We start from the raw sequence: 72,089 nt of genomic DNA on the forward strand, positions 1-72,089 counted from the left end.
TCGGTGGCAAAGTGTCTTCCATTTTTCATATCCCAACCATATGCCAGGCCGTATTAAATTATGATGGATTAAATTAGGATTGGACTGCATGATCGTATAAGAATAAGAATTTCATACCTCATCCAATCAATTCGTGCTGAGATCAGAGTCCCAGAGTAACATCTGACCACTCGCATAAAGGAAATAGCAACTCCATTTTTATAAAGATTGAAAAGTAGGAGCTCTGTCTACCCTGTGTTAAAGCAGTATTTTAAATTTTGGCAAAAAATCTATTTAAATTTTCTTTTGGTTTATTCTTGATGAGCGAATGCATTTTCTACCCTGTCAAAGTCATACATATTGAAAAGTTTTTTGCTTGCTTTTGTTTTTCTTAGAAAGAGGTCATTTTAGTTTGCTCGAAACTATCTTCTACTCGTTTTATCCACAAATACCCACATTTAATGTTCTCAGGGATCTTGACCGATGTAGAAATGCAAATAGCATTTTTTTTTAATTTTATGTTTTCTCCATAAAGTTAAAAGGCCAAGCCAACATGATGATTAAAAAAAAAAAAAAAAAAAAGGCCATATAGTTGTATGCTTACAGTTGTCCCTCATAGTTAAGATCCCATTTGGTGGCATGTTTTTCTAAGCAGAGCATCTTGAAAAGAAAAGAAGTATTAAAGAATTGGGGAACATTTAGGGAGAGATAATTTTCAATCTGAAACTTACAATCACAGGCTCAAGAATTTTTGTCTGCTAGCCTAGGGCTATGCAACATCCCCTCCTTTCGACTGAGGACAAACACTGAATTAGCCTCCTTTTATGTTCTGGAGGTTTAAAGCTCCTTTATTTCAAAAGGCCTTCGGCATGGTACATTGATTTTATGTTTGATTTTTATTAGGAATTTTAATTGCTTCTGTAGTTGTATATAATTTTGGTACTCCAACTATATTGTTCCTTGTAAAATACCTGGAGTATTTTCTAAGAGGCAGAATATTTCATGAATTGTGGGGGGAGGAGGGGTGTATAATTAAATAATACATAATCTTTATGTTACTGACACCACATTCCTAAAAAATTTAACACAAACGCAAGGGGTAGCTCATGTATTTGAGGAAACGATATTTAAATAAATTATTTCTTCAAATATTCCCTTATACAGATTTGATGTAAAATAAATAAAATAGAATTATACTTTAGAAACAACATGATTTCTAGTTGCCTTTGAGGATACCTTGATTTTTCAGTTTAAAAATGTTCGAGATCAGTTATTTATGACAAGTCAGACATTACAGCTACCTTTTGTGTATAGCATGTAAATGGGAACTTAAAATTCCCCATTGAAGTGTAAAATTCAGCAAAGGACTTTTAGTGCATCCAATCAAAGGAAAAAATATATATATATATAGCAACTACTTACATACAGTGGGCTGTTAGAAACTTAGTTTGTGGTTGTTATTAACCTTGCTAAATAGATTTTACTAGGAAGACATGTTTTCAAATATGAAAATAGCTCTGCTGTCTTAAATATTTGTATGGAAATCATGTTTAAATACGACAGTAGCCAAACATGATGTAATCATAAGAGTTTTGTATCAGATTGATTACATTTCATTAAGATTACCTTATAAATATTGTGGGTAGGTATTCCCACTGGTCTCAGACTAGGTAAATCAAGCTGATTGAGTTTCTCTGTCCTCACCAGTTCTCTGGTATGTTAATAGAGACTTTATGTAAAAACTCAATGACATTTCAGTTTTTAAATATAAGTGACCTCCTGTGATCACAAGCTTAATGCTGCATAATTTTTCATAATAATATAAAATTATATTTCTTTTGCTATATGTGCAATGTTTCTCTACTCTTTAGGGATGGAGACTAAGGATAGAGGGCGAAGAGAGAGAGAGGGATTGAGAGAGAGAGAGAGAAAGAGAGAGACAGAGAGAGAGAGAAAGAGAGAGAGAGAAATGCAAACTTGAGTGCCTATTTGAGTGCATTTGGAGCTTAGAGAATAGTTTCTGCCATAAGAGTCCCTGAGCCTTGTCTTCAGTTAGAAGTTATTGGTAGTTAGAAGTTATTGGTAATTTAATTTTATTTTATGTGCACTGAATAGTTTATGTTGAGAAGCACTGTATACTATTGGGTCAAGATCAGATAACAGATCATTCTACCTAAAGCGATATCCATGTACTCTGCCGATATTACCGAGAATACCGTATAATATTCTTTTGGTTTAATAGATTATTCACATAAATGGATTCCAGTGTACAAGTTGAAAGTGCACAAAATTAAGATTATTTATGCTTCGATATAAAACTAGATGGGGCAGCCAATCCTTGTCCTTAGAGCCTTAGGTATTACAATTAAGAATTAATTTTTCTATATTACCATTAGGAACAAATTGTAAACCCTTTTCAAATTTGCAGAGTACATTTATACAACATTACTCAGCGCATTCACTTAATACTAAAACGTAATGAGCTGAATTTGCATATTTTTCATTAGCTAAAGTTCTTGTATTTCTCCGAGGCCGTCTTACTGAAATATATAGTCTGTCCACTCTCTCATTTTCAAAAAATGTTGAATTAATGGATGTTGAGGACCATTTCTACCACCCACTTATTTGTATGATTATTAAGATCAACATAACACTTACAGCTCTGATCAAAATCTTTAAATTTTAAGTTTAAAGGCAATCTCCTGGAAAACATTTGTAAAGCTTCTGCGACATTTAATTCCTCCCATGACGTATTTCTTTGTGAAATTCCCCCCGCTCTGACTTGAGAGGCTCATCTCTCAATCCTCTGATTCTCGCTCACCACGCTTAGGAGAGAGTCCACAACACAAGGATCAGTGACCATCTCTTCACTCTGACTGCATCACCGCCTGAACTCGAGCCCCACCCTCCTGGTAGAGGCTGAAGCACGATTAGCTGTCATTCCTCCACACACCCCGGTCAAGTTTTCTCTCTCGTTTCCCTTCCTGTTAATGGAGTTTTACTCTTTAGCTCCCAAGGTCGAAATCTTAGATTACCCTTGCTCTTCCTTCCTCCTCAGCCCACACATTCAGCAACCAAGTATAGTTGGTCATTCCTGTGTTATGCCTCCCTAATCAAAGTATTTCATTTTCTCCATTTCTACCTTAGTCTGGAATTTTAGTGTCACCTAAGTTATCTCTAAGATTCTTTCTTCTTCCTTTTACACATGGCAAATCTAAATAAAATCAAACAAACACAACTTTGTGCATGTCACTCACAAAAATCTTGAATGACATTTAAAAGGTTGTTTGGAGATTTCACTCCTAGGCCTTTCTTACTCTTTCCTCTGCCTTATTTCTAACCACTCACATCGGCACTAGAGTTGCATTTGGAATTTAAAAATAAAGGAAAGCCTGAATTTGGCCCTAAAACTTGCCAAGGGTATGATGAGACACCAGAAATTCAAAAAAATCATTGCTATTTATTTCAGTTGGTTAAAACTGGAGGCAAATCATAAGGGCCGGTTATGACTCTCTATACTGATGAAATAGAATAATGCTAGGGTGCCTGTGCAGGTGACCTTTGCATAGTCCAGGAACTCCTTCTAATTTTAAGGTTTAGGGTAGGAGCAAGGACAGGTGCCCAGCAGCTGGGGACTATGCCACTTGGCATTTCACTTACTGTGGTTAATTAGGAATAAAAAGAGCTAGACTGAGAGACTGCAGGGCTCGTGAGGCGCCTGCGCTGAGTGGAAACCAGCAGTGGCTGGCACTTCCACGATTCAGCACGAGCGAAGGGTCATTTCTTCCTTCATTCATTAAAACGATGGCGTCTATTTTAAATAAAAATATACTAGAATTCTGAATAAAATTGTTATAGTAAATAGAAAATACACACAACTTAATTTTAATCTGAGGACTTTGGTACCTACTGTAATCCATATGAATCTGGACTATTCCATTTTTAGAGCTCTCATGAAGTAACACACCTATGCATTTCCTAAAGCTCTTTCCGAAATTCTAAAAGCGAGCTTCCAGATGCAAGTAAGACCTGTCGTAGAGTAGAAAGTGAGTGGACTTGGAAGTTGGAGAGAAAGCTTTAAATTCTGCCTCTGTCACTTAATCTCTCCGAGTCTCCTACTGCTAACGTGGTAAATGGGAACAAGAGTTCCTGCCTCTCAGAATAGTGTGAGGTTAGGTGAGACAATTAGGAAAAAATGTCCCCTAGAAGATTCTTTCTACCATCTTCACCTCATATTTTCCAGAGGAATTTCTTACAATATTTTAGTAATAGCTATTTTCATATTGTAAGTGTGCTTCTCTTTCTTGACCAATAGGAGGTTGATTATTCACTTTACAAAACATTTTAAAACATACTCTTAAGTTGTAACCTGTTTAGGGGACACTGGATCCTTGTTATTTGACAAAGAAGCAGAAAGCGGAAAAGGCCAAACTTCAGTTGAGACCTTGGCAATAGAAAATCAGGCAGAAATGAAAATGAAGTGCATCTGCACTGATAATTCAAGTTCACGAACACTTACGCTTTAACGTTCAAATGTTAAATGTGAAATGTTGATGTGATTTTTAGTAACACGTATTGACTGAAGTGAGGTGACTATGGCAGGAATTCAAGCATGATTAACTTTCATGAGTCCTCTGAAAACTTTATTAGGATTTGCTAATTGGCTAATGTTGAAATTATGACACTTCTCATCAACCTAATCAGTTAATGTTTTTATGCATTCTATACTCTTTTAGGTCCCAGAGCATCTGGCTCTGAGATCTGTCATTATAAAATGCCTGAAAAGGTTTATGAGCAGTAGTTGTAAATAGTATTTTTTTTTTTTGGTAAAAGGAAGGAGCAGATTTCATTTGAATAGCCTTATAAAACAGGAAATGCTGGGGATTCTTATTCTTATTTTTGTTGGTTAAATAAATGAATGGAATTGCTTATATAAAGATCAAAATACAAAAAATATGTTTCTAGAAATAAAATTTATGCCTCTGAATAACTTGGCCTACACGTACTACTGGTTTAAAATTAAAACAAACAAAAAGTTTTGAAATCTCTTATTTTTTTGGTTGCACTCAATTCTTGTTTGCATTGATGGATCAATTCAGTCAAAATCAGGAAATTCTGTTCTCATTTTCACTTCCTTTTCCCCTTCTTTCTTATATACTAAGGAATAGGGGAACAATGGTTATAATATTCATTATAACCAAAAGTATAAGGTTGAAAGTCCTTTGACAAAAATAATTTAAACACTAGGCTTTAGAGTGTGCAAGCCAAGTTCTATAACAAATTTTTAAGAATTGGAAAATATCAGTGCCCAGGAAAAAAAAAATAGCAATGCATTTTAGTGGGTAGGAGAGAGAAAAAACAGGGAACTGGCAAATAAAACAGAAGTCCAAACCTTATCTTTTCTTAAACGACAAACTGAATTTTTAAGAAATCAACCTCAGGCCTTGGTATTTGGGAAGAAAATGGAATGTTCATTCATGTTTATTTGTTTAATAAAACCTTTTGATGTGGAAGATGATATTATGTAATAAAACTCTCCTAGATTTAGTTGAGGACTTAAAATTTTTCCCAGTGTCAGAAAGATTGGTCCTCAGTAATCACAGCCATAGGTGCTAAAATTGCTAAAGGATTAGGATGTACTTTTAAGTAGAAATCATTTTTTTTTTAATCAAAGTAGTCAACTATGGAAATCACTAGCTTTATATAGTCATGAATCTAAAAAGAAACTAAGGTTTCTTCTAGTCAATATATTAGACTAAACTGGTGCAGGAAATCACCTTCCCTTATCAAATAAATTTTGTACATGTAAACATGGACAAAAAGCTAAACACAAAACTTGTCTTGAAAAGAAGAAGAAGGGAGAGGAAGGAAGAGGAGGAGAAGAAAATCCTCATGTTCTGAATTGAAGTGAGATTTCAAAATCGACAGAATTTGAAAGTGATATGTTTATGGGTTCTCTTCATGGATTTAATCAGTGAATTCCTTTCTGGATTGTGTGTGTGTGTGTGTGTGTGTGTGTGTGTGTGTGTGTGTGGTGTGTGTGTCTGAGAGCTGTTCCACTGAAGCAGGAGAGAGAGTCTCAGCTTCAGGCACTGTACAAATGGGGGACCTGGAATTGAACTTGCTTTTTAGAACTGAGAGTTGTGAGTGATCAGGCGAAATAGGACAGGGAAAGCTTGACCTTCCCTCAGGCCAGGAATGCAGCAAAGAAGCTCGTCAATTGCAAAAGAAGTCAAGGGTAGAAAGAGGAGCCACCTGCAGGGTGGTAGATAGGGCTGGATCTGCATTCATGGTCATCATGACCTCTGAGGATACCCATACTGGAGCCCTTGGTACTTGGGGGTCCCCAAGCAGAGATAACCCTGAAACCAGGGTGCAGGCATACTCTGACACTCCAGGGAAGGTAGGAGTCCCACAAGAGTAAACATTGCTGAAGGTAAGTTTATGATAAATAACAAACCTTGTGAGAAAACAAGTCATTATTATAAGAGTCCTCAGAGACACCACATGGGAGCATTTATGCCCCATGAGCTGGACACTACAGACAGGACACTCAAGAGACTTTAGTATAAATCAAAGAAACAAAAGACAAAATAAAAATGAGGACAGACTAAATTATTTGGGGGAATTCAGGACTGCAAAAGAAACACGTACAAGTTAAAGAAAGGAAAAATGTAGTCCATCACACAGAAACTTCAATGGAGAGGGTAAATATAAGACTAGATTCAGCTGAAGAGAGAGTTCATGAATTAGATACAGATCCAAGGAAATCACTCCAAATTCAGTGCAAAGAGTTAAATACAGAAAGTATAAAACAGAAGTTTGAAGCGCGGACAATGGAAAGAGAAGAGTCAATATAATTGTAACAGAAATTCCGGGAGGAGAGGATGGAGAAGATGGGAGCAGGGCTTTATATGAAGTTAGAGAGGGAAAGAATGATCGATATTTCTTAACATGTTAATTCCTGGACAGGGTAAGTAAAAACAAATTTATTTCTAAAAATATCGCAATGAAATTGCATTTTGCAAAAGACTAATGCAGATTGTTTTAAAGCTTTCTATTCAGAGGGGAGATATATATGAAGGTTACTGACAAAGAAACAACTTAAGACTTCTCAGATTCTTATCTGTGTCTATTGCTGTAATAACTCAATGGAATGACACTTCCAAAGATCTGGACAAAACCAAACAAAATTTGTCAACTCATTTTTATACTCAGACAAATGATAAAGAAGAGTAAGGATGTAATAAACTTTTATAAATAAAGACTAAGAGTTTACAACTCAAATACCTCCCAAGAAAAACCTATTTAAAGATGTATTCAATCAAAACAAAATAGAACTCAGAAAGATGAGTGAGAGGCAAGAAGAAAGGCTGACAAATAAATTGGTCAGTGTATTGTATTGTTAAGGTTAAATATATATTATCAAATTTTTAAAAAAGCTAATTTGGGGAAAATTAAAGAGAAATCAGAAAACCAATCTGAAATAGCTTGAGAGATAATGTAGGGGAAAATATCTTAAGTTCCTATAATTCCTTGCAAGGGGGGTAGATTAAAGAATAAATTTGTTGACTCTCTCTCTGTAATGGTTTTGAAAGCAGGAATTATCCTTCACTAAGAAATAAGTTTAAAAATTATGTTTATATAATAATATTAGGCAGCCCTTAAAATGAATGAAATAGAAGAATATGAATGTGGCTCAAATTTGAATTTGGTTAAATTCAAAACCAAATGATGACTGAACACAGCCAGTTGCAAATAGGTAGTGTATGATAGCCTTATGGGAACTTGTAAAATAACACCAAGTATACTATATGTTACGTATTCTATTTCTTTTGAATGGATATGTTGCACAGTTTTATATACACAGTTACAAGAGAAATACACTCAGTAAATTCATGATGATAGTAGCCTTTGGGGAAGATGGAGGCCAATAGTCAGATATCAGAGTCGACTTCGCCTTTATCTGCAATACCTTATCTCTTTTATATATAGAAAACTACCTGAGTGTGAGAAAGGTAGAAGATTAAATCAAAGGATTCATTTAGCCTGACCTTTGTCTTCGATAAAAAATATAGTCATTGTTTACCTTGTCCTTGAATTCAGAGGCTTGGCCTTGGAATACTTACTGATGGTCTTGTTATTGTTTCGCGTTTGTGTTAGTTTGGGAGAAAACAAGCACAGGTAGCTTATCTAGCTTGGATGACTTGCTTCTCGAATCAGTCCTCCACAGCAGTAGCAGCACAGTAGGAAGAGGCAGAATATTCTTGATAAAGTTGATGCCTTAGAGAGTTAAACTACTGTAATTAAAGGGGACTTGATCAGATCAGATATTGCACAGCGATGTCTCAGTGTGTGGTAAGATTTACACATTTATACTTGCAGATGAAAAGATGCAAAATGATATGCAACTTGGGAAACAAAAATGTTTCCAGATCCATGATGGCTTCAAACAAGTAGTGTAATTTATGCTATTTTCTCTCCAGGGGAAAATAGAGAAACTAGCTGAAAGCAAATGTGATTTTGTTTTTGTTGAAATCCTAGACACACTATAGCTCTAGAATTTATTGATACCATAAACTTTGTTTTTACCAAATTCATTTTCAGCACTTAAAGGTTTATATATGTTTTTAATGAGTTGAAGGATCATTTGCATTTATAGTATGTAGCATGAGGATATTATTTTTTTTCTGTATTTCTTAGGAAATGTGTGTTTAACAACTAAAATAAATGAGAGGTTTAGTGTATCTTCTGTATGAGCTATGGAGTAGGTCAAACATCTACCAGAAGGAATACTGACACATGTCCTGCTATTTCAAAGAATTTTTGAAGGATTCACATTTGATGCTGCTTTTTTTTTTTTTTGAAAAAATAGTGTTCCCATTACCAATTTTTGTCAAAATGTCAATAAATGATTCATCTTCAAAATGGCTCTGTGTAGCCATACCTCTAGTTAGATACCTTTAATTTAAAACTGAATATAAATATTCTATAATAAACACAATTATAGTGAATTCCCATTCTCAAAAATCCACTAAAGTCAGTACAAAACTAACTGATAAAAACAGAAAGGGAAATGCAAGCGGGGGTTACATAGTCAATGAAAAAAGCAAGCAGACACAACTCTCGACCACAACCTATTAGATTAACCTCCAAATTATGAAAATTTAGTGCCAAATAAATAAAAATCTGAGAGCTGACACAAACCTCAAGCCCAAAGCAGCTGTCCCTAATAGTTGCAGGTCTAGATAGAAAGGAGTATCTAAACCACTGTGACTTCCGTCCATTTGGGCTCTCACGTGACTTGTCCGTCTCGTCTGGGAGACTGTTTGCCCAGACCATTGTGGGGTTGGTAACTTTTTATTTTTCCACTTAGACATCTTCTCCTTTGAGAGGCCTTCACTTGCCATCCTTGCTTTACTCAGTAGTATATCATCCCACAGTCATCATTCTCTTGGCTAAAATCCTATTTTGTTTTATTTTTGGTATTTATCATTTATAAGAGTATCGTATGTATGTATGTGTGTGTATGTAGTTTTGGTCTTTATTTTCTACTAGAATTTAAGTTTGAAGGAGGAACTTTGGTATCCCCCAAACTTAGACTGACACATAGACAGCCAATGAAATGATTTTGAATAAATAAATGAAGTAATGATTAAAAACACATAAATTAGGGGGAAGACAACTAGTGGCATAAATAAAGAGTGTTCCTGTAGTAACCGATTTTGATACCGTATCACGTTAGGGAAATGGACGTGAAGAGAAACCACACTGTGTGTCACTTGCCACTGTCTGTTTTCCTGATCCAGAAAAAGTGAGGTCTAAACCCGGGGTGGGAGGTGAGAAGCCACAATCACGGGATCGCAGCACAGACAATCTGGGATTGAAGAGCTTTGTCACTTGGTCCCTGACATGTAAAATCTGAGGGGAGAGTTGTTTAAAGGTAGAGAGAATTGGGAAGAAAATTCCGTGACAAAAAACCCAAAACAAAGGCGTCAAACATTCCAGTTCACCCCGCTATTTCCCTCCTCCATGTTCCTTGTGAAATGCTTTTAGTTCATTAGAGGATGGATAATAATAAGAAAAGGTGCCAGTGCTTGCCCAACACACTAATACAGTGAATAAACAGGCAAGCAAAGGAACAAAAACAAAACCAGGCACATTAACAACAAGTGGGAGACACATCGTAAGAGCAAGTATGCAAAGTATTTAGGAAATAATTCGGTAACATGGCTTCCCATTCTCAACAAAATTATCATCAACATTAAAATTTAAAGAAGAGCTTCAAAAGTTGAAAGATACCAGAAAGAGATGAAAGTCAAAGAAATGGAAAGGGCAGTTAAATACATTACTAGAATGAAAGTCAAATTAGAAACAACAACCATACAAAAGAATAAACATGATGAAAATGACTCTTAGGGAACTAATGGACATGCTTGAGGAAAGCACATAAAACCGCAAATGGAAAATAAAAACGATATAAAATAAGTTTAGAGAGAAAGATAGATATAGGAGAAAGTCAAATTATATTTGCTATAGACTTAATTACACTTCCCCAAGGAATGAACAGAATAGAACAGAAAATGCAATTGAAATCTACAGTATATGAATAATTCCTTTAAATAAAAGTTCACATTCTTAAACACGGAGAACTTTGAAATAAAACAAAACAGAAACAAACTAATTGGCAATGCAGTACAGATCTACAAATGATAAATCAAAATAAATTACCTAGGAGTGGAAAAACAATGTCTCAGGGACTAATGAGGAAATGTAAACTTTAGTGGTGATAAGATCACTTTCGAAAATCACAGGAGATGGGAAATGGAGATTTAAATGTATGCATTCTTTAATTTTCAAAGTGAGAGAGTCAATAGAAACTGTATGTAAAAACAAAATATAATGACCTCATCTTCTTAATGGTTTTCATAAACATGTTTCTTGTTTAGAAAGAATTTTGAGAATTTATTATCTTGTATGGTAAAGAAACATGTATCTGAAATTAAGCAATTAAATTCGATTATATTTTTATATACTTTTGTCTTTGAAATTCGGAAAGATTGCCCATGTGACACACATGAATTTTTCTACATTATAAACCTTTCTATCATTTAGTTTGTGTATATATGTAGACTTAAGAGATATAAAGAATTATGTTAACGATGGCTTTTGCTTGGTGCATGATCTTTTTGTTTGACTTTGATCCCTTTGGTAGATCGGTTTTCTAAAACAAATCAATACTTTTACAAAAAAAGTTCTAATTCATACACCTTCACATCTAAATAATACTCTTCTGTGCAGTTCTTTTTTATGTAAGTTCTAACGTCAGTGAACACCAACGTGGAATGGAATAGTCCCTATAAATTTTTGCGGAATTACCTCTAATATCATGGTCGAATGACAAATACATTTATGATGTTATTTATATACAGTAATGTTATTGAGCTATGTCCTACCTGGTTTTTATAATGATAAAGTTATAAACCCACTGATCTAAAAAATTATTTCATAAAAGACCAAAATAATTTATAATAAATATGTTCAAAAATCTAATTGAATTAAGAAAATTATCTAAAACATCTTCTTGGGATAATGGACATCCGGGTGGGTGCGCAAAGCTGATGGAGCGGGAGGCGGATGATTTCGCACTTTTTTTCTCATCTTCTGAGTTCGATGTTCCTTGACATGTGAATAAGTAGATTTTAAAGGTATAGTCTTTGTCAAGAAAAATTTATCAGCAGATTTTAAAACACTATCCAAACATAGGCTGTTAAACTGCCAAAGTGTTTTAATATCTTTATGTATCCTTGTTTCAATGACGGAAGTTTCTTTAATTTAGGTAACTGATCAGGGTTTATTTCACAATAAATGTTCTCTTTCAGAACTCCTTCCGTTTTTAATTGTGGTAAGAATACTTAACATAAGAACTATCCTCTTACATTTTTAAGTGAGCAATACAAGATTGTTAAATATAGGTAGGATGTTATATAACAGATCTCTCTACTCATACTTTCTTTGATTAAAAATATGTTCATGACTCCCTGAAAATCTTCAAAAATATTTATTCTCTAAAATAAAATTGATACTTGTTAGAGGATTAAGGTCCAAAATCAAGGCACTTCATAAACCTGTCACACCTTTGCAAATCTGTCTTCTATTCCTTACTCCTTCGCATTATGGCCTCAGCTCTAAGAAGTTTGCTGCGCTGTTGAACAGGCAGTGGGTACCTACTGTGTCAGTTCCCGTGATGGCTTTTGGGGGAAATAAAGGGATGAATAAGATTCATTTCCTGTCCTTGATGATGTCACAATCTAGTGGGAAAGGCAAACATGCAGCTAATTATAATCGCAATGTGCTAAATGATAAAAATAAAAATATGAGTAAGGTGCTGTGGGAGATATGATAGCAATTAATTCTGCCTCGAGGTGGTGAGAAATTGAAAATTCTATAAATTTAGTGTAATAAGGATAATATTATTAGATCTTCTATTATAGCTAAGACATTTTATCGACCTTCCACTCTGACAGGTAAGCAAGCAAAAGGCATGTCAACTCAGGAAGAAATGAAAGGAAGTGAAAAGCCTGCTCCTTCCCCTTCCCGGGGAAGCAGGTATAGGAGAGGGAAAACAGGAAGGCAGGGCGATCGGACACCAGTCTCAGTCCATCCCAAGGCCAGAACTGACCTCCAAGGTTGGAGGGCGAGAAAACATGGCAGATTGGTGTGGAATCTCCTGAGGATGTCAGGTTCATGGCCTTCATTGCAGGCATAGCCTTCAGCCTCTGGCTCTGAGAGAAGCTTGGAATTTGTTTGGGGGCTACTTCCAACCTCATGTCAGAGCACTGGAGAATCTTGACAGTGGGAGGCAGCGAGACAGATGGCCCTGAGGAATATGCCGGTCTGTAAGTTCCTAATGTCCCAGGAACAAGAAATGGAAGGGCCGAGAACACCTGTGGAGGGACAGAGACCTCAGGTCAGTACACACAGCACAGAGCTCCAGCTGTACAGCGAAGAGGGTGTATGTGGGAAGATTTGATCACGTGAATAAGATGAAGTAGCTGAGTGAATTCTTCTTTGAGTTGTGTCTGAGTGTGTGAGCTGACCACATAACTATGGGGCCAGGTGAAAAAAAATGTAGGCTATATTAAAGTTTTTGCATCAATCGCCAATGGCCGATGATTTAATTGATCATGCCTGTGTAATGAAGACTTTATGAAAACCCAGGAGGATGGGGTTCAGAGAGCTTACGGGTTGGTAAACATGTGGAGAGAGGGGAGGATGGTACACCTGGAGAAGGCATAGAGGTGTCACGCCCTTTTCCACATACCTTACCCTATGCAGCTGTTCCATCGGGCTATTTCTGAGTTGTATCTTTTTATACTAAATTGGTAATCTAGTGAGGAAATTGTTTCCTAAGTTATGCGATAAGCTCTAGAACATTAATTGAACCTAAGGAGCGGGGTGGTGGGAACCTCTGATTTTATAGACAGTTGGTCAGAAAAATAGGTAGCAACCTGGACTTGTGACTGGTGTCTGGAGTACAAGGAAAGTGTCCGGGGAACCGCCATCTGTAGCTGGTGGGTCAGAAGCAGAGGTAACAACCTGGGCTTGCAACTGGCCTCTGAGTTGGGGAGAGGGCCAGCCTTGTAGGACTAAGCCTTTAATCTATAGAATCTGATGCCGTCACTGGGTAGATAGGCGTCAGAATTGAGCTGAATTTTTGGACACCCAGTTGGTGTCCAGAGAATTGCTCGTTGGTATAGAGAACTCCCTCCCCCCGCCCCTGCCCCAATCTCACACAGTGGAATTGCATCCAGAACATAATTTATCTGCAAAACCCAAAGTTAGTGCAGGGATAGGAAGCTAAATCCCCCTGGTAGTCTATTTGGTTCCCAGACCCATGTAATCTTCCTACTGAAGATACAGGCTGTATAAGTGTCTTTGACTCAATGTGTATATTGCATCTAGAAAAATCGTACTCTATCCTCATAGAGTATTACCTCCAAGACAGTCCTTCACCTGTGTGTTCAGGAGGCTGTTTCGGTGTTCTCTCAGGCCAGGTGGCGCAGTGCGTAATACCACCAGTGGACCTGTAGTCACGGGTGCATTCCAGTATCTCCTTTATGTAGCATGGGTTCCCTGGTCTGATGTGATGTCACGTGTGGCCTCCGGTGCTGATGGATCAAACATCCTTTGTGCTCTCAGACAGTGGTACATGGTTTGTAAGACTAGAAAATTAGAAACATCTAAATGATTATTAATAGGAGAATAAATAGTGTGTGGTTTATTGATACAAAGTATCATTTTCAAAGTACAGGATGAAATCACATGTATTATCATAGGAGTGTTACAAAGGCAAACTGTTATGAGTGAAAAACAAGTTTCAGAATAGTGTATAAATTATTATTCCTTTGTGGTAACAAATGAATCTCTGTGTGTGTATCAATGCACAAAACATTCTTGGATACATACCACCAACCTATTAATGGTGTTATCTTATGGAGAGAGAAATGGGATTGGAATTGGAGTTTGCTGGGGACGGTGGGGGAGAAGCAGTGTGGCATTTTAACTTCGTACTCTGTAGATTGTTGATTCACGAAAATACATCCAACTATTTCTTGTGAAAAAAAATAGAGACTTTAAAAGTTGAAAATATATTAATGTACTAATTAAAGGATTAAAGGCCCAGTGGGCCTTGTGTTCCAGTACTTAATGACCTCTCACCAAAGACCTATTTTTAGCACTAATTATCTCTCCCTGTTTCTTACCATCTAATCCGATGCTTCTTTAAATTGTTATTTTGCTTTTAATTTTTTATATCTTGATTCTTATATTATTACAAGCCCTTTGAGCCAAGGAAATGATCCTTTTTGTATAATTTATTCACCCCCTTACTTCATAGATCCTCACCCCTTTTCAGGGCTCACAAAAGCCATGCACGTGGGGAGACACTCTAAATACTAATTAAATGAAAAATCATGTTTAAAAATTTTCATGTAGAGCCATCTCTACATTACCCTTTAATCCTTCCCATTAATGTATAATTTTATACTTTGAAATCCATTCAGTATACATTACCTCACTTGATCTCATAAAAACATAATGTTCTAGACAGGGCAGGTGCTATTTTGCTATTTTCTCAGTTTTCAGGAGAAGAAAGTGAAGCTTAAGGTCACTTGACCAGCTAAGTGTCAGAGCCCAGAATGAAGGCGAGTCTCATGGCCCCTGGGCTGATAATTTTGTCACTGTGGTGCACGGGGCACACCATACTTCACACAGAGCAGTCCGCTTGGAACTCCAAATAGGTTAGAAAAAATAAGGTAACTGCTTCATTTTCTGAAAAAGGAAACATCATCGTATGTAGAAATTTGCACGCGTTTTAACAATAGCCGAGACTAAAATGGCATTGTGAAATTTATATTGCAGAAGTATTTGCCCAGTTTAGGCGCAGAGGACAAGGCTGGAGGTCTGTACTCTGAGTATTGCAAAGGCAGGATAATACCACCCGTCACAGGAAACAGTGGGATGAAGAGGCTGAGCAGCACTGTTTTCTGTTCAAGAACAAGCCACCGGTCCCCTTCAGGGTGACTCGCCTTCCATCCCTCCTATTTCGACTCTTTATTGTGACATTGGAACCTTTGGGGTTTCTGCTGGGGCTCTCCTCAGGTCCCTCAGGCACCACTCCCCAGAGCCCCCTTCCGATCTTCCTACCCACCTCAAGGGGTCAGCCTCTTCCCTGAAGGGCTTTCATCATGCGGGCCGCCTCTTCTTTCTGTGGGGGGAGGAGTGGAGAGGGCCCTGTGACAGGTGCTGGCCCAGAAATTCCAGACTGCTAGGTTGAGATGACACTTCTAGGAGAGGCTGGAACTGCAATGGGACCAGGCGTTAAGTCTAGGTTTGAAGTCATGGGCTGTTAGCGTGAGTGATGCCATTTTGAGCCCGTGGTTTTCTCTTTAACAACCCAGAGAGAGTTTGGTTTTGTTGCGGGTAGAGAAAGGGGAACACACATCACTGGACAGGCCTCGTGATCAAATATTTACAAAAACCCAACACATGACTTGGACAAGTATCATCACCTCCAAGCATCTCCAGTATATTGTCATGCTAAAAGTATCCTCTCTTTTTTTCTGCCTTTTTTCTGCTTTTTTTTTTTTTTTCTGTTTCTATGTCAGGCTCCAGGAAGGAAATGTGGTAGAAAAAGCACTCTATATCCAGTTTGATTATTTTCCTTAATCTCATAATTAACACTAAAGACATGCATAGTACAATATTATAAATGTATTCTTATTTATAGAATCAACAGTGTTTGGTAATATTTGGGTTTAGAATATTTCCCTGTTTTGGGGAGGGTTCTCTTCAGATATTAATGTATTATGTTGATTTTATCAATCAAATTTGATATTTTGTCTTTTCGTCTATACAAAACACAAAGCCAGTTGGCATAAAGTAATAAATTATTAAAATGATTTTTCAAGTTTTAAACTTAGAGAACCACATACAAACACCCAATTCCTCTGGGTTTGGACCAGGACTACCTAGTACTTGCATAGGACCCCTTTGCCAACGGGCACCTGACACGTGAGCTAGTAAGGAAGGTGGAAATTATTATATGGGAGGCTGATGCCAGGATCCCTGTGATGTTGTCTGAGTGAATTCATTTCATTTTTAAAATCTATTGTTAACATGTAATTGCCAGTATCTTTCACTTCATTTGTTCAATTCTAAAATTGAGTGTTAATTTTGAAAAGACATATATTGTTAGGTTAATATTTAGAGGTGGTTTTTTTTTTTTTTTTTTTTGGCCGAGACCACCTTGCTGAGTCATAGGGGAAAACATTAGCAAGTAAACATTTTACATAATGTTATGTAATGTAGAGCATTTTTATTAATTTCCAGATTATCAGATTGGGAGATGTAATGCCTTTAAGTAGAATTAAGCAAAAATCTCTGTTCGCTCTTTTTCTAGTTTTCAAGTTTCTGAAAGAGCCTGTGAAGATACTGCGTTTGCGTAGGACTCTCGAATATCCTAGAACTCTGGTAAGCAGTGTCCATTTAGTAGGGTGCTTGGACTGTCATGGGAGTCTAATAATGTGAACTATGCTGTGGTGTGAATTATCACCCAAGGGCATCGAACATCATGGAGTTTTCAGCAAACGCCTGTTTAAAGCCAGAGATGTTCCATAAATAAGACGCTTCATAAGTCAGTATTAGGCCGGGGACATGCAGCCAGAATTTATCAATTAGCATGTGAATGATATGCTTTGCCTGGTACCCACTCTTCAAAGTAAATGGCTCCATTTACAAAAATGTCTTCCGAGAGAAGAGAGCCAAAACAAACGGGAGGAAAGATTCCTGAGAACACTAGATGTGAAGAAAACCAGCTGCCAGCATGCTGGAGTCTACGCTATGCTCATCGCCAACCTGATGTTATTCACGTTAGCTATAAGGGTCTGTGAATAACAAGGCAGTGAGTGTAGAGTGAGTTGGAAGACTGGAATGAGGCTGATGAATTCTGACATGTTTCTTGCAGGTTGAGATACTAAGAGGTTCTAAGAAGGAGCCGAAGCAGGTTTTATTTAGAATGTAACATTTAATCATATGTTGTTTTGGTTTGAAATACAGATTTCACTCATTTTTAAATGTATTATGATCAGAGGATTCCATATAAAATAAAATTCATGATTCTTACTTTTTTAAGTTTGATGAGACTCATTTGATGGCATTTTCGATGGTCCATTTTTTTCAGTAAGCCATAACTTACACAGGCTAAGTGCATAAACCTTGACAGTGTTTTCACACATATTGTGTCTGCATAACCCACAAGGTCCATTTTTATAAAATAAATTATCTGATTATCAGATGCAGTGTTGGATATATGCGTTAGATCAAGGTAGATAATATTTTTGTCCCAATTTTCCATTGTCTCCGTTTTTTCCATTGGCTTTTAAAATTTTGATTACAGAATGAACAATTCTGTATAATTAAAGCGCTCATAATGATTAGTCAATTTCTCCTTGAAATTCTTTCAGTTCTCTTAATATTGGCTTTATAAATTTTTGATGTTAACAGATGGACGTATTTAGATGTAATTACATTTTCTTTATTAATTGAATGTCATTATTATTTGGTAGTCTAGTTTATCTCTAATAATGAATTGGGCTTTTCAAGTCGGTTTTCTCTCATAATAATATTGTGACACCAGCTTTTTTTTTCTTAGGATTAACCTGACAAATTTTCCCTTTCCTTTTCAAGTTTTCTATGTCATTATGTTTTTATGGTATGTGAACAAAACTGCTAGCTGCTCCCAAAAACCTGCTTTCCTTTTTTTTTTTTCGTACAGGTAAACTATACATACAGATAGACTATATTCCTCACGTTTCTTACAGGTAAATTAAGCATGTGAGTTAGTTCTGGCCATTAGAATGTAAGTAGAGGTGACCTATTTCCAGGTCAATAAAATTCTTCCCCCATGAAGCATCCCTCCATGATCTTTCTTCTGGCTGTTGGGGTAGAGATGAACCAAAGAATTACCATGGGGGTCACATGATGAAGATCACAGGACCTGGATACCCTGAAACCCTGAGTCATGGGAGGGAAGCTGTGACACTCTCCATCCTGTGGTGTTCCATGAGCAAGACATAATCTTTTGTTGTGCTTATTATTACATTCGTATTTTGTAGCAGTGACCATACCTTAACTAGAGGTCAAAGAAGGACTTTTAAGGAGGTGACAGTAAGCAGAGATTTGAAGAATGAATAAGAGGTGACTTGTTTGGCTCGGGGAGGCAGGTGGTGAAGGGGTATGGGGTTTGGGGGCGGAGAGAGAGAGAGGGAGAGATTTTCAGTAACTTTTCTGGACCTAACTCATTATTCTTATGTACAAACCCCATGACCCAGTCACACACTAGTCTAGCCAATCATTGAACATATCTCTGCTTGTGCTTGCTACATCCCTCTAATGCTTTCCCTGCTTTCAAAATGTCATGTACATTTCTAAGTACAGTTCAAATGCCAACTTTTCTATGAAGCAATTATACCAGGTGAAATCTGCTTCTTTTTTATGTTCTGAATTTTGGCAGTTTGAATCTTTTATTAGAAAACACAACTCAAGATATGAATGTCAAAGAAAGAAAAACGTTACTTTTAAATAATATGTGTAGTATTACATACAATAAAAATAAATAGATTGTTTTAAATATGTAAGCTAATGTCAAATTGTGCCTTGCATATAGTAAATTCTCAACTATTATTTGTTGAGAAAATAGATGAAATCAAATAAAGGCTGGTGATTTTCTGATGAATGAATCAGCACAGAAACCCCTTAAGACACAGGTGACAGCCATTATACATGTGTCCCCGTGTCCCTTTCTGAACAAACTCCTTCCCTCTAGGAGGAAAATCATCTTCGGTTTTAATTAATTTATGTTCTTGCTTTTCTTTATAGTTTAAGCACGTACATTTGCATCCCTAAGCAAGATAATTTGGATTTATCTTTTCTCGAACATCATCTAAGTCAAACCATACTGTCTACAGACTTCTGTGACTTGTTTGTTCATTCAATATACTATGTTTGCTGCGTTTAGCAGTCATTTGTTTATTTTCAGTGTTGAATAGCATTCTATTTGATACTGTTATTTATTTTTTCATCCTACTTCTCATGGCTATTGAGTTCTTTTCAGTGTGGAACTATTACAAAGAAGCAGCAGTGAATGCTGTTGCACATGTTTTTTGGTGCACACGTGCACAATTTCTTTATTATTATACTTAGAATGAGAACTGTAGGATCGTAGGCTATATTCATTTGCTACTTTACTGGGTAAAATCAAATGATTTTCCAAAGGGACTGTACCAAAGGACACATACCCGCAGTTTCTAAGGCTTAGAATTGTTAGACTTCTGAATTTATTCAATCAGATGAGTGTGACATTGGTTTAATTCCCCCCACCTTTTTTTTTTTCAAATAACTTGTGAGATAAAGCATCTTTTTGTAAATTTCCTCTTTTTAGCTATTAAAATCTTTTGCCCATTTTCTATTGGGTTCCTAGACTGTATCTTTTGATCTTAGACTTTTTATATGTCTTGAATACCAGTCCATTGTCCATTAAATATCATGCAAATATATTCTTCAGATTTGTGGTTTCTCTTATTTCTCTAGATGGTGTATTTTAATGAACAGAAATTCTTACTTTTGAAGTAATAAATTTAGCTTTTTGTGGTCTTAAGAGTTTCTTCTCTGACACAATGAAAATATTCGCTTGTATTATCAAGCTTTATATTTTTTCATGTGTATTTAGTTCTACCATGTATCTGAAATTAATTTTTGTAGATGAGATAAGGAAGAGATCTAATTATTTTTTCCATATGTATACAAAAATAACCTAGTAGCATTTCCTGGAAAAAAGAAATCTGTTCTTTTCTTGCTAATCTGCATGCTACATTTAACAAATATTTACATATGCAAAGTTTATTTCTGGACTCTGTTCTGTCACATGGGTTTATTTTTCTATTGCTGTGCCAATGGCAATGTCTTAATTGCTACAGCTAATAGGGCAAGTATTCTTTATTTTTTTTACTTTTTTAAAGTGTACTTTGGCGATTTTGACTTGTTTTTCTAGACAAATTTCAGAATATGTTTTTTTTTTTAAGTCTATTAAGACTTCACTGAATCTATAGATATATTGGATATATTTAGCATTTTTACCACATTAAGTTTTCAGTCCATTTGTGCTAGGTCTTCTTTAAGCACTTTTTCTTTAATATAAAGAATTGTGTATCCATTTACTAAAGCATTCATCAGAGAATCTACATGTTAGGAAGTGTGTGTGTGTGTGTGTGTGTGAGAGAGAGAGAGAGAGAGAGAGAGAGAGAGAGACAGAGAGACAGAGAGACAGAGAGACAGAGATTCATTTTCTCTAGTGCATATTTCTAATTAGCTTCAGAGAATAGAGAAACATCTCTATTTCATTTAGCCTCTCTCTTCATCCACTTAATAGTTCTTCACTTTAATAGACCGGGTAACTGAACTTGGCTGCATTTTACTAGTGGAGTAGGCTCTGTCTTAAAGGCCAGTGTCCACACGAGTCATGGTCTCCTTGCCACATTCTTCTAGATTTTGATGAATCAGGTTGCCATCACATTTCTGATTTTGGCCCCATTTCCTTACAATTTCTTGGACGAACAGATTCTGGATATTTGACTTTGCTAGCCCATAGGAACAAGAAGTCCCCACTGAGTTTGGGCTTAAGTCACATCCTCCAAATCTGCTTCTACCAAGCAGTCTAGTGTTTTTATAGGGCTATGAAAACTTTGCCCAGTTGGTATTTCATCGTATGCACCACCTCTGTCCCTGCCATACTGAGCTATTAGTCATGTGAATAGAGAAGTCCAGAGGGTAGAGGAGTGGTAAAATTCAAGGATTAAATAGTTTTTAAACATCTGATGCCAGATTTTTCATAAAGCGAGTTAATCCTTTATATGATTACTATAACTAATATCATTATTATTTTTTTAAATTACTTCGTTTCATTAAAATAAAAATATGGCCTTCCTATCTTTCTATCGGATATTGTTACTTGATTTGTTAAGCCTGAAGGTGAAGGCATAGCTAAATATTATCAGGTGGGCATGCACATGAGGGCATATGCTTTTTCAGAATTGTACTCCATTGAGTCTGTTTGCCAAATGCTATTACCAAGAATCAGCATAAAAGAAGTAATTCTAATAAGAATGATATGTATCTTTTAGCATTTTACAGTTTTCAAGTCACTTAAGTATTTACTATCTCATTTGTTTATCACAATATATATAGGTAAGGAAAGTACTTTTTATTCCCATTTTATCCTTGAGGAAATTGATCAAAGAACCTTGATGAGTTTGAGTCACTAAGGTGAAGGTCAATGTCCACTGTGATTTCAAATGAGATAGACAAATGCTCTAGAATTTTCAGGTTGGTAAACTGTAAAATTGTATTTTTAAATATATTTTCTTTTGACCCAAATAATAGTACAGAATAGCAGAAAGCACACAGCTGTGGAGTTAGACACAACTCAGCCATCTATCAGCCGTGTCACCCAGGACAACATACTTCTCACAGCCTACTCTTTGTCTCTACACCATGTGGCAGTGTCTGACTCAGATTTGTCACAGGACTATATGAAAGCCGCCAGCATGGTACCTAGCACATGGAAGAGTTTCAATAAATTGTATCAATTATTTTAATAATTAAGCTTTTAAATGTAAACTGTAGATAAAACAAAAATCCAGCAACGCTGTGTATTCCTATATATATAATATTTTTAAAAAATATTCTAAACTTAAATTAGAAATATCTAGTCTTTAATTGAGTAAATTTTCATTTCCTTCAGCACTGAGGGACATCTACTTTGTGACGTCTATTCGAAAGGGTTGACTGATACTTTATAGCTTAGAGAGAAAAAAATAATATTCAGTAATGGATTCTGCGATGTGCTGTCCAGACCTATCCAGTACTGAAGAACTTAATTGTTAAAATCCCTCAGTTTTCTGGAAATAGCACTTGGTTAGAAGAGCTGCTTCTTCCAAAGTCACACCTTTTGCTCAGGGGTGGCCTACATCCAGTGATTGGTTGACTTGAGAATATAAAAATTTGGCTTTCTCACAACTGAGTGGGAGAACTTTGAAGGACCAACCTGTCTTCAGAGCTCTTTGTAGCATTTGTCTCTTGCCGTAGTTGAAACAACATTTCATCTCAAATTTTCCCTCTGTTCTACCTTGTTTCCTTCCCATCCCTTCTGCACGTGTTGATCTTGAGTGCTTCTCAAGATTTTTTTCTGAATGCCGATCTCTATCTCAGAGTATGCTTCCTATGGACCCTAAACTAACCTGCAGCAAAATCTAACTCTAGTTTTCTGTGGCTTTCTGAGCCAGATTTTTGTGTAAGATGACCTATAATAGCTACTGATGGACAACGTTGGAGAATACAAGCTGCTTCTAAATGGTTCTCTTCCGATACCATGTTTTACATAGGTGAGCACAAGTCTCGTGTTTGGTTTTTCAGATGAGTGTTTCATCAGTAATACTTTCACCCCGTAACAGTAGAGTTTCAAGATAATAGATTTATGCTACTCCACTAGTGAAAATCAATGGAAGAATGGAGGAGTGGGAGAGCAGGAGTAATGAGGCATAGAACTAGGGCTTGCAGAGAGAGTTGGAGAACTTTTATGAAAAAAAAAAAGTTTCCCTGTCATCACACAAAGTCTAAATTTTTTTCCAGAAGTTAAGTCCTGGGGATATATTTTTTCCCTCTTTCCTCCTATATACTCTCTTCTACAGCAGTGGGAAATGCTAAAGCAAGCTACACGCTAAAGAACGAATCTTATTTTGCTATAGTTTTAAAGATTTTCCAGGCATTAAGTGTATCTAGGTAGTCGGTGGTGGATAGAAATGCATGCTCTCTAGGTTAGGAATGGAAGACTTTGGCATTTAGCAAATGTGACTTGAATGCCTTCAGGCTTCCTCTTCTGTGTCCTAGAGCTTCTCTCTTCTACAGAGTTCTTCAAATGGGTGGACTAGGACATGCTGGTGAGTAAAGATGGGCACGGCTGCAGGAAAACTACCTTTCTGTGCTGTGAATTTATCTCAAAGATTTGGAAAACGTCACAATTTACTCTGCATATTTTGTCACATGGTTCATTTACAAGCAAAATTATAAGAATATCACTTTTCCATCTTGATGAACTTACATTTTGTCTCAAAAGTCTGGGGCATAGAAACTTTTAATGTGTAGGCAGTGGTTAAAAAATATGGTAGAGTTTTTTTTTTTTGGCTTTTTAAATTTTATTGATTGATTGGTTGATTGATTGATTATGGCGACATTGATTAATGAAATCCAGTAAGTTTCAGGTGTATAATTTAACAGTAAGGCGTATATATATTACATTGTGTATTCACCTCCCATAGTTAAATTTCTGTCTGTCACCACATAAAAAATATGATAGTTTTGTGTTACAGAAAGATGTAGTGCTATTAAGTCCAAAGCAAAGAAAACAGGACCAGATAATGTACATAAAAGAAAATATACTAAGGTCACCAGTCTTCAGATTGAGGCACAGGAAGGATATACAGGGAAGAATGAAGTATGTGAAAATGTACACAATTAGTTTGTTGAAAAATTAGCATCTTCAAATCAGTGAAATAGCTCCTTTTTAAATATGGCTGTGAAGACATGTTAATTTGCACCATGCTTAATAATAATAAAAAAAAACTTGTGAACATGTTTTTTCATGTCTTGTGATTTTTATAAAACATCATACCATCTCAGAAAAAAATGTATCTAGACAGATATCTTCACAGATGGAGTCAAATTATGACAGCCAAAACATTGTGCCCTGCACATGTACCTGCATCCAATTCATTATTCATCACGAATCAGTAAGGAAGTCACGAGGCAACCTGTTTGCAGCAGTGTGTTTATTAAGGAGTAAAATAGTAACTAGTATTAAAATGACTCTTTTTAAAATATTACCTTTTAAACAATATTTTTTAGTCAAATAATCAAATAGCAAATAACTCTCTGGCATCCTTCTACAGATATGGACACTGTATTAAGCTGTTTATCAGTTTTTAAATTCATGTCTTACTATCTATTTTCCTTCATTGCAGGAAAAGGCATTATAATAAAGGGTAAGAATCTGTCTACATGAATTAATTTATCATGAAATTTATTGAAAAGAGTGCATCGCATTGTTTACTTATATAGCAATTTTTTTTTTAAGGCTGAATACTTAAAATCAATTAACTACAAGGCATAACTGGAGTGATTTAGCTGCCTAGAACAAAATGGCTAACATGAAAATGATGTCTGAGCCTTGGATGAGAAGTTAATTGTTGAGGGAATAAGTCATTTAAGATTCTTAATCTATTCATGTGAAATGAGCACGAGAAATTAACAGTAAAGAAAATCAACAGTAATCATTCTTTACTGAAAAAGACCTTTGTTTAATATTTTTTCCCTGAGATAGTAGTACGACCTGATTGGCGGACTGGAGACATTTTCATCCTAGAACTTGACAATCACTGCCTTGACATTCCCACAAGAAGGTTCATTTGTTAAAATTTCCATTGACAAAGTCCCCAAAACTTTGCACTGTCCCACTTCTTCAGGGACATTCTGGGAATCTTCTCTCATGACAACTAACAAAGTTCAGAAAAAGAGAAAAAATGTTACTAATTATATGCCTTTATTAGGTAACCTGAGACAAATGGAAAAGAATATGTAAGATGCACAACTCTATGTCAATTCAAGCTAATTTGCCAGAGTTGACAAATTCAGCAATTGAATTGTTCATTATCAACAAGATATAAAACAATATATTTTGAGGTTCATTGCTTTGCCAATTAGAAGATAATTAAATGACTTTGCATTCACCCGACAGATATTTACTGATTGCTTAACAAGGTACTAGGCATTGTAATAATCAGGATCTAGCAGGAAACAAATAGTCTTTGCTTTCATGGTCGCTAAAGTAAACAGAAATATAAAATGAACTACACTGCAAAATTTGCATGAGTTTTAAAAAATAAATGTGTTTTTCAAGGAAATTTTAAGTTTATAGAACACTGCTTCAGTCTATATCTCCAGATCCCCAAATATTGTAGCCCATTAATTTTGCTCTATATTACACATGCTAAGCTAATACACTCAGGACTAACACACGGAGAGACACTGCTTCTCTGTTACTTGTTACTCATGCTCTCTATGGCCCCACGTGATTCAAGTAGAGTGGTATCTGGGCCTGGATCTCTTGAGTCTCTGAAGAAATAAAAGTCCCAGGTTGTTGTTCAGTTCCTCCCCGTGGCCCTTGAACAAAGGGAACATCTGTCACTTTTTCTGAGACCCTTCTACAGTAGTGTCAACTTTTAGAAGTTCTACTTTCAATGTCTTTATTTTCTTTTGTCCTCTCGTTTGCCTTTCGTATTTAGGCTACAGTATCGCTTGCATTGACCAAGTATTGAGCTAAGAACTAATATCAATGAATCTAAAATTCATTCATAAAATTCCTTCTTTAAATATTTTTGAGCTTCTACTACTTGTAAGTGAACAAAATATACTCCTTGACTTTGTGGAATTTAAAATTTTGGGAGAGATGAAAAGGGCCATTCGATTACTTGAAGAGTCATTTAGCATATATATATAGGTAGTATCATGATTGTAGGGTTTTTTTTTTTTAATATAGGTTATATATTTTTTTCCTATCATCACAAAATGAGAACTTTGAAAGAGACTTTATTTCCTATTATTCTTATAAGATATAATCGTTTCCTTGGACAATGCAGGAAACATACCAACATAGTTTTTTCCTAATCTTTCATTTTTCTTGACTTCCATTTTTAGCCTGGTATCTCTGGTTTCTGAAATTTTGCCTCAAGAAAACACCTTTCTACTTTCAATACCAGATAATAAGTCACTGACTATATCTTTTATTTTTGATTTTCTAGCACCAATTCTTGAAAACTGTCAATTGTATTAATAGATATGTGTAAATTTATACATATTTACTAAAAAGTAATTGATATTGTTTACCAATGGGTCTTATCAGGCCCGCTTTTCCAGTTAGTTTTGGAACTCCAAGAAAGAGAGACCTAAGCCTTAGAAGTCCCTCATTGTGTAATGTATACTGAGATATTTTATATAAAAAAAATAATACTCGATTTGTGAAAAAGTTTATACACCCAACTTCTTCTTGGAGGACAAAAAATCTCTTTTCTCCCCAAATCAGAAACAATAGGTTTGACTCTGTAGGAAGCACCATAGTCAGAACAGATAGGTGAGATTAAAAACAGGGTCACAAAAGAAAGCTGTTTTATGAGTGTACATGAGTCTTCACCAGAGAAGGCGTTAGCGTACCACAGGAAAATAAACACCCTGTCTGATGTGTACTAGGAGTTAACAAAGTGACTGGAGTAATGGCAGAATCACTGGAATGGTCCTTGCTTCTGCAGGGACAGAAGGGCTGAAACATTTGGGTGGGAAAGATCTGTTAGGTTAAAAAATATCCCATCACTTCTCGTTCCTTTTGCCAATACCATTCAACTGTAACGTGATGTTCCATTAAGCATCTAAAGTGACTAAGTGTGAAAGATTCCCAAATGGGAAGGTCTGTGTGTGAAAGTGATCGGGTGAGGTTTCTTGGGGGAGATGATGCTTGTCTCAGGCCCACAGAGGCTGGAGTTTACATGGAGACTGGGACACTCCACAGGGGGAGGTTCGAATTTCTTCCTTGCCTGACGGAATCAGTACACTAGGTTATGCTGAGGCAGTAAGAATGCTGCTTATAAATTAGCCAATATAAAGAGATTTGCATACTGTCGTAATTATTCAATACACCTAAATTATGTTGACTCAGTTCAGTAACATATGATATACAGTGTGTATACATTTCTACAATCTCAAAAATCCAGCCTGCTACCAGTTGGCATTCTGAATTTATATTTAACCGAGTCTTCAAGAACTGAATTTCAAAATGTGTCTATTAAAAGCATTAATGATACTACTACCAGAAGAGAAATTCATTTGAGAAATAAACCATTATTTTTAATGGAAACCTTTTCATGTTGATTACTATTTAAAGTTAACCTGAAGTAGGGAGCCGTGAAGGAAACGCTTCTTTTGCCTTCCAACGCAAATTGGATTTGTCAAGTCTATCTCTGTGAACACTCTCACTAATGGTAATAATTATAATCTAAAAACAAATGTCTTGTAGTGGTCGCTGGGGGATGAGGCGTGGGGCATGTCGGGATGACTGCTAATAGGCACACGGTTTCTTTCGGGGTGATGGAAATGTCCTAGGCTGTGATGGTGTACAATCTAGTGAATATTCTAAAAACCATATGAGTTTAAAGATTAGTAAGATTCTTTAAATTTATCAGGGTCTCCTCCTTTTGTAGTTGATAGAATTTTGCTGCAGCCTCATTGTTTTCTTAATGGTTATAATTCTACCCTGGCCTTCTACTTACTTTCGAGTCAATTTTGCTTAGAATTTTCTTGAAAATTGTTCTTTTAATATAATTTTCAATCTTCTTTGAGTAATTTTTTCCGAACTGTTTTTCAATGTTTTCAAATCTCTACTTTATTTATAGTTACATACCTTTTAGCTTTCTAAATTAAAAAAAAAAAAATTATCTCTCTGATACTGTTGATCGATCTTGCCTCTTGTATCTTTCATTATTTTAAATTATTATTACATGTGTCTCAGGTGTACATTATATTTAGATATCTGTATACACTACAAAGTGATCACCCCCAAAATCTGGTTACTGTACATTATCATACAATTGACCCTTTATCCCTTTTTCCCGCCCTCCGATCCCCTTTCCTTTTGGTAACCATCAATTTCTTCTCTTGTATCTGTGAGTTTGTTTTTCATTAGCTTTTATTTGTTTTTTAGATTTCACACGTGAGTGAAAGCCTATGACAGTTGCATTTCTCTTTCTGACTAATTCATGTAACACATACTTCAAAGTTTCTTCTATGTTATTGCAACTGGCAAGATTTAAGGCTTTTTTTTATGGCTGAGTATTATTCCATTGTGATTATATATATATATATATATATATATATATATATATATATATATATATAATCTCACATATTATTTATCCCTTCATCCATCAATGGACACTTAGTTTATTTCCATATCTTGGCTATTGCAAATAATTCTGCTTTGAATCTAGGTGTCTGTATATCTTTTTGAGTTCATGTTTTCATATTTCATTATTTTTAAAGCTTTTTGATTTTGTTGATCTTCTCTGTTCTTTCTATTTACAGAAATATTTTTTGCTCTTAGCATTTAAGCTCTTTATTCTCTGGGCTTTCTCTGTTTTTATGTCTTAACTTCTTGATTTGAACACTTAGGTCATTAATTTTTAGTCTTTATTTATGATATATGCATCTAAGTAAATATTTCTTCCTATGTACTGTTTTAGAGGGATTTACAGATTTTAATCTCCATTTCTTATATTTATGTAGTTCCAATTCATAAATTTTATTATAATTTATTTTTGAACAGTGTTATTTAGAAGTCTTTTTAGTGTGTGTGTATATGTGTGTCTTTTTTGACTCTATAATATTGTGGTGAGAAAATAGTTTTCATAAAATATTTTTTTGTTTTTAGACATCTTTGTGATTGAAAGGATGTATTTTCTCTCTTTGTGCCATGAAGTCTGTCTATATATTCATAAGATAGAGTTTGATAATTTCACTTTTTATATTTTCAGCGGTCTTATTGTTTTGTCTGGTGTTCAGTTTTGAGAAAGATATTGAGAAAATCCCTAACTATGTTTGCAGATTTGTAATTTTGGGGGGTTATATTATTTTTTGACTAATAACATGTTTTTATATTTATAGCTATCCTCATATTTTAAATCACATTTTAGTTTTAACAATATCTAAAACTAATTAACATCTTTATCATATTTATCAAGGGGCTAAAACTATGAAAACACTAATTTCTTCCTATTATTTTCACGTTGTCATTATCAGGTCTGTTAGCTTTATCTCCTAGTAATAATCATTATTAATTTGTTTTTACAGCCTGTAATTAAATAGATTTACCAACACGTTTACTGAGTTCTATGTTTACCACTTTTTTTTTTTTTTTTTTTTTTTTTTTGCATTTTACTAGTTCCTTTTGGGTTTACTTTTCTCCATACTTTCTTTTATTCTTCTTTCTTTTCTTCGAAAATATTAATGTAAAGCTCAAAATATATTCTATATATTCTAGTATGGTTTGTGGTGGCAGATAATAAACATTAACATAATAAATAAACTATAGTGAGTTATAAATATTCAGAAAAAAATGAGAGCAGAAGGCCAAAGATTAGTTCAGGTTGCATTTTTAGACAGCAATCAGCAGTGATTCGCTGGAAATATGACATTTAAGCAAAAAGTTGAAAGAGGTGAGCGTGTATGCTCTGCAAATTTTAGCAAGAAAACATTGCAGGCAGAGGGAGTAGCTAATGAAAAGATTCTGAGATGCAAGTATGATTGCAATATTTGGGGGAAAAAAAAAACAGAACAAAACAAAACAAAAACATGGAGGCCGTGTGGCTGGAGCAGATAAAGGGAGGAAAAGAGAAGGAGATGAGGCCAGAGAAGAAACGGATGAGATCTCACAGGGTTTGTAAGCAGCTATATGGACTTGGGCCTTAGCTCTGAGTGAGATGGGAAGTCACTGTGGGATTCAGCTGACCTCATAACACCTTCTAAATGATGACTCTGGCTGTTGTGAGGAGATTTGATTGCAGGGAGGCAAGAATATAACTAAGAAAACTAGTTACAAGATTGCTACGGTCTGAATGTTTGTGTCCCCAAAATTCATATGTTGAAATCCTAACCCCATTATGATAATATTAGGAGGTGGGGCCTTTTGGTGGTGCTTAAGTCATGAGGGTGGAGCCCTCAAGGACGGGATTAATGCCTTATACTTGAGACCCCCACAGAGATGCCTAGTCTTTCCTTCATAGGAAGACACAGTGAGAAGATGCTAGCTATGACTTAGGACGAAGGCTGTCACCCAAACATGCTAGCATGTCGATCTTGAACGTCCCAGCCTCCAGAACTGTGAAAAATAAATTTCTATTATTCATAAGCCACCCAGTCTGTGGTATTTTGTTATAGCAGCCCGAACAGACTAAGATGAAGATAATTGCCATGCTCTAAGTAAGAGATGACAACTGGACCAGATTTGTAGCTGTGAAGAGGATGAGAGTCAGTTTCTGGATAAATTTTGAAGGAAAAAATACCCAGCAGGTTTATCTCTACATTTAATAAGGAAATTACTATGGCTAAAAGAAGGGATTCAGGTGATAATAAGCATATAATAATTAATTACAGTAATGCAAGTTTTTAGAGGATAATTATTGTGCCGAATATCTACCAAAATTATATATTTCATAAATAAACACTTTTACTGACACCACTGCATAAACAAACTCAAAGAGGTGAAATTTTGTCACTCACTATTTTTACTGGTTCCAGAATGACAAATATATTTTATTACTATTACTAATTAGAAAAGACTATATGATATGTAGTAATTAAAGATTATAATGAAGAAATAATATGAAAATTAGGACAAAATAAAAAATAATATGAGTAATTTTTAAAAATAAATTATTTTAAATTAGCTTTTGGGTTTCTTTATGTTTTGTATTGTTTGTATTTGTTGACCACACAAGAGATAGAGCTTGTTAAATTAAGAGAGCTTGCTATAATATGCAAAACATGAAGGAACAAGGTTTTTAAATTTAATTGCTACATAGATCACAGGAAAAGCCATGAGTATGGCTAATCCTGTGTAGCAGTGTTAAAAATATAGCTACAGTATCTGAGCATTTAATAAGGGTAATTGCTTTCTTGTGACAAACAATTTGAAATAGAGAAAATGGGCATCCATCTTTTTCAAAGATGACCAGGACCCAGTAATTACTATGGGGATATAAACTTGCATTTCATTAAAAGTATACTTGACTGAATATAACTTCCGAAGAAAGATTACATGCAAAGTCCAGTGAAGGTTGAGGAGGATAAAACATTATGTCAGATAATTAGTTCAGTAGCTTTGGTCTTTGTGATAAAGGCACACAACCCATATTCTGGATGGAGAACTACAAGAGATCAGAAAGCCCAGTGCGAGCTGGTGAATGTTTAATAATTGGCTCACTGGGAAGACACAAAAGAAAAGAAACAAAAAACACTAGTTTGTAACGTTTATAGATTTCTCTGGTGTAAATACTCCCTCTGTGGCTGATTTCCAGCTACCAACATGATGTCATTAAAAGTGGAGTTAGGCAGAGATGCGCACAATTAGCCCTTGCAAGCCCAAGCAAGTCCGTTCCAGCGTGTGGTCACTTCCTTGACTCATCATCAAATAGCCATGAAAGCTTGAGTAACTCTCGAGTCTCTTCGCTTCTAAAATCAGAAGGTTGGGCTAGTTATTGCCCAACACCCTTTCTAGATTTATTATTGTTTTTAAAGGAAGGTAATAAGATGACTTTGTCTTCTTAAATAAAATAAAATGTATATAGAATACCCCCATTTTATAATTATGTGTCTAATTATAGGTGGAAGTAATGTTACATAGTCCATTTTTCCCATTAATTGCTATTTTAATATCCCTAGTGTTTAAATGAAGTCACAGATTTGGGAATAGCATGTAGAAGAACTGGCATTAGATAAGTAAAGTGGTTCTAATTAGATGAAAATGTTTGAAATTCCAATTGTTATACTATTAAGTATAACAACACGAAGAGATGCTTCCTAGAATTCATACTCTGTGTAATTTCCTCTCTGAGTCGGGGCTGGATCTCGTGATTTACTTTTAATGGATAGAATTCAGTGAAAGCTTTGGATAAAACTTCGTGAGTGACTCTGAGACAGAGAATCATCCCGCTAAGCCTCTCCCAGATTCCCAATACTTGGAAACTGTGTGAAATAACAAAAAACTCATTATTTTAAGCTACTAAATTGAAGTTATTTAGCAAAGAGCAATAAATAACTAATATAGAGGATAAGAAGGAATATGTCCGAAATCGAAATGCAAGAGCTCAATATTGCCACGTACTTTGACCAATACACAACGACCCTATATGTGCAGGACCACTCATGACACACTCCCTGCAAAAGCGAAGGTTTGGGTCACTCCACCAAGCAAGGAAACATAACCAACGAGGTGCTTGCTGAGGGTGAAGGGTACGTGCAATGGCTCATAGAAGCAGGTTGTTATAAATACTCTAAGGACGGGACCAATTGCAGAAACAAGGCCTGTAATATTACGAGTATTATGGTTTTTTCCATATTCGGAGTCAACATACTTGTACAACTATTAATAAAGTTTTTACCTTCACCCCTCCCATTTCCTCGTCATCTAACATAAGACGTTTTCATAGCAGTTAACTCTTTATCTTAGTATTTAATTTACATGATTTCTAAAGTAGACGAACTCGGCTAGGGAAAAAAATGAACAAACATCGCCCAAAGAATGAGGGACTCTTTATCCTTTTTTAGGGAGAGGGTTAGCGTGTTTTGGGTTGTACTTGGACTAGTAGTAGCTTGGTAGACAGAAGCAAAACTTTGCTCTTGTCTTTATCTGAAATTAAAAAAATGTGTATAGATACCATGGAGACATGGAGTGGACTGTCGTGGCTTTGTAATGTGTCAACTTGGTGATGCCAAACAATGTGTTTAAGAATTTCCTTCCTTGCATGTTTCTGATTAGTTGGCCGCCAGAAGATTCCGTGTAATATTTGGAAGGTAGATGAGAAAGAAACAGTAGTTGTGCTTGTCCACTGAAGCTCGATGTAGGCCAAGCCCTGTCACAGTTCATGCATGTTTTAGAGTATCTGGAGGTTCACTTTGCCGGCATGGGTAGCTGCTGACTCCTGGGTTCTCCTGCTTCCATGGGATCTCATCCTTCAGTTTTCTTAAATGCTCACTCAAGTGCTAGGATGACTGTGGTAAATGACAACTTTTCCTATATATCATTCATGTTGTTCATGAGAGACAAACGTGGGATAGATAAATAGAGGTGCCAAGAGTTCTCTGCATGTCGTAGTTGTCCCTTCACTTCCCAGCGACCTGTCTTTTCTTCTCAATCTCTTGCACTGTGACTCCAGAATCAGCACTAGAAACAGAAGAAATAGCTAAACCAAGAATGTATGATCAACTTCTACAGTTGTATGAGGTTCCAACCCTATGATAAAATCTTATTCTAAATCCTTGTGAGTGGTTCTGATTCTCTCATTGAACCCTGACTGATAATCTATATATTTAGCAAAGGAAGAAGGGCTTTTTTTTTCTTTTTTGGTTGAGTAGTCTATAATAACAATCTCCTGTCTTTGAGATTACCCCAATTCTTATCACCCATGGTTATTCTGCAGTAGTTTCTGATTATTCATCCTCCAGCTTCTTCTGTGCCACTTACTTCAATCGTAAAACAGTGAAAGACACAGTTGTTCTCTCTTCTCTCCATTATAAAATTCTAAGCAAAAATTTGTCATATCTGAGATCTCATAAATTTATCGTGACTTGGCATTGGAATACTAATTTTTAAAGGAAAGGGGGAGATGACGATCTCGTTAATTAAACTACTGGTTCTGTGCAAGTAAAATATGATGATGAGGTTTTTGTGTTCCCCAAGGCTATCGAGGGAAGGTGGAAAGAAAAGAATAGATATTCCCCTAAAATAGAGCATCCTTGGGATTGATAAGTCTAGTGCTATTGCCAGGACTTGAACTTGGTAGCCATACTTATTTCTTCTAACTATACTTAAATGAAGACAAGAGCGAAGTCTTGCTCAGCCTGCATTGACACATCTATCTTACGTATAACCAAAACATGTTAAACCTTTCCTTAAAAGAGGGTTAAAAAATCCCTTTATGCATCTTTGAGTGATGTTCATTCTAGTTCTATCTTTAGTTCTTTTGAGGTATATTCTAAGATATGGCAGGTAAAATAGAATGTACCCTCAGATCAAACAAAGAAACAAACAGGAAATGATGAATTCACTTTAAGACATATGTATTGAAATTCTTAAAAAAATTCATTTTTTTTTTCTCATTGTAGAGACAGCACTGGGTGATAGAAATGACAATTATATTGAGTTCAGATTCCAACTCTGCCACTCACTATTGACTTAGATATTTTTCTTAAATTCTGTGAACCTAGGGACTTTATCTAATGAAGGAGAGCATCTCTTCCTCAGAGATGCCTTGGGCAGATTAGCTGAGATAAAGTAGGCAAATCTATCAAGGTGGTTATATGCAGCAGGAGCTCAGCGATTCTTAATTTCCTGACATCTTTCTGCCTCTTCTTGACAGTAGGACATCTACTTTCTCTAGAAATTACACCTATTATAGGCAATGTGATATCACACCATGGGTGAGGGAATATAGTAATTGTGCCTAATGGCTTAGAGTAATTAGACATTTTTCACTCCAAAGTGTCAACTTCTTAGCCAGGGTCATCACATAATAGTATTGCCATTTCTATTACTATGTTTGGCCTAAATGGTTGTTATTGCCTACAGCATTTAATAGGAGTTTTAGTACTAAATAAAGATAATTGATATAAGAAAATATATTCAATTCGAAATATGTTTAAATGCCTCTTTATTTGCATGTGTCTCTGCTATTTCTGTGAAGGCTTAAAAAAATTATATAAGAAAAGCCTAACTCAATACATTTATAAGAAACAGGCATATTAAAAGTTCTCTTTTCTTTGTTAACTTATCCCAGTAATAAGAAGTACTCTACCATGGCGATCTAGGTGACACTTGAAAACAGACATTGCTTAGATTTGTATTCTAAACTAAACCTAATGGGTGGGTCTGAGCTCTTTGTAGTCAAAAGAAATCTCAGCTCAAAGTTCACTTTTGAAACATAAGGCATTTGAAAATTGTAATTCCACCAAATAGTCTTTTCTTGCATAAATATAATCGAGTATAACTTGCTTTTTAAAAGTAGACTATATTAAAAAATCGTTTTTCATCTTTATTCCACGATTCCTTTCTTTTTTACCTCTGTCAAAAGGAAACGTATTTAACATGAGTCCCTTTTTACAACTAAGGGACTCATGTTAAATACGTACAATGAATACTTCATTTTTTTCTCATGCTCATATTTTTATATGTAGACATTTTATGCACATAAATATATACATATGCATACACATTTGTCTCATTGACATACAAAATGGAATTATATGTTATGCAATTATCTATAAATCTTGCTATTGTTACAAAAAATAGTTCATGGATGTCACTCAGTTCATCACAGATTCCAGAGCAAATAGTGCTCTTGAAAGCCAGATGCCTATTTTTCCAGGTTAAAGCTTTCTAAGTTCTGATGGATGGTCTCCGTAACCCTGTGTTTACCTTAAAACTCATGTTTCTCTCTAAGACTTGAGAGGCAATTCGTGGAGGAAAAACATACTTTTCTTGAGAATGAATTGTATCTTTTATAGAGATTTTCTGAAAAATTGTTCTATCAGGTTTTTTGCTGGGTTGTTGAGGATGTGGTTTGTTTATCATATTCACCGAGTTCTTTCTGAGGTCTTTGGTTTTCCCATCAGTTGTGATTCTCCTGAGCATTTGGTTTTGTTTGTGCCTTATAGTATCCAGTCCGTTACCTGATTTTCCCGTTTAATTAGGGGAAACTTAATCTTGTCCATCACTTTTAACAAATGTGTAACTTGTTAAAGTATGCTTCTTAAAAAATTAACTTCTTTCCTAGGTATACTTCAGTATTTTAAATCTTCATGTTTAATTTGACTCATTTTTTTTCCCCAGAAATGTAAATTAAGTTTTCTTGTTTCGCTGCATCTTTGTAAACTATCTCTGATCATTTCGGACCAAGGTAGGATGCCACTTAATTATATTAAAATTTGTACCTTAAGATAAAATTCAAGTCACTTTACAATCTAAATCCAATTTACTTTCTCAACCTTAATTTCAAGAACATCTTTATATTTAATTAGTTGTATATATAATTAGTTGTAATCAATTTTGTCTACTTTGTGTCTCCGCACAAACCACTTTAAATTTGTCTTTTTCTTTCACCTCTATCGATCTAAATATTAACTATCTTTCAAGATACGTTTCTTATTCCACCAAATCTTAACTTTTTCCCCCTAACTATAAACTTGTGGCATTTATTTACTGAGCCATTCATCTAGATCTTGACTTTTTTTTCTACCTGTTGACAATTCTTGCCTTACTTGATATGTCGTGTGCCTTCATAATAAATATCAATATCTTGGCTTTCAGGTAAACTATGCCTCCCCAAAAGTGAGGAGCTGGATCTTGTCTAGAACCCCCAATATCTTGCATTCTAGTGTGTATTTTTTGAATTTTGTAAACATTTTTATTTTATAATCATTTATAAAATGTTAAATCATTTGAAATAAATATATTAACTTAGAATGAGCAGCCAAAGCAGATTTTACACAGTATCATATTCACCGCAACCTCTAAGGTACTTATAATTGTCACAGTACCTAAGAATTCTATGTTCTATGCACTAACATGAGCCTTAAACAGAAGTCTCAAATTTGCTATATCTTATCATTCCATTCTGTCTCTTTGTAAAAATTTGAATGGCTAAGGGAATGCCGAGCTTTCACTAGAATGCAGAACGCTATCTGAATTCAGCATTGACAGTAAGGCTTATACAGATCCGTCGGGTGACCTGTGACCATTTACTAGGACTCGTGGCTTGGTGACATTGAGAGATGAGTCAGAGTGAGTCTCCTGGATGATGACCGACAGTGAAATTAACAAGGCTCAGACTCGGCGGCCCAAGTGAAGCAGTTATTTTCTGAGCAGTGTATTCTTGTACCTGACACAGGAAGTAGAACAAAATATTAAGGCTTATTTGGAAGCTCAGAAAGGCAAAAAGATAATTTCACTGCCATTCTGAATGACTTCCATCTGGTCGCATGCTGTGACACCTTTTCAATTCCAAACACATAGTTCACTAAACATTCATTCTACATTCCTTGAGGGGTTTTGTTTTTGAGGGCTTACTTTTTCCTTTTCTTTTCGACTTTCTCTTTTAGAGTAGATAGTAGCATGCTGTTGATAAAACACTCGAACTCCTGCTGTTTAAATTGTTAGGTTCTGTTCAAAGGAGTGAAATAATGTTCTGCCATTTGTTCCCAGGTGCTGAGATGGCTGCTGAAATGTACAAATAAGTGCTCTAATGTGGGTAGAGAATAGGTGTTTGTAGGGTTTAAGGCAGTGGGGAAGGGGAGTGTCTCACCTCTTTCTTTGTGGGAGGTTGAACTGCTTGTTTCCCCCACTGGTACTTTAATCCCTCAAAAATCTGTTTCTCATGTACTAACACATGGATCACTGCAGGTTCTTTTTTTTTCCTTTTTAATATTTGCTTTATTTTTTCTCCCCAAAAAACAACCAAAAGCTTGCAATGTCAAAGACAAATAACTCTCACAATTGCTAGATCAGACCTAGTCACTGAAAATTGAATATGTTTTCATCTGTCATATAGTTAATACAGATTTTCTAAATGATCGAGCATTCAGAGAATTTTATTTTTTATACAGAGAAGGTTCACTAACTCTTTCTCTCTTGTCTTTTTAATTTCTTACATTTTGAAAACAAGTCCTTCTCAATACCAAAGTAATCTTACCTAACGTCATAGGTTTTTATCAACTCACTTTACTTCGATGACTGGATTCTGCATATACCCTAAGTTTATTGGAGTTGGGATGGGTTATCTTTTCTAAGCAGACTGTACATGTTGGCACATGCCCACTCACTGTCCACACTCACAATTCACGGCACAATCTTTTAAGATAAGCATTCTTTTCCGTTTGGTGCGTGCTCCCCCATTACCAACTACCATTATCCGATTTTTCTTTTGACAAAGTATATCCTCTTGTGGGTAACCTCTCATTTTGCAGATTCATATTTTTCTTTATATTTTTCTAATATATATATTTTTAAACCCAGTCGTCATATATCTATTAGGCACCTGGCAGTTGCCAAAAATTCTAATAAACCTCAATACTACAGATTCAAATCAAACAAAATCTTTGCTTCCAATAAGCTACCAATGTGGGGTATAAAGTCACAGATGTTGATACCACTCCCCTAGTGCTGCGTGCAGTGATGATGATATTCTACATGTCCTATAAAAGGTTAATGATTACGTTTTTATTAACGTAGCATATAGGGCTAGACCCAATATGAATTTCATATCTTCAGGTAGATTTTAAGAAAAATAAAATATATCATGCCAATGTAATATATTGTAAATATTACATAGAATAAACATTTTGGTGCTGCCTTACTAATTAATTTCTACTATAGCTAATTGGATTGAATTAAATCAAAGGTTCAAAGACCAAGGTTGGGAGCTACTTTAGTCTACTTGCGTGAGTCACAAATATGTACAAATACTCTGATCACAAATGAGTTTCCAGGTGTCCATAGAAACTCTTTGAAGGCCTATAGGTTGGGAGTAGAGAACTTGACTCTAAATGTCAATTCCACGAAGAGATTACATACAGTCTTTTTGAAGTGCATTTGATGGTGCAAATCTTTTACTATGACCTATTTATGAGTGAAAGAAATCCTCTCTGAGCATTTCTTACAATGATGCTTTTCTACTTACAGATTACCCGTCCCTTCTTATCTTTTCTGCTCGTTGCATGTTGAGATGGCCCTTCTCTGTGGTTTGCTTTCTTTCCATGTGCTCTTACTTTAAAGACCTAAGAATGAGACTGCAGATGAGGAGAATTGAATTGATATGGAAACTGCAAAGGATAAAAAATAACCCAGGTTTTATCGTTAACTCTAAGGGCACATTTTAAACCTTGGAACCCATTGAAGAATAAAAAGTTCAAACTCACACCTCTCAAGAAGTTTATAGCTAAAGATCATCTATTGTTAATGTTTCTTAATTCCTCATGACTCGCTAACAGTTGTGTGTTGATAAGAGATGCCCAAATCTTCTATCAGTGTGTCTCCTTATTGGTTTTTTTGACTTTCAAAGATGAGGTCACCGGAATACCTGTTGAGACAGACAGACAGACAGGCAGCACATGGCTTAGGGTATTGGTGCTAATCTGAATATTAAAACCCTCTCTCCCCATTTTGGCATATTTCTATTTAAAGACACAGGCCGAGTAATCTTGGAGACCTAGAACATAATAACAAGAAAAAAAATTAAGAAGAGTATTTAAACTTCTTTTCCCCAAAATGGTACTTTAGAAAAAAGTTTCTTGCTCAATCTCATTCCAGAATAATTTTTCTTCAGTTGCCTTTTAAACTGAGGTTTTTCAGGTCTCCAGCACGCTCTGGCATGATGGTTTGGATGAACGCCTGGGTAGATGGTATTTGTGTAACTGCACTGCGGACTTTGAAGAACTATCAGACGGTGTTGCTCAGAACGGATCACAGCAAACTGTGTCCACCGAACCTCTCCGGTCAGCACAATTCCCCATAATTATACCAGGTCCATTTCAGAAGCCAATTGTTTATTCGTGGCAAGAAGGATTTGGTTCCTGAAATCTGGCCCACTGAAGTCCCACTTTGGGGTGTGGAGCTGTAGTCCCATATGGTCACCTCATCCGCTTTGCTCCCTTTATCCATACACCTCTCTCTTCCATGAGCCTCTTGAAATGAGTGACTAGATCAAAGTGAGATCTGAGTATTCCCAGATTAGCTAAGTAAGATGTATTATTTATCTTCGTTTCCCAGAAGACACTAGGGGTTGTGACAAATCTAAGGTCATAAATCTACTAAGCAGAAGGGTTGACACTAGCACCTAATAAAGAGGTTATTTTATGATACAAAACTGAATCTTACAAATCGGTAGCCCCATGAGGAGTGGGGGCAGATTATATCGAATTATTTTTTAATTTATCCTAAAAGCTCCATCAGTAGCAGTCGGAAATGATGAAATAAAGAAGGTGCACTTCATTACGTATCAGTGAGGCTGCAGGAAGCTTCTTTTTATGGCGGGATTGTAAAACATGCAACTTCGGAGCAAATACGTGAATGCTGTCGATGTGGAGAGAAAGGAAGCAAGAAGACTTTGTATAGGATGAGAGAGGAAGATGCTTATATAACATTTTATGAACAACACCAAAAAATGGAGGAGAGATGCAGAAGGGAAGTAGTTCTAGTTAGGAGTTTATCCCATCAGAGCTGTAACACGATTAGTGGGTAAAAATGGTCCTAGCTTTCTCAGGGCTTGTCCCCACATAGCCTTGGGGTGATCAGGATTGCCAGAATGAATGAACATCACATTCTGCATCACGCACCCCAGTAAGCCTCTGTGACAGCTGCCAGCAGGAACTAGGTGAGGTTCCAGCAACTTCTGGGGAAGAAGGGAGGAATAATAAATGAGAGCCAGAAATATTAATTGGTAGTCTCTTATCCAGAAAAAAAAATCTTACTACATAGCAGGAGGACACAGTGTCCTGAGGGGGCTTTGAGCCTCTACTAAGACTCAGACTGCCTCTGGCCCTGAGTCTTGCTGACTTGGTCACCACTGGATTCTTAAGACAGAGGGGTCCCCTAGATCAAAGAACGAGGGTCCTGGAAAGAGAAAGGATATTGATAGATGTTGCTGCGTCCCATAGTTGGGCTGTAAAGAGAACAAAAAGTAGTGTTTCTTTTTTTTTAAGTAGTAATCTTTTTTCTCATGCTTTTTGTTATTCTCCTCAAAGCAGGCAGATTATAAGAACAGATTCAGTAAATGTTCAGTTAAATGTGTATCTTAGTTGCAGATTGAGTGTTAAGAGAAACTAGACATGTTTAGACGTTTTTGAAGCTGACTTAATTAAGAGTAGCTATTGTGTCACCTCTGCAAAGCTCCTAGATGCCATGGGCAGAAAAGCCGAATTGGGCTGGATAGAGCCTTTAATTTATATAAGGAGAATGGGTAGAAAGCTAACAAGACAAAAAGAAAAAAAAGAAAAATATTTATCGAGCATTTAATACGTGGTAGATTCCAGTGTCATGCTCTAGCCAATTCCTGCTGGCTCATCCGACAGCCCACTGTTAATTTTTTCAAGAATTTTCAAGCCAGTTGTTAAAAACATCTATTATTAAAAATGAAATTGTATAAATCTACACTCAAATAAAATATTAAAGATAATCAACAGTGAAATCTCATCACTTCCAAAGTACTTTTCTAATTATCTATGCTCTCAAGGAGGTTATTTGTATCTGCTACGTCAGTATGGTGCAAAGCCTGTATAACTGTGTGGTCTGTACATACATTTCTTCTCCGCCCTCTGTTCAGTGCCATCATATTGGTGGCTGAAATTAGCCACGGTTGACAAATGCTACAGATCAAGTGTTAATTTATTGTTTTGTTGATTGGATAATCTGAAGAAATGTGAATAATGCAGATTAAAGTGAAAGTGTGTCATCTAGTTACATTATGACTAGTATAAATTTGAGGAACTATTCATCTATCATTTGAAAGCTATTATCTGATGCAGCAAAGATGACATTCACGTCACTGATGAGCAAGTGAGGTTCTGACACATGTCTTGGCTGCTTTACTTTCTTCCTGCCTTGTTAAAGTAAACAAAAATATCAACCAACGTTCATGCCACATACAGACTTACTGATGATACAGTTATTGTGGAAAGAGATGGCAGATTGGGATCCAAGTGCATTTGTCAAATCCCAGTTGAATTGCAGCCATGATTTGGCCACCAATACAAGGGTTGGGAAAGCATTCTGGTACAATCCATTGGCTATGTGAATTTACAGTAATAACCATTGTATATTTTATTATTATTCTGTGCTAAATATCCTTTACATCCATACAATTTATAATAAATTATGTACACGTATTCATGCACTTTTTTTTTCAGAGAGCCTACTTAATATTTGTCAGAATACTACTAGCAGGTACTAAACATTTCTTTTATTCTCTTATTTAATTATATAATAACTTCTTGAAGTATGTATTATCTTCCCCTTTTAGGTATGGGGAATGAGGCCCAGAGAGTTTGGACCCAGTGCCAATGACACACAGGTGGCACAGGACGTCATTGGAATGAGGTCTGAGGTATGTGCGGGCCAAAGCTTGGGCTCTCTTCCTGACACCACTCTGCCACTAGTTAATGACCTCAGTTAAGCCACTGCACTATCCTCTGGCCTTAGTATTCTCCACCGAAAAGAGAACAACACTATCTATTCATGCCAACTCCTCCTGAGGCTCAGAAGTGAAAATAATTTGTAAACTTAAGGTGCTAATGTAATACCTAATTATTTACTGAAGAGTTAGACATTTGAGAGAGCGTTTTGCTCCGAGGGCTTTACTATTTTGAGTCTGACTCAGGCTCCTTGGCAAAAAACTTTTCCATAAAATACAAGAACAACAAAAAAAATGATGTGCCATTTTTTCTTGGCAACATTTTCTATTATAAGTTGCTAGATATTTTCCTGCTCTGGACTTCTTTGCAAATCTCCAACACTTTTTGTTTATGCACAGTGAGTTTATTCCAGTAATAGATCGATGGCTCCTTTAAGTGTTTGGCAACTCTGTAACCCCGAGTTTTCATCCGCCTGGAGCGTCCCTGGAGGAAACATATGACCAGAGGATTCTGGGGAAGCAGCCAAAAGCTACAAACCAATGCATAAGTGAAAAGAAAGAAAAACAAAATGTTTTTTTTGAAAAGCGATCAAGTTGTTCACGTTGGAGCATTTTTACTAATAACCTTGGGAAATTTACATTTATTGGAGAATATAAGCCCATTTTAATACCCTCTGATACCTGGGGTTTAGATTGCTGTATGGGTGATAGATAATTTTGCCCTGTATCTATCTCCCAATGCCAAAGCACTTCTAGATGATGGCATTTTCTATTGCAATTCCAAGTGCTTATAGGCCTGGATTCTGCTAGGTCATTATCATATCTACCATGGCATTTCGGCTCACTGCATGAGCTAATGCTATGATACAGAATTAATCACATCTGAATGAAAAGGTCATTAGAAAGTTAAATTATTTCACTGATACCAGACTAGCTTCATATAAACAAGAATTATATACTCCACTGTGATAAAATGGATCCTGAAATTCGGTCATTAGTTTTACCTCACTAGGGATGTATAAATAGTAAAAGCCATTGATTGCCATTTTCTATTCCATGATGTATACTTTTAGCTCTTTGAAAGAAAAAAAAAAATACTATTAGGTAACATCTTAACATATATTTATGTTTCATCTCAGTTATTATTTCCCACGAGCTAACTTAGTAAAAACACAGATGACCTAATAAAATACCAACAGACATTTATTAAATTCATACGATACAGGGGATTGTGTATAGATATGAAGGAAAATGTTTTGTTTTGTTTTTTTCACGGTAAAATAAGTAAATTTTCTAATAATTAGAGTCACTTTCTCTGGGGAGCCGTCCACTGTCCCTGGGTAGAGCAGGCCAGGTTAAGCCTCTGTGCAGAAATGAGATTTCAGGAATTCCAAATAATTTGAGGCAGAAAAATGGTGCAGGGTCACTTCACTACTGAAGATCCATTTTCTCTGCAAGATAATGTGATTTGCTGATGTCAGTCTAATAGTGATGTCACCTCCCTTTCCTTAGAATTCTCTATTACAGCACAGTGTTCATAGCCCTGGATCTGGCGAGACCCTGGGGAAGCCGGCAGCTTCCCGACCTGTGTCGGTTGAGGTACGCTGGCTCACATTGCAGTAGCAAACATTCCCCAGATTTTATTGACGTGAAACAACAGAGACTTATTTCTCGCTTATGCCACCTGCCCCTTGTGAGTTAGCAGCAGCCTCCGCTAAGGCTGACAGAGGCTCCATCTTAACGTCCACAGTAGGGGAAAGAAGAACACACAGTGAATTCACACTTAAAATTTTCTCAGAATCACAATCTTACCATGCGCCTCAAAGGAAAAGGACCACAATATTTGTGCCCAGCACCCATGTCCATGAAGGACTACAGCGGAGGGGGCGAGCAATGCGGCCGGTCTCAAGAGACACTGTCGGATCTGCTCCTGCCCTGTGTGATCACCTCACCTCAGCTAAAATTCTGTAACCTGTGAGCAGCGCTCCATGAAATCAACTGGACACTTTGGGTGACGTGTGTACTCTTTTTTTCCCGTGTAATTCGTAATCCATCTGTGATGATTCAGTCTTCCTGTTGTTCTCATACGGAGTTGATCAAAAATTTGAAAACTAATTGTTTTATGATTCTTTTCCTGAGTGTAATGAGAGAAGGGACATTAATCACAGCTTCCTCACAGCACCCCACTCATTGCCAAGCTCAGAGTAGTCCCAAATGAAATATCGGCTGTGCGAATAAATGAATGAATGAGAAAATAGAAATGCTAGTTAAACAGAAAGGAGATGTCAGTTGGAAATATTTCGTATCTATTTCTATTTTATTTCTGTTTTTATCTTTATAATTTCTTCCTTCTATATCCTTTGGGTTTAGTTTGTTCACTATTATTTTTTCTAGCTTCTTGCAATAGAATCTTAGTTTTAGTTTCACTTTTTTATTTCTAATGTAAGCATTTAAAATGATATATTTCTCTCTAATCGATACTTTTCCTGCATTACATAAATTTAGATATGTTCTATTTTCATTATTATTGAGGTAAAAACATTTCTAATTTCTGCTATAATTTCTTCTTTGATCTGCATGTTATTTAGAAGTGTTTGATATGCTAGTATTTGAGGACTTTTAGGATATCTTATTGAAAATGAATATAATTTCATATCATTATTTGATAATTATGAAGACTTACCTTCTGGCTGAGCATATGGTATCTTTGTGAATATTCCTTGTGCACTTGAAATAGATGTGTATGGTTTAGTTGTTGTTATGTTTTATAATTTGCCATTCGTCAAATTGACTGATAGTGTTCCAATTTTTTCTCTTTACTGTTTTTTTCTCTACTTGTTCTATCAATTAATGCAATAGGGATATTGAAATTTCCAAATATGAATACATCTTTCTTTTTTAGTTCTAATTTTAACATTTGTTTATAAAATTTGTTATAAAGTTATTTATTATGTTGTTAGTAGCAAAATGGCGAATTTTCCCTATCTCTTTTATTTTATAAGGAGGATCTCTCCCTCACTCATAGCCTCTTGTCACTGTTAAAAAGTATCTCTCTGAATGTATTGATTCCTTTCTTTTTTTTCTTAGTCAATGTGTTAGAAGCCATTATGATAATTTTTTTAGTGTTTAATTTGTCCTAAATTTTACCAGTGGAAATCCTTTCAGGTAATCTCCTATATATTTTTAATGTGTTTTATTTAGTATTTGAACATATCTTTGATTTCTGATGCAATGATATGTTTCAGGCTCACCTTTTATTTTCCCAGTCCCAAACCTCATATTCTTTAGTCAAAAGGGACATTTAAAAAACAACATATCTGAGCATTATACATACTCATTGCTTTGGGTGACATTTCTTCTACGCCCTTCAATAGAAGAGTTTGGAAGTTTTTTGTTTGTTTGTTTGTTTAACACCTACAGCACCTGGTCTTCCTAGGTGGTCTCCCAGACAAGTACTAACTAGGCCTGACCCTGCTTAGCTTCTGAGATCAGATGAGATCGGGCACATTCAGTGTGGCATGGCCATAGACTGGAAGCATTTTTTTTTTTAAAACAATCACTAGTTCATACTGATTCTTCTAATTCAAATTTCATAGCTTAGGGTTCATGCTCACATTTTCTATTCCATATTTGTTTTTCTTATCACACTATATATCAATGTCTATGCAGCTAAAGATCATATAAGGAAGTAAATGGAATAGTGATTATAATTTGAATAACCCTAAAAAGATGAGAAAAGAAAGCTAAAAGCATGGCATAAATAGAAGACATATAGCAAAATGTTAGGTATAAGTCCAGTCATATCTGTGCTATTTTCAATTTAAATAAAGAAAAACTACAATTAAAAGGCGGGGATTGCCAAAAATGGATAATAAATGTATAGTCAAACTATATGCTATCTATAGTAGATATACATTAAATATAAAGACAAGGTAAGTCAAAAGTACTTACCTCTTATTAAATTTTCCTTTCTTTTTCTTATTTGTTACTACTGATGTGTCGTAGTAACATCAGAGAGTAGTCTTCAATACAAAGGGTATTTATATTGTTAATGGTAAAGAAGTATCTCATAAGGATAAAAGGATCCTTTTATTACAAGGCAGAATAGCGAAGTACTTAATAAAAGGGCTTCAAAATACATAAAGCAAAAACAGGCAAGATCAAAGGGAAAATAAACAGATTATTATAATATTTGGAAATTTTAATACACCTCTTTTAGTAATTGATCAAACAAATAGACCGAAAAAAATAGTAAGCATAAAAGATACGAAGAATAGTATTAGCCAACTTGATGGGATTGATATTTAGAGAAAACTACGTCCAACAACTGGACAAGGGATTACCAGTGCAGGCCAAATCCACTTAGGGAATATTTAATTGGCTATTAAACAAATCTCATTAATTAAAAAAAAATTAAATCATACAGATATGCTGGCTTGCTACAATGTGGTTAGATTAGAGATTGATAAATAAAATATATACAAATCTCTCAATATTTGAGGGGCAAAAATGGTACAATTCTAAACAACCCATGAGTTAATGTTGATATCAAAAGAAAAGATAGAAAATATTAAAAACTGAGTGGTAACAAAAATGCAGTATATCTACATTTATGAGATACAGCTACAGGATTCTGTATAAGACATTTATAGCTTTAAATATTTCTAATAAAAAAGAAAAAGGTTAAAATCAATGTTTTAAGAAAGCTATGAGCTTAAAACAGACAAAATAAGAAAAAGAAAGGAAAATTTAATAAGAGAAAATCCATCTGATAGGAAATGAACAATAGGAAAAATTAGTCAAAGTTTTTGCTTTGAAAGATTAATGACATTGATAATCTTTAAGAAAGCTAATCAAGAAATGAAGACAACATAAATTACCAATATTACAAATAAAAGAGGATAGCACTAAAGATAGTACAGATATTAAAATAATAATAAAAGAGAATCAATGATTATAAACTTGACACCTTGTGTGAAATAAATCTTTGAAAATCACACATACTAAAACTAGTCAACAAGAAGTAAAATATCCTGAATAGGCATATATTATTTATAATAATTTTATAATTTAAACCTTCATACAAATAATCTTGGCTTCACTGGTATATTCTAATAAACATTTAATGAAGAAGTAATGAAGAAATGAAGCACAAGTTATTTCAGAAAATAAAGGAGAAAAGATGACTTCTCCAATTATTTTATGTACCCAGGACATCAATGATATCAAAACCTAACAATTCCATTATAAGAAAAGAATTTTACAGAACAATCTACCTTATAAACAAAGACACAGCATTTGTTAACTGAACATATCAAATCAATCTAGCAATAGATATCAAAAAATAACAAAATTATACTATGACCAAGTAGGTTTTATCTCAAGAATCCAGAGCTAGTTTATCATTCCAAAATAAATCAATCTAATGGACTACTACTAAACTATAAAAAAGAACAAACTATTGATATCTACAAAGCATGGATGAATCACAAATGCCTCATGCTAAATTAAAGAACCCAATATTAAAAAATTATATTCTGTATAATTTCATTTATTTGTCATTTTAGAAAATACAATAATAGAGGAAGTCAGAAGAAATTAGTGTTTGCCAGGAGTTAATTGGGGGTCAGTTCTGAATACAAGTGAAGTTTATGAGGTAATCCTCCGGGGTATGGAAATGTTTCTGTATCCTTTTTCTGGTTACAGTTATGGGAATCTCATACAACTTTAACCACAAAAATGTGACTTTTGCTTTATGTAAATTAAAATAAGCCTAAAACCAATCTAATTTTTACATTAATAAGGTGGATAAACAATCATCTTAATAAAATTCAGATGATGCATCCGACAAAAGTCGATATCTCTTTATGATATTATGTCTTAGCCTATTAGGAGTAGAAAACATTTTTACTATGATAAATGCTATTTGAAACAAACCTACAGTTAACATCATACTTACTAATGAAATAAGGAACATTTTCTCCCTAGGATTAAGAACTACATTTATTCAATATTGGACTGAGCAGCAAGGCTAAAAGAAAACTCCCAACCCCAGAGGGCGGTACGTGGTACTCACTGGACAGCAAAGTGTACTCTCACCAGTCTAAAACCCTGCAGAGCAGGGCAGTCCTGGAAGTTCTGTTCTCGAAGCTAACAACTTATTTAAGAAGCACAAGCAAATCTAGAATCCCGTTAGAGTTCACATCACAGCCCTTAATGAAAAGAATAGAGTCATTTTATTCTCAAAGTATGTAAAACTAGTCGTGAACTCCACTGAACTAAATTTGCCACAAGTCAAAATTCGGCTTGACTTTAGATCAGATTGACTAAGCCTACACTCTTGCAGCCTAAGAGAAGAAGATGCACACTAATTTCCGGAGACAAATATGAATTACTTGATTCTCTACTATTGTGCTATACAAAATATCTATTGTAAAATCAAAATAAATAAATAAATAAAATAAAGACATCTAAAGAAACAGGAGAATCGGACCTACAGTCAAGACATAAAATAGTCAGTAGAACAGAACTAGAGATGCCCCAGATGCTGGAAATATGAAGAAGATATGTTAAAATAGCTATGATAAAAATTCTAAAGATTCTAGTGAGAAATGTAACATGAGAAAAGAGATGAATTTAGCATAGACGTGTATACTATAAAAAATAAGAAATGAAAAATATGATACTAAAAATAAAGAATGAATTTGATGGGCTTAACAACAGGCTGAAAGATGGGTACAGTTGAAAGCAAGCCAACAGAAAATATGGAAACTTAAATACAAGAGGAAAAGAGTGAAATAAAAACAAGACAAAATGTCTGAAATCTATAAAACAATACTGTATAATCTAAAACAGGGTTTCCAAACCTTGGCACTATTGAAATTTGGGGCCAGATAATTATTTGTTGTAAGATGATGTCTTGTGTATTGTAGGATGTTTAGCAGCATCCTGGACTCCTACCCACTAGATGGCAGTAGAAAACCCACTTCTAATTTAGACAACCAAAAATGTGTCTAAATATTCTCAAATGTTTCCTGGGGGACAAAACTGCTTTTGGTCGATAGCCAGTAGATAAATTTCCAATTAGAGATGAAAAAGAGAGAATGTGTTAAAGGAAATATTTGAAGACCTACGAGATGAAAACATTCCAAAATTGATGAAAAACTTCAAAGTATATTTCGAAGAAATGAGATAAAAAGCAGAACGAATAGAAAGAAGCCACACATTGGCATATAACAGTCAATGATGAAGAGCAGATATGAAGAGTGGATATAAACAAAGAAGGAAAGAAATTCACATACAAGGAAACTTGAAATTAAATGCTGCTGACCACTCAGCAGAAACAAAATAGACCAAAGAGGAGTAAAACAACATCTTTAAATTGCTGAAAGAAAAAAGGTCTTAATCTAGAATTCTGTCTTCACAGACATAGTCTTCAAAGTGAAGGTGGAGAAAGACATTTAGTGTCAAAATTTGTGAGAGTTTGTTTGGAGGAGAACTGCACTACAAAGATGGCTAAATAAAGTGTCGGATGGAAGTGTAAGATGAATTTTGTAAGAAGGAATAAAGACCACTGTAAATAAATCTAGGGATTCAATATAGTCCACACCAAATTCCAGCAGACCCTCTTGAAAGAACTGAAAGCTATTTTAAAAATGTATATGCAAATTCAAACAATCTAGAGTAGCCACAACAATGTTGAAAAAGAATAAACTTAGAGTACCTTCACTACCTGATTTCTATGCTTATTATAAAGCTACAATCAAGATAGTGTGGTGTTATTGTAATGGAGACACAAATACAGCAGACAAACAGACTAGAGAGTTTAGAAATTGACCTCCGCACAGATGAACAACTGATTTTCAATAAGCCATCAAGGCAATACTTTGGGAAATACATTTTTAAAAATAAATGATGCTAAAGACTGATTGAATGTGTAAAAAAAAAAAAAAAAAGAACCTGACCATAATCTCATTCTTAATTCGAGATTAATCACAGACATAAAATAAAACCCAGAATAATGAAGTATTTCAAAATATAGAAAATATTTTCAAGATTTTGGGAAATGTTTACTTGGTCAGAATACAGACTTGATATAAAAGAAATACACTAATTAAATGAGTCTGTAAACATTATAATTTCTGCTTAACACAAAATTATAAATTCAGTAGAAAGCTCTGATCTAGAAAAAATACATTCTCAGCCCATATTCTGAGAAAGCCTTTTAGATAGACTATACAAAAACTTACTAAAATCAACAATGAAATGATTCACAACCCAACTTAAAAATTAACATCGTTACTTGAATAGTCATGTCACAAAAGTATATATAAGTAGCCAGCGAGCGAAGAAAAATGCAGACTAAAACCACCACTTGTAAGCTATTTCACAGCAAAAAAAAAAAAAAAAAAAAAGGGTAAAATTGAAGACCGACCATACTAAGTGTTTCCATCTATTTGGAGAAGTAGAACTCCCATACATTGATCATGAGAATGCAAAATAGTTCAACTGATCTGGAACATTCAATATAATCTACCCAATGACTCTGATTTTTTTACCTCTACATATTGACTTGAGAGAAATGAAAACATATGTCTACAAAAGAATTATAAAAGAAAAGTTATAGAAGCTTTATCATAATACCCAAAGAATTGAAACAATCCAAAGTCCATTTGTAGGAGAATGGATAAACTTATTCTGGTATATTTATATGAAGAAATTCTCCTTAGGAATATATATTTTTAAAAAATCTAATAATTCAGGCAGTGACATGAATGGATTTCAGTATAGATTAATCATGTAAAAGATGCCAGATACCAAAAAAAGTATAATGTACATAATACCATTTTTATAAAGTCTAAGACCCAGCAAATCTTGAAATCCAAAGTGTTAGAAACAAAAAAAAAAATTTCTTGCTTTTGAGGGAGTGTGGATTTAGTGAATTGAAGATGGAAATTTTCCATGATGATGAAAATGTTCTTTCTATATCTTAAGTGGATTGGTGATTATACAGGTGAACACATAGGTCAAAAGTCATTAAGCTGAAGATATAAGAACAGTACATGCTAATCATCCTTCAATATAAAAGAAAAAATGGCAAACAACCCAATAAAACAAAAGGGCAAAAGACTTGGCAGTTTGCAAAAGAAGATACATGAATGGCCCAATAGCACATGAAAGATGCTCTCCTACTTCTGCCAAAATCAGAGCCTGTCATGATATCTACCAGTTAAGAGACTATGAAGTGACGTGGCCATAGCTGCAACCCACAGGTCACAAAACCATATCAACAAGCCATCAATGAAGCAATTTCCTTAATGAGACACACAGAGCTAGTGATTGGGCGCCGGAATGTGTGGTCCCGGCCACAGCTGTCCCACAGCCCCCTCCCGACTTTCATAAGTGGGTCTACATCCTGGAATATGACTACAGAGAAAAGTAAAATTTATGTCTCTGCTCCCTTGTTGTCCAGAGCCTAAGGCAACACCAAGGTGATCTTCGCCTCATCTTTACTTTCAAACTTGCTTAATTTAAGTACACATACTTATGGGAATGTATCTTGAACTCAGAACTCTAGATCTAAGACAGTATGGGGGGTACTGCTGTCATTTTTCGGTGTCTCCAGAGGAGGAAGGCTCACCCGAGGATGTTGGAATGGAGACCTAGTACCTGACAGAGGTAGTAGGTACCATTATTATTTACAGATTGCAGACACTGAGCCTTAGACACGCCATTTAGTTTGTTATCAAGACTGGAAATTGAGCACTAAATTCTAGATTTTTAACTACTAAGCTCTACTTAATAAGTTACAATCAATTTTTCTTAACATCTTGCTTACTTCACCTCAACGTTTTGTAAAATCTTTGGTCCAAGGTCAATGATGCAGAGAACAACAACAATGAAAGTTTTGTTTGGAATATTTGAGAAAACCTTCTTCTTCTGAGACTTACTGCTTTTTCAGTCCAAATATTTTCAGCTACTCATTTTCAATTAAATGGAACATAATTATATGATTAGACTCAGATGAGCTACAGGGAAATTTACCAACCTAATGGAAACTAAAAAATAATTGGAAAGCCAATCTATGATGCCCAAACCATAAGGAATATACACTTTAAATCACTGACTTTGCACTTGAAATTAGTCTGGGTCTGCAAAGGCAAAGATCATTGTTGAGAATGGTTGCATAAATTTACTATACATTCTGAATCCATATGGCAAATTAATAAAGGACATCATTCTGGGTCCCTCAAAGTTATATTTCACATTTTTTCCAAATTACTTCAAAATTAATTCTATCTTGGCATGAGATTAGTTCAGTCACCTGAAGGCTATCAGCAGTGTCTTTGAGTGAAGGCTGTACATTGGAAGTTAAGGTCCTCGGTTTTAATTTGCACTTCAAAGCATTAGTCTGTAGGTAGGAGTAGCCAGAGACCCTTCCAGAGTCCAGTGTACCATGTTGGAAGGTGGTTTCTGGACAGGGCAGCTGCTTGAATGGTGCTGGATCTCTATCTCCCTCTGACTCATCTCAGCCTCTTAGGAAATGTGAGGAAAACGAAAGAAACTCTTCTTACACTATGATGTATTGCTCCGTCATTGTCACCTGTACTGGGTTCTAGAGGGGAGAGTAAAATTCCAAAGGAAGTGTTTGGTTTCTTGCGACCCGTAGAGACTAACAGATCTGAAGAATGAGTTTCCTGCTTGTGTTCTGTGTTTTATATTTTGGTGTATAATAGAGAAGCTCTCTCTAACATTCATCACAAGTTTTTTTTTAATCAAAAAGTTATTATTTTTTCTAGGATGAGATTTGGAATTATCCTCAAGCAGTTACTTAGTTCAGGAACTATCTGCTACATACCTAAAACAGTGCTGGCAAAATAATTTTGTTGAGAACAAATTAGTGCAAATAAAATATTTACTTATATTAAAAGTATTAATTAAGTGCATAGAATAAAAAAATGGAAAATATTACAATACGTTCCACTAAGTGGTCTTGTGAAAGAAGAGTGAAGACAAAGGGACATGAGTAATTGTTTATTAATTCGAAAAATTAGTGAAGAAGTGTGAAATTCTGTGGATTTTCTGTTTCTTCTATTAAGTTTATTTCTTTCTACAAAGCGTGGTTGTTTTATATTTCAAATACAGTAGAAATAGGAATCGGTGGACGAATAGAGAGAGTAAATAGAAATGAGACAGAACCTTATCGAAAAGTTTAAGAAGTATAATGATAAAAGGAAGTACCAGGTATAAAGTATTGCTAATGTTAAGTTGCCAGATGCTGGTGTAGCCAAAAGTCCTCAGAAGATAACTGATTAGGTAGACTTAGTCTCCTGTCTTCTAAAATACGAATATACTGCATGGTCCCACCAAATGTGACCAGATGCCCGAGTCAAGAAATCACATCATAAACTAAAAGAGAAGTCTAATAAATTAGTAAAATAGATCTTAAAGGATGTATATGTGATAAGAACTAGGGCCACATAGGGAATTATAAATGTGGAAGGTCAGAGAGAAAAAAGAAAACATGTCTATCATCTATCCATCTCTCTCTCTCTTCATCATCATCATTATCTAGCCATCTATCATCTATTTGTCTATCATCTATCTATCTATCTATCTATCTATCATCTATCTATCTATCTATCATCTATCATCTATCACCTATCACTCATCTATCTATCTTATTGATTTATTGATTTCTGTATAATCCAAACTTTTCCTTATGTTCTTTTGGCATAGAGTAGGCTATGGTTAATTAAACAGAAACTTGTGTAACGTTTAAGTTTGAGTTTCAACTCATTTTATCTCTTATGAAAACTCCAATCATTTAGTAGTGACAACTTGAATTGCTCTATGGGGATATATTGTCAAATCCTGTGAGAGTGTCACAATCAATTACTTACATTTCCAGTGATCATGAGAATGTCTGCAGTGACCATGACTTCTTACCCTGAACAAGACCTTTCCAAATAGATGGTTCTTATATAAACCAGGGCTCAAATCAGACTAGGACTGAAAATTTGTCAGACTACTAATGTCATGCAGATATTGAGTTTGATGATGAATAGATGGCCAGTGTCTGTATATTCTAGGGACTAATTAGAGCCAAGATAGAAAAGTCAGCTTAAATCCAAACTGGAAGAAGAATCAGTTAGATGATTCTTGGCTTGGAGTAAAAAATGTAAGGAGAAAGATTCAGTCAATGACAGACTCTTACTGGCTGAGAAATGCTGAGATAGGCTGTGTATGAGTGGATTTTTTTTTGGGGGGGAAGAGGGTTCCTGGTTTATGGATAGTGTTTTTACCTCTTTTTCTTGGACTTTGGAATATAATCCATAAGGATTTCATAGGCTTAGGGTAAATCACTGAGTGTGCTCTTTGGGTTCTGATAACAGAGTACATCCCAGCTTCAAGCGAATTGCCTGTTTTTAGGAAGATAATTTTTTTGATGGTTTCTTTGCTTTAAAAGATAGGCTTTTGGGAAAAATAGGTACAATAGTAGCATGCTTCAGAATACTGGACAAAATTAGATGCATTTTGAGAGTTTGTAGGCCAAATTTAATGATTTAGTATGAACTTCTGACTTTGGGACTATTATGGATTTGTAAAATCAAAAGATACATCAATAGGAAGAAATAATTGATGCAACGCTTCTTAGCAATTTCAGTTAGAATCCAAGATCGTAGCTGTCTGCTAGAGCAGGTAATTGACAAAAATTCTAGCATGCAGTATTCACCTGCTTGGAAGAGAGGCAAGTTTTTAAAACGGAAGGCTAGGAAACCATGCAGAGTAATTGTGAATGACGTAGGAACACAAATATCAGTGTACTCTAATCAATGGATTGGGGTCATTGGACTGATAGACAACGTCATAAGATTCCTTCTACTTTCTGCCCGGGCCCAGTTATAAGACTGAGTACAACCTATGGAAGGAAATTATGATCAGCCTCAGAATCAGAGGATAAAAGGATATACAGATAAGAATCTGTCAGGAATTTCCAGTTCTCTTCAATTTGTAAAGTTCTCTATGAATGTAAATGTAATTTTTATAATCTCTTTGAAAGTCTACTCAATTAATGAAAGAAATTAAAAATAATTTTACAGTTATGTAATTGATTGCTCTCCCAGAGACAAAATTCTTACTCAATAGCTGGGAGTGTGGAGAACAGTGTTCTCTTGAGAGAATAAAACCAAACTGAACAAGCCTGCAATTTAGTGGAAGCCAGAAGTAGCCCTGAAGTCCAGAGATTTTTAGGGTTTTAGGAGTGAAGTTTGAAAACCACTGAACTGGTGAAGTTCTATCACACCTTTAAAAAACGATTTCATCGTACTACGATCTGTTTTATAACGTATCACGGAAGCATACGACTTGATGATTTTTCTTAAAGGAAACGCATCCATTTAATACGTGCCTGAAGTAAGAAGCACTGCTAGCCTTTTGAAAGGTGTCCTTTGTGTCCCTTCCAGGAGTAACCCCATAAGGAGGGTAGCTGCCACCCTGATTTCTAACCCCGTACGTTTACCCTGGTACAGAATTCTATCGCGAGAACTTTTTTGGGTCTGTCTTCTTTCTCGCCATTCTACCTGTGAGGTTTACTCACGTTACCGTAACTAGTTGCAGATTGTTCATTCTCATTACTATGTAATGTTTCACTGTGTGCCTATGCCGTGATTTATTTATCTGTTCCACTGCAGATGGGCATTTAGATAGCTTCCAGTTTGGAGCTATTCTGAATAGTATAGGTCTATGAATATTTTAGTACATGTCTTCTGGTAAGTATATGTAGGCATTTCTGATGGGCATAAATCTAGGATTGGAATTTCTGGATCATAACTCTAGATGCTCTGCTTTTATTAGTCGGATTGTCCCTCTGGTTTCCATGTTTACTCATATCTTTTCAAAATGGCATAGTAAAGTTTATAGCTAGAATCTATCTATCCTTTATTTTTTTCAACTAAGCACAGCAGTAATCGATTAAACAATGAAAATTGAAAATAAAAATATAAATTTGTGCTCAAAAATAAGATAGATATGTCCATAAACTACAAATAGAAGGAAAAAAAAAAAGAATCAAGCAAGACGGGACTCTAGGTCTGGAGCTGGGAAGAGTTTGTCTCCTATGGGAAGACAGTGTATACGTATATCTCCAGCCAGGTAAAGGACAAGAGCCAGGTTCTCAAACAAGTGGCTTATGTGAAGGTTGTGGCTTATGTGAAGCTGAATGCCTATGGGAGTAGGAGAAAGATGATAAAGCTTGTGGTCAGCTATTCTTCTGTCTGTGGCAGAGACTATCCTTGAGCTCTCTGTGGTTTCAGAGTCCAAGTTACCCACATGCTGATATTGGACCCTCTTCTGCCTGGAAGAGTGGGGCAGGGATGCCGGGTAAAGGAAGCCCCAAAACTCCTAGACAACAATGGGTGTGCAGAGAGAGAATACAAACTACAACAGCAACAACAATAATTACACAGTCCCTTCTCGAGATGAGCCTACAAACCATCAGTCCAAAATACATCAGTCAAGGAAGACTGCTCCCGAATGAACTAATGGGAAAATAATTTATGCACATAAAATGAAAAGTAAAAGAACTATCAAAACATGGCTTTGAAATATTCGGTGAATAAATTCAGATGTATAATAGAAGAAGTAATATTTTTAAAAAGGAACAACTAAAAGCAAAAAAAAAATGAGAAAAGATGTATTTGACAATTAACTAATTCAAAATCCTGGAAGTGAAAAATATAGACTTTAATTTTACACAAATAAAGAGAGAATTCCAAGAATCACAGACACACGAAAAAAAGACCGTGAGGTACCTTGAACTTAATATAGAGAGATATTGAGATAAAAAAAAATGTAAAGGAGAAGTTATGGAATGCAGAAGATATAAGAATAGTAATAGACTGCAAAAGACACATATTAGATTAAGGAAAAGAAGAAGCAAATAAAAAATGAATATTCCAAAAAATAATGGCTGCAAATTTTTCCGAACAAAGACCTGTAAACTAAATGTTGAAAATGCACACTCATTGTGCATCAGAGTAAATAATAATAAAACCATGTTGAAATATTATCCCCGAACTAGAAAATATCAAGGATAAAAATGAAATTTTAAGTGCAAGTAGGAAGGAAAGACAAGTTATTTACATAGCAACTACAATCGCAGACTTCTCATCAGCAGTGCTAAATACAAGAAGACAAAAAAATGTTATTATAAATGCTGAATAATTTTACGTCTAAAAATTATCATTCAAGAAAGAGAGCTAAATCAAAGCATCGTCAGGGATACAAAAGTGAGCAGTCTTTCTTCCTGCAAATACTTTTGAAAATAATTATTAAAAATGTAGTTCAAAAGGAAGCACGCATGGACATTCATAAAAATGTGACCATGCTTTAGATCAAGTGTCATCACACTTTTTTGGTGAAGAGCCAGATAGAAAATATTTCAGGCTTTGCAAGCTATGTCATCTCTGTGGCAACTACTTAATGCTTCCGCTACAGCCGTGAACGAGACATCAGGAATGGTGTTCAGGTGGCAGACCAGCTATGTCTCACAGGTGCGGTTTGCTGACCAGGACTCTAGATCACAAGAGAGACTCAAAAAAAAAAAAATTTTTTTTCAAAACAATGTAATTACCTTTCTCTGTGGCCCATCCCATCTGGTCCTACTCCAGCCTTAGTATGGAAATGGCAGAGTTCTCTGCTGTTTGCAACATCTCTATGTTCAAGTCTTCTATTGCAAGCTTATATTTGTCCTAGGATTCAATAATAACAATATTCATATTTGGGTCATCATTTTTATTTCTAATGGTTATTGCTAATTTGCACAAGCTTTGGCTTATCAGAAGAAGGGGTATTTGTGGAGGGAGCCCCACTGTGCTCTGAAATGCTGGGGTTAGGTGGGCCTCCAGGGAATTTTACTCCTCAGACAGAATGAAAGTGTCTTCTGGGCTGAGTGCCACTTGAAAGAATTTGTACGATTGCTCGGAGGCATTTTCTTTTATTGCTGTTTCCATTTCTCATTTCAAAGAGCCTCACTGCAGAGAAGCAACATTCTCTCAGGGCTGGATTTAGCAGAAGGTGTTTGGTCATTTAATTTTTTCACACCCTCAATGCAAAAGGGTACATTCATATTACTGGTTATTGGCAGAGTTGGCAGTTTTTAAAATTAATTGATTTCCTGGCACTACAGATTATACTTTTCAAAAAGAGTTTTATCTGAAGAAATATGAAGCAAAAGCTGGTAAGGAAGCTTTAGGAAGTCAAGTTCCTAGATCACTCAGTCTTCACTGTAGCTTGTTCATTCACACGATTTGAGATAGAAACTGGGGACCCAGGAAGTAGTGTATGCCTGCTAATATTGACAAAAAATGATACTATAAAGCAAGTTTTATTTACTCTATTCATAGAAATGTAATTTTTTTTTTTCCTGGCTATGTATTATAAATACTCCTTAATGAGAAATGCATGTTTCTTTTCATTCTTTTGCTGATTTTATATTTTTCTAATAATAACTATGTCATTTTTAATAGATTGAAGGATTTCAGAGTTGGAAGAGACTCAAAATATCTGTCATCCAATGTGTTATCTGACATCGAAACCCTTCTACAATATTCTTGCTAAGGAGTCACTTAACTTTTGCTTGATTACCCCCATAATGGAAAACACTGTATTTCATCACTGCCCATGCTAGTCTCAGTCAAGTATTAAAGATTAGAATTTTTTTTCTTTATTACATTGTTGCATTTGTATAGTGGAAAATTTACAGAAAAAAATTGAAAGATAAAATTTGTACAATAGGAATTATATCCACAGGGATTTTGAATAGTCGTGACTATGCAACTCTGGGCCATTAGTATAATAAAGGTTTATTTATGTCCCTCATTGTTTCAAAAATGAGTCAAAAAGCCTCAGACAGTAAATGTGACAAGCAAGATGAAAACTGAAGTAGGTGAAGAAAAGAGGTCCAAGAAAAAATTAAGAAAGGGAAATAATTTCAGCTAGAATTAAAGTTTTTATGAAATAAGTGATATTAGATATTTCATACTTACTATTCCAAGCAGCTGAAGCAAAGAGAGATATAAGATCATTTATGGTTAAGGAAAAGCTATTGTTTTCCTAGTTAAGTGATCCATGAGTCTTCATCATGGATATATACTGTGATGCACTGAACAAAGTCTTCAGCCATATCTTCCCAACACATGAGTCAGAGAAAGCTTGCCGATGACACACTGTACAGCGATCACAGTATAGTTTTGTAAAAGTAGATCAGTTGTCCTGTCATAGACAAGTATGGCTGCTGCCTAGTAGTCTGCTTTGACTCAAGGATAATTTCGAAATATCAGTGGGGAGATATAAACTGAACATTCTTTAGTTAATATGCCACAAAAATTCTATAATTGAATTTTTTATATGAATAGTATCACAGAAAATCCGATATTCTTTGGCATGAATCAAAAGTACAGAATTTTGAAGTGGCTTATTAAAAACATGTCCAAATGCCTTGGCAATCAACTAAGCAACAGGGAGAGCAGATTCTCCTTGGATGAGCTGGCACTTATGCATTTCCAGTAAGCATGTAATTCACTGTTCCACCATGCAATTCAGAAATGTTATCTGGAAACTAACCAGTGAGCTCTAGTGTAGTGGTTCTCAAACTTCAGTATACTGAAGACTTACTTGGGGACCTTGTCAAACTTGCTGATCTCCCAATTCCAAAGACTCTGACTTCACAGATCTGCATGGAACATGGGAATCTGCATTCGGCAGGTGTTCCGTGGATGCATTTTGCAAAACATTGCTCTAGACATGGTCAACTTCTATTCCCGGGCTGAGTTTACTGCAGTGTTAGCCAAAATTATCAGTGGATCATTATTAACAAATTTCGTTTCATTTAATTCCCCCCTCTGGAGGTAGAAGAATATGTCTCTTTTTTATACAATTTTTATAAAAATGTCTTCATTAATAGCTCAATGCTCAGAGGAAGATAAAGGAGAAATTTCCAAGAGTAACACAAAAATCTCTCCTAGTTAAGAATTTTAAATGAACCTCTAACCTATATCATCATATTGCCAAGCAACACCTTTGTTTTTATGCTGTATTAATATCGTTCATTGACTTTTAGTAGTAGTATTATTAGAAACCTTTTATTGTTCACAGGATGCCTAAGAGAGAACATGTTATTTATTGTTGCGTGGTTAGAAACAGATTGAGAGACATAGCCTGTGTCACTAAGTATCCCACCCCCACCACCAAAAAAAAAAACAAATGGGGCATAGCAGGGTCAAGGAGACAGTCTGCTTCTGGCAATCCACTTATCTTCCTATAAGTGCTGTTGAAAAATGGTTTATCTGGCTACCTGCTTGAGTGGCTCAGGTGAGGAATCTGCATATTTCAGTCCTTCTACAATCTGGCTATTTGCCATCTTTGATACAGAGCTGCTAAAAATAACACCGTGCTTAAAGTTCATCCTAAGAGCAAGGACAGAGAATAAACTCTTATTTTAAAATCTGGATTAATTGACCTAAGCACTTTCAACATTCTATTTTCAACATCAAACACTAAATATAAAGCTCTTTGACTAAAATAGCAAAACGAACACATGTTCTTTCTACTATTTGCTGGGCACAGTGTTAGGTTGGGGGAAAAAGGAAATGCGTAGGACAGAGGATATCCCCGAGGAGGTGAAATCTAAAACCCTCACATCCTCCCTGGGCCCTCCACCGCTTCATCTCATCTGTCCATCCAGGTCATTTTTCACTGTGAGACAGTCACCAGGTTACTTGGTATTATCAGGGTTTTAAAAATATGGGGTGTTTTCTGAAAAAAAAAAAAATTATGTTTCTAATGTCAGTGAATAGCAGTAGCAGACGAAATCAGTTTTTTTGTTTTTTTTTGTTTTTTTGTTTTTTAAGGAAAATATCAGGAGGGAAAAATGGAGAAACAGTAGGTAATGAAGTAGCTACAAACTTCATTTCACGTAGGGGAAACAACTGCAGGGGTTTCGTGCTGCTTATGTTAATGTTCTGTGATTTCTCTCAAGGTTAGTGAGATGCTGCCAGTTACGTGCAGATGATAAGACATTCTGAGAATATTGAATTAGAGGATTTCTTTTATTAGTTAATGGGCAATCTTCCCTGGTTGAGAGAACGTCCTCAAATAAAAGCCCCCAATGCAAACTTGGTTACCATTTCTGTCAAAAAGCCAAGTTGAAGAAACATTGAACAATCAAGAACATAGTTGATGAGTTAAAAAGGGACATTCTACTCTAGCTGGGGTGGCAGGATAGAAAAGTTAGCCCAAGTAGTAATTAATAAATGACTTTTAACAGGTGGGGGTAGTGAAAAATTAGATATGTATCCTCAGAGTATTTAAATCGTTTTCTAATTTATAGACCATCTACTTTAGTATTTTCCATGATTTTGTTTTATTAAATTGTTTTATTAACAGCCAACCAAACAGAACCATGAGTCTAGAAACATGCCGCATATACATACATACATACATATATACATATATATATACATATATATATATATGTATATATATATGTATATATATATATATATATGTATTTGCCTGTATTCATTGCCTCTATGGGATATTTGCCTATTAGAACAAAGGAGTACAAGAAGAGACCATGGATTTAACTAGCTAAAGGATGCAGGAGGAAATAGCTTAAAGCAGTTGGTTTTAAGATTAAATTAAAGAAATTTATGCTCAACACAGTATCTTCAGCTGACTCTCTCCACGCAGGCAGGCAAATCGCGACCTTCCCAGACTCTGCACTGCTGCTTCTTCCACTTGCGTTTCTTGGACAGGAGATTTCTTCTTCACAGAGGGTTTGTCTTTTCACCATATTCACTAGAATCCTTCCTCAAAGCCACTGTCCTGCGGGGAGCCTGTAGGCAGTCACTCCTCCTGACTCTGGTCACGCTGTCCTTGATCCCTTCTGCCACCAACATATTCCATGTATAATTCACCGTCTGTCTGCGGTCTCTGGGCTTACACAGAAAACACACGCATGTGCTCTCTCTCTTCCCTGCCTGACGTTTCTTCTCAGGTGGAAAGTAGCAGTGACAAGAGAACCCAACCAGGGCCCAGGTTCCTGGCTGCTCGTCCTCATCGTGCCCCTCGCCAGCCACGGCAGTCGGGCTGATCAGGCATCCCTCCAGTCCAGAAAGGGTGTTAAACAATAAAACAAACATATTAAACTATTTAAGGCTTTATTCGAGCAAAACTAGCTTTGAATGGGGCAGCGCCAAATAGGAAGCAGTCAAGGGCGATCCAAGGACAGGGCTGCGCCAACGGCGCACAGAGAAAGCGAGGCAGCAACGCAAGGCAACTGCGTAGCGAGCGTAAAGCCTACGTCGCCGTTTGTGATTGGCTGTTTGTGAGCGTTGGGTTTGCAAGCACGACGCATGCGCATCGACGAGCTCAGCTTTGGCTGGTTTGCTTGCAGGCCTGGTGTTGGAGCCGCTGCCTTCCAATGGCGTCCTTGCCTAAGTAATTTAATGGCGGGCAACACCTGCGGGCAGACCTGTCCTGATTGTCAGAGGACGTAAAGGGTGAGAATGTGCTTTGTAAATTGTGACGTTTTCTATCAGCGCCAGGACTTTGTGTCCTTTCCCGTCTCCCTGGTCTGCAGCCCGGCCTCCTGGCTCTTGCTTTCAGAAAGCCTGGCACTTGGTCAAATACCCTGCCGTGGCCATCTTGAAACTCTTAACAGTTTTGTCTTTTAGTTTGTGTTTTGTAAGTGAAGGCCGCTGGGAAAAGGGAGCACAGCGGGAGATGTGGAGAATATGCATAATGTGCATGTCTGCAGCTCCTTGGCGCGTCGTTTGTTTATAAAGCAGAATTCCATAAAACTTGGGAGTTAAGTAGGACTCGAAGCGTCTAAGGAGGTAGGGTGTTAAGAGTATGACCCAGTAATGGGTAGAGGGGTGGGTATCGACCCTCCCCACTCCCAGAGGCCCCACTTCCTTCTCTCTCAGAAAGAAGGCAGTGATGGTGTTCTGGAAACTGCCAAGGAGCTCTTACCATTCTCTTTCTTACTCCTGTTACTTCTTTGCATCAGGTATCCACTCGCACTGAAAAAAATGAAACGGAGAAATGGGACTTCCATTTTCTTTTCGTTCTTCCTTACACCCCAGTCAGCCAGAAGCAGAGTGTTGGTAGGATATGGGCGCATAGCTGAGTGAAATAAAGGCGGTGATGGTGGATGGACAATAGGGATGTACCAAATGCCACTGAACTAACTATACGCTTAAAAAGCGTTAGGATGGTAAATTTTATGTTATCCTTATTTTAGCATAATTAAAAACATTGAAAATTATTTTAAAGAAGTAAAATCAGTTGAGTTTCATGGACTGTTTCTGCCATGTCGGCGAGGATGAAATACATGTATGTACACAAGCTAAGGCATAAGATTTGCATAACTTTGTGATGCTGCATTTAAGTTAAATCCTCTTACATTTTCATTTAAAATGACATTGCGTGATATAAGGTGACCGGAAAAATCCATTCGATTTAAAGTTTTAATTAAAAATAGAATTACGTTAAATAGCAAATAACACCATGACAAGTCTAGAGAAAGACTGCAGCCAAAAAGTAAAAAATAAAAATAAACAACACAAACATTCAGTACTTGTAAAAGCACTGAAGTGCCTCTTAGTAGATGATTGGATAAAGATGTTTTTACACAATGGAGTATTACTCAGCTGTAAGAAGATATGAAATACTGCCATTTGCGACACTAGGATCTTGAGATTATCATGCTAAGCGAAGTCAGACAGAAAAAGTTGAGAACCATATGATTTACTCATATGTGGAGTATAAAACTAAAAGCAACAAAAGAGCAAGACAAACAGACTCAAGGACACGGACAACACTTTAGTGGTTACCAGAAGGAAGGGGTGGGAGAGGGGAGGTAAATAAGGGAAAAGAAGATCAAATATATGGTGACAAAAGGAAATTTAACTTTGGGTGGCGAACACAAAATGCAGTATACAAAGACATATTATTGTACACTTGAAACATAATTTTATTAGCCAGTGTGACCCCGATAAAGTTTAAAAAGTTCAAAAAAAACCACTGTTTTTTCCTGCTTTTTACACAAGGGGCTACACGTTTTCGTTTTGCACTGGGCTCTGAAAACTAGGTAGCCAGCCCTTTTCATCTGTATTATATTTACATCGATGAGAAATAGTTTTGGGAAATATAAAGAATGCATGTAACCCCACATGCATAGTTTTGTGAGCACAAATTGCCCAGTGGCATGCTCAAAATAGAGACATACACTTTCAATTTGAGCCTTTTGGCCACGTCATGTTGTTAACAAGCTTATTCTGTGAGTTCTCTTGTGTTGCTTTTTTCTTTGATTCATTTCTTGATATAAGTGCTATTTGAGAGACATATTTAATGTCTCAGCCTGGCATTAATCAGTGACAGCATTTAACAATGAAAAGCTAATGAAGCAGACAGGATTTTAATTGTTCATAACCATCTTTTCACTTTTACTAATTGCTTCGTGGGTTTTCCACATATCTTCTTTAAGTTAAAAGAATTCTCAAAAAGAAAGGAAGAAGTACTTTTAAATTCCCACATGCCTTTTCAAGTCATCCCTACCAATTCCGTAGCAATAAAAGGAAAGGGATATATTCTGCAGCTGTGAAGACCCCTTAGTGCTGAGTTAGACCGTGAACGTTGGTCTGCTTCCCTTTTAATCACCCTTTACATCTGTAGTTTCTTTTTATAACATTTCTTATAGAATTTATGTTTTTAAATCTACCCTGTGCTAATATTTTCCTGTTATTGATTATGGACAGGAAGAAGAAAGGAACACGTAATAAGTTCCTTTCTTCCTTATATTTCATTTATTCCATTTTATCCACTTCTCCCTTCCTGCACCTATGTCACTGACTTACGAGCTTGCCATCTTCAAAGCATGCTTGAGACCTGTGTCTCAGCTGCAGGGAACGAGGCAGATGCTGAAACTTAGAATTTTGCTGTTCTTTTAAAAGCGAAAGGGTCAGGAAAATTCTCCCTGTTGCCCACTCGGTAGGTTATTTCTAAACTTAAGCTGTTATTTTTAAGAGATATAAAATATGCTGCCTCTCACATTAAGAAAGACCCTTTCGACCTTCTATCAATAGCGCCTGCACTTTGAACCGTGTTTCCAGTTGGAGCAAGGATCCGTCCACGGCCTCCTCCAGGATCCTCTCTGGGACCAGCGGGCTGCTGTGAAAGGTACACTTGCTGGGGTGATGGGTTCAGTCCAGTCTGGAGCTGGGAAACAGGTTATCTGAAAGCCGGGCTTATCAGAGCCCGCTTCTTGTTCCGCTAAAATCCCCGACCTTGATACCGCCAAACCTAATGAACACTTCCCTGGGCTTGGTTAGCTCTACCGTGCAGCCTTTGAACACTGACGCCTACTTTTTCCTTTGGTTTCTAGATCGCCAGTTCCTTTTTTCATTCTTCATCTTCATAGCTGTATGTCTTTTCCCAGCTGCTCCTTTCCTCTACCAGTTCCTCTTACGTGCCAGTGTTCTCCAGCACTTGATTCTCAGCCCTGTTATGCTTTTACACTGTAACACGCTCACTTGGTGATCTCATTCAGACTCATGGCTTCAACTGCTGTGTCTGTCCTGTTGAACCGTCTCCTGCCTAGACTTCTTTCTTTTGTCGTTTTCTATGCACTGAATCAATTAGGGAAGTGTTGTAACTAACAAACTCTGCCAAACATATGAAAATAATTGGGTTTCCTTTTTCTCACATACTTCGTAATAACCAGAGGTAGTCAATCCTTGGCTTTTGCAGAAGACCTGCTGGTTATTAATGATCCAAGTCCATCTGCCTTTATGCTTCAGCACTGTTAGCATGCTGCTTTTGTCGAAATGCTCATTTCTTCGTAATCATGCAATGGCTACTGTATCTCCTGGCCTCACGTCCGTGTTCCAGAAAGGGAACATGGATAAAATAATAAACAGCTGAGTCTGTCTTTTTTATTAGGAAGCAGAATATTCACTAGAAATCCCACCAAGCGTGTACTCAGATATATCTCTGATGAAGTGTCATTGGCCGTCCATTACTTTGGGGTGGACTGTGGAAGTGATTCATAAGCTTTGCTTTTCTGTGATGGATCAAGGAATGAGAGAATGTGGTTAGGAGTAGCTTGTCCACGATTCGGGGTGCCCGATCCAGTTTTGGCCCCTCCCTCTTCATGCTTGAAATCTCCAACTGTGTATTGCACAGATACTTTAAAATCAGCCTATAGATTTTTTTGGGGGGGGAGTAAAACTTGGAAAAAGGGACAAAAACTTGGACAAATGGTAAGTTCCCTGTTTTTGTGGTTTTGAGGATGAAGTTCATGTCTTGGTCTAGGGCAGCTGAAACTTCCATAGAAAACCTGGTTTTCTGACCAGAGGAATCAGGGGATAGAGCCTGTGGCAGCCACAGCTGAAGGAAAGGAAAGAACCAGAAAGTGGAAGCCCCAGATGTGTGTATAACTCGTACTTACAGAATTATAAGAGATAATGGTACATACGATCTTATAAATTGGTTGCCATTGCTAGAAGGGTTCAGAGAAATTCAGGGCATCTGGGGGTGGTTACAAGAGAATCAGGCAGACTTTCCTGGATACTGTGGCTCTTTAGCTGGATTCCAAAGGACCCATGTTGTTCTTCCAGGACGACAGAGGGTGACAAAGATGCATGACCCACGATTCATGAGAATCGAGGAAACCGTGAGCCCCTACAGCTTAAATTTTAGGGAAAGCTGTATGGGGACACCTGTAGATATGCCTGGAGGCAAAGTTTGAGTTCCAGGTACGTTTGGGAAGCTCTTTAGAACTAAAATATATATGAAGTCTATACCTGGACCTGTAGACAGACAATGCTAGAAGCATCTGATCAATTCTCTCTTCCTTAATTAATGACAAAGTAAGTGCATATAACATCAGCAGGCTGCTGTGAGGTGGAGAATGCAGGATAAGACCAAAGAGAAACACTGATCATTGCATTTCTTTGTCAAAAAGTACAGGTACCAATAGTAATGTGTATAAAATCCATTTTTACTTGTATAAAATCCATTTTTACTTGAAATATGAAGAACCAGGAAAATGTGACCATTTCCAGGGGGAAAAATCCAGGGGCAAACCCCCGGATAATCCATATTTTTGATTTTTCAGACAAGAACTTTAAAGTAGCTGTTATAAGTATGTTCAACTAAATAGTGAAAAGTAGATGATATCAGATGATGAATGGAAAATATAAAAAAAGCAAAAGGGAATTCTAGGCCTGAAAATAAAATATCTGAAAAAAAGTTATTGCCCGGGGTGAGTAGCACAATAAACATGACAGAGGATTTGGGGTCGGGGGTGGGGGGGAGGGACAATCAAAAGATAATATATTAAAAAATAGAGTTTCAGAGACTTGTGGAAAAATTTTCAGACACAGTTTTCAAACCCAGAAGTCATCTGCTAATGCGATGGCAGCGTCCTGAGGCGGAAGGACCCTGTGAAACCTGGGCAAATAGGTGTGGTGACGATGCCTCCCGCCAGTCCATTCCGAAAGGGCCGCTGGCTACTCCGGTTAACGGTCAGCCGCTGGGGGAAGAGGAGTACCATATGTTCTGAGGATTATTAGACACCGGGTCTAAGTTGACGTTAAAAAGGGACTTGAAGAAATCTGAATGGGAGATAGAAATGTCCTGACCCTCATCATAGTGGTATTTATATAGTGTCGTCAGTCTGTCCAAACTCATGGGATTGTATTTTTCAAATGAGTGTCCTCTACTGTACATAAATTATACCTCAAAATCGATTAAAAAAAACAACAACCCTGCACTGGTTTTCAGTATCTTTAGGATAAAGGCCAGATTTGCTGGGTAGCCTGAAAATTCTTTCTTAGTTTAGCCCCACAGCTGATTGCTCTTGTCTCAACTGCTGGCCCCCCACATAAACCACAGCCACTCACACTTTGCAAGCCTCATCCCTCTTCCTCTGCCAGCACAACTGCCGCTGATGCTTGGAGAGTCAGCTCATGCACGACGCCTCCAGGGCGTCTTTGCGGGTTCCCTGGTGTGAGCCGATGACTCCCTTCTGTGCCCCCAGGGCACCCCGCACCCACTGCTCATGTGCAGCGAGCTGCGTGGTTCCTGTCGCCTTTCTTCTTAGTCTCCCGACCAGCTCTGGATTTCTGTTAAGGACGGAGACCACCTGTAGCCATCTTTCTATCTTCAGGGTCTGGCAGAGTGTAGATACTCAGGAGTTTAATGAATACTTGTCGAATAAATTATTATATGTAAAGAGCAACGTTTTGGCATCTTACATTGTTATCATTTGGTGCTGCCGGTCAGAGCAAACTCCAGGCTTCTAGGCTTGGTCTCAGCAGGGACAATGGTTGGAGAAGAAAAAATGACAAGGATTATATCTTTTTTGTGCTTTCTACCCATAAACTGAAATGTTCTCTCTCCTTTTTCTTGACACACATGTCGTTTGTTTCTTTCTCTACTCGCATCCAAAATTCTTATAATTTTTAACATTTTTGTCTCTTCTCACACTTCTCTGTCTTTGCCTCTTTCTTTCCTATCCTCTCATCCACTCCCACAACGGCATCCTCATGGAGACCTGTTCAAGGTTTTGATGTAAACTTCATTCCCTTGTGTTTTCTGGAAGGGGAAAAGAAACAACCATTATTATGCTCGTTAGGAATAATAACGATAGCAATGATTCTCACCAATGACAACAATAATAATAAATGTGGGCATTGTTTACCTTCTTGAAGGGGTGATATGAATATTATAGTCCATTCCTTTCTAAAGTGTCCCTCTGAGGGATTGCTCTGTGAAATACGGTAATTGTTTCTAGCATTTTGATTAGCATTTGAGTGAAGCGTTTTTGGAACAAACAGCTATGTGACTGACCACATTTTGTTTTATATTGAGAATAGAATTCCTATGAATCGATTTTAGAACATCATTGTGTTAGAATCATACCAATGACTCAATTTTTCCCTTTTAAAAAATAGTTTCAAATTTTCAAAAATGTCCAAAATCTTTGCTTTCTAGGGTTGTTTGAAGTTTTCTTAACTCAGTTTTCTGTGTTATAAATACACACAAAGGACGTGGTATTGTTTTTCTGCAGTATTCAGAGCAGGACCACTTGTCAAGCTGTCACACCCACTTGTGACAGAATGTGGGAAGGTCACTGGAGTTACCATTTTTATGGCAAACTCAAATGATTTGCTTTTGCATTAATTAGATTCAGAATCTCCTCAGCTACTAGACGCATAGATGCCTTTTGCAGGACGGATAAAATGTGCAGCAGAAAGAGCTCCACTCACATTACACATTTTTCGGGATGTTTAGAGTTGTGTAAATATGATCTATGGATGATTTCTGTTTTCTTGAAAATACATATTAACTCCATTACAGAATTATAAAGTGATAAAAGATGACCATTTAACTCGCTCATGTTCATAGATATACAAGCTTGGTTTGCAGAAGTGAAATTGTTTCTCAATTAAGCAAAAGATGAAAATGCGGCACCAAAATAAATGTACTTTCCTTGCCAACTTGAATACGGAGGCTGAGAAATCCTCAAGCAGAGGGGGGAAAATGAAAAGGAAATAGGCTTTACATGAACCATTGAGTACTCAGCTAACCTGAAGATTAAACTGAGGATTCATTTAAAGGAAGAGAAGAACCTCAATAACTAGGTCAGATGAGAGAGTTTTAGGAGGTCAGCGAGGTTCCATGAGTTAAGTCGCAGGCACATAGCTGGGGCTGGCCTGGCTGTGAGGGCATTACGATAGGAGCTTGTCTAACAGGAGACATGTAGCTTGAGACTCAGTCACCTTAATAGGAACAAGAGAAAGAAATTCATTAAAGGCAGGTGTGGTATCAAGGGAGTACTAGACTTATCGGGGTGTTTACTAGATAAATTATATAAATGCCTAGCCACTATGCTGTACACCTAAAACTAATATAATATTGAATATCAAGTAATTGAAAAATAAAAAAAAAACTTTTGAATTCATTAAAAGCAGGAAAATACAGGCAAAGTGACAATTTAATACTAAAAGTTACCAATGCACTTATTAAGCCTCTATCAAGTGTGCATATTTGAAGGAGGGTTATTCTGAGTTGGTGTTTAAATTTTACGGTATATTAATGCATATCGTAAGTTTGTGGTTAATTTAAATAACGTGCACATATCACATTTTTTAAACGTATAAGTAAAAGGAATCACCCGTTATTTCTAGGAGTTTTCCTTTTACATCAAAGAGTAACAACTAAAACTATCTTAGAGTTTATACATCCATCGTACTTTAATTTCCTTATATAATTATTCCACGCTCTTGGATTTTTCACTGACATTTTCTGTTTCAATGTATAGCGGACAAGTAACAGTAGTTTCTGAGTCATGGAAGAGTCAGCAGCCTTTTTAGCTCCCCGAGGGGATTGAGCTTTTCTCTCCTTGTCCTTGTTTTAAATTCAGCCCCTTGTCCTTTCTTTCCGGACTTAGGTGAGTTGGAAACTGAGAAACTGGGTCACTTCTGCTCCTCGTCGTTCTCCATTTAGCTGATAAACACTGAGCACCTGTTCTGTTCCAGGAAGTGTTCTGGGTTCTAAGGAGAGACTAGATCAAGGAGAGTCTATTAAAGGAAAGAAGCCCGGAAAAAAAACACTAAGTGGATCTCAGATCTCTCTCTCTGCTGCGGAACCAGTATAGTAGGGTCACGTGAAAGAGCCACTGGCCTGGGAGAGAGCAAGGCTCCGAGAAGTTGACCTGTGAGCCAAGACCACCCAACAGAGCAAGTGAAAAAGGCCCAAAGGTAGAATAGGCTGGGTGATGGTCAAGGGCAGAATGAAGGTCAATGGAACTGAACAGAGAGACCGATAAGACTGAAGTGACTTCAGAAAGATAGGCAGGGGCCAGATCCTGGAATTACTCATAAGGAGTTTGAATTTCATTGTATGCGCAGTGAGAAGCCGTCATTCATTGCTGTTTCAGAGGTGGTGCTTAGCTTAATCGAGGTTGACACACTCTGCATATTTGTTCTTCGAAGGTGGACTGGAGAAGGGCAAGAATAGAAGCAGGGAGATATGTTGTTCGTGACTGACCGATTCGACCGATTCGAGGATGGTAGAAGTTTGCATGAGGGGAGATAAAACTAAACCAGGCGGGTCTCCAGCCTCTGCAGGCAAATCGGGTGGTGACCCCTGGAATTTGGTTTCAGTGCTCACAGTGACGTCAGTGAGTATTTCCTCTTTTTCTTGTAGGTTGCATCTGATCAAAGAAAAGCTGTCATTTGTCAGTCATTGCTTGGACTAAATGCTTCCTTTCCAAATGCATGTAATTTTCTGAGAGATGCTATATTAAGACATCAAAGTAAATTCAGTAATGATAGGATTTCTTACACATCACAGGTGATTCCCTTCACTAGAAAAAAGCAGCTTGGTTAGAAGGGTAAGACAGACACAGAGGAAAACACGTAAGAA

The 72,089-nt window shown here is 36.2% G+C and overlaps 1 long non-coding RNA gene and 1 pseudogene across 1 annotated transcript; both read right to left on the reverse strand.

The window, feature by feature from the left end:
• Positions 1 to 33,046: 33,046 nt before the first annotated feature.
• LOC120601970 (uncharacterized) lies at positions 33,047 to 59,959 on the reverse strand. The gene is made up of 5 exons (XR_005652607.1): positions 59,639 to 59,959; positions 58,225 to 58,342; positions 39,382 to 39,542; positions 39,144 to 39,252; positions 33,047 to 33,634 (listed from the first exon to the last, which is right to left on the reverse strand). It is a non-coding gene; the product is annotated as an uncharacterized LOC120601970 (long non-coding RNA).
• LOC120602557 (uncharacterized) lies at positions 46,002 to 46,120 on the reverse strand (annotated as a pseudogene).
• Positions 59,960 to 72,089: the final 12,130 nt, after the last annotated feature.

The sequence above is a fragment of the Pteropus medius genome, unplaced genomic scaffold, assembly GCF_902729225.1.
Source record: "Pteropus medius unplaced genomic scaffold, Ma_sr-lr_union100, whole genome shotgun sequence".
Taxonomy (NCBI): domain Eukaryota; kingdom Metazoa; phylum Chordata; class Mammalia; order Chiroptera; family Pteropodidae; genus Pteropus; species Pteropus medius.